Consider the following 54,679-nt stretch of genomic DNA (forward strand, 5'->3'; position numbering starts at 1 on the left):
AAGACCCATCCCCTCATGAACATTTTGATTGCCGCAGGCCTGAGAATTAAGATAAAGATTTGTAAATTTAACAATAAATGTGAGAGATAATTAGAGAATAATTATCTAAATAGTACACACAAATAAATAAAGTTTACAATCTAAAAACAAACACTTGACTGAAATGCACAACATATTTTGCAATATTTGTCAGTGAAAATGAAAATAAGCAAAATAAGGCTCCTTCGGGCATCCATTCAATCACTTAAATTAGGACTGTCAATTGATTTTTTTTTATATCTAATTAATTAAATACTCTGTGATTAATTAATCTGAATTAATCACATGCATATTTTTTGCTGTGAAAGTATTTGAATAGTATGTGAATATTTAAATTCAAATTATCAGCATTAGTGACATTAAAGTTTAAAAACTCTTTCATTATTATTTTCACTGTTCAAATATTGGCCATAACACTGTGTCCTAACTACACACGACTACGAGATGCAACAAATCAATCAAAAACCACAGCCAATCAGAACAGCGAGTGGGCGGGCTCTAGCGGCAAGTGCACTGCACTAGAGATTAATCTTGACAGCACTCGCAAGGAAATGAATAAATACACAACCAAATTCACAATTATTATACCATTTAAACTACTAACAATACCTACTGAGTTACTAAAACAATCGTCATAGAATATACTTGTTTGTTCACAGTTTGAACACTCTTATTTCAATGTGTTTAATTTCAAGACATGAGGTGTTTGCTTTGCTGCTTTCATTTTCATTTTCCTTGCCTTCATTTTACAGTTGAGTACAGCTCAGAGTCAACGTTCAATAGGGAATGGATTAATCTGCGTTATTTGTTTAAATGCGTTATTTTTTTTCTCAGATTAATTCATCAAAATGAACGTGTTAAATGTATTTTGACATCCCTAATTTAAATAAATATAATAATTTACACTTGTCATTATTGAATCCCGTTAATGTACAACAATATTCAGGTACAATTAGTATGTACATGTCAAAATAAATTATAAATTGCATGTTATTACTATTTAAACATATTGCAAAGAACTACTTTTATATGGTGCAAATAGAATCTATTTCAATTCTATTTCACTTTGTAAATAGTATCTACAGCTATTTGTACAGTGTAATTAGCAATTATTGCTAAGAAAATATGCTATTTTTATTTTATTTTGGGAACATGGGGCCTGATCAGGACTGCTAATGCATAGGGCCCGGGATCTTGTGCTATGCTCCAGGAATCTAGTGAACGTGTTGGGTGTCGCCAAGCCTGGAGCTCTACAGATTTCTGTCAGTGAGGCACCACATGCCAGCACCCAAAAGGATGCAACACTTCTAGTTATGTGTGCTCACAACCTGAGAGGACAGAAAACACCTTGTGCTTTTTAAGCCAAGATGATGGCATCCACTATCCAGTGGGCCATCCTCTGCTTGGAGACAAACTTTTCCTTCTGCTGGCCTCCGTAACCGACAAAGAGTTGCTCTGAGGTACTAAGCTTTGTGTTCTATCCACATACAGTCACAGCGTGTGGACAGGACAGAGCAAAGCCAGGGCTGGGTCTGCCTCCTCCGGGGGCAGCGCATGCAGGTTCATTACCTAGTCCTCCTAAAGGGATTTGTAGGAACCTATTGGTAGGACCAAACTCTAGGCATGATATGTCAATCGAAAATGCCTGCAGGTGCCCTACCCTCTTGATAGAAACCAGTGCAATGAGCAGGAAAGTCTTCATGGACATAATTTTTAGCTCTCCTGATAGCAAAGGCTCAAATGGGGCATTATGAAGTATTCGAAGCAGCAGATCGATATCCAAAGAGGGTATCTCACCTAAGGAACCTGACGACCAGGTCGTGCTTCCCAACCAACTTACCTCCAATGGAAGAAAAGCATGACAACGCTCGATCATCTTCAGGGGTCTTCTTGGTGAGAAGAACACCATTTGAAGAATAGGTTCCACTTAGAGGTATAAGCATGTCTTATAGACGGTGCTCGTGCCAAAGTGTTGGTGTTAAATAACTACCTCTTGGGGTAAGTAACATAGAACCTCTGCATCTCGTCCATGGTCCAGGCATGGAGTTTCCAGAGGTCTGGATGTGGGTGCCACAGGGTGCCCTGTCTCTGAGAAATAAGACCCTGCCTCAGATGAATCTTCCATCACAAAGAGCATTAGTTCTGGGTACCAGGTATGGTTGGGCCAATAAAGTGCAACAAGCAAGACTGGCTCCTTGTCTTCCCTGACTTTGCACAGGGTTTGTGCAAGTAGGCTCACTGGGGGAAATACATATTTGTGAAGGCCCCAGGAAAAACAATAAAACTCTGAACTATCTGAATATGTGTGTATGCCGGAATACACACACACACACACACACACAGACACACACACACACACACACACACACACACACACAATTTTGTAAATTGTCCACACAATTTACTGAAATGTTCTCTCAGTTTATAAAAGTCATGTGCGTAGCTCAGTAGGATCTCATAGTCCAACCAAACATACCCTGTCCACTCTCCACCATTTTTTTAATCACATCCCATCTGTTGAGGCAAAGTCACATTACTTTATTTTTGCACATTGAGATAATTATTTGGTAAATGTCTTTCCATCTTAGTTTATATGCATGGTTTTCTTTATCAAATAAAAAAGGTTCCACCTCATGCATATGTGCATTTTTATAATTTATTCCGCATCTTGGCATTTTTATGCAGTATACCAATATTTAAATAAAAAAGGGTGGACGGAAACACAGTTACTGAAAAGTCATGAGGTTTTTGTTGATCAAAATTGTCATGAAGGTAAGAGGATCACACAGCAGATGCGGAGAAATAATGCAAGCTTTTATTCACCACCGGTCTTGCCAGCGAGCTCAAGTCAATACAAATAATGGCAATAAAGCAACTCAGGGTAGTAGTCAGCACAGCCGCGGTCAGCCCGGTGGTAGCGAGGAAGGTGAGAGAAGACTCCGTGTGACGGGTAGTGAGAGCAGGCAGGCCTTTCCTAGGGAGAGGTAGTGGTGAGTGGCGCTTCACCGGTTCAGAGGAGTTCCCCTAATATAATTCAGCTTCCCACACGACAGGACTAGACAGAGACACAAGGTAAACGAAAATGCTTACATGTAGGGAAAATGTAATACTCAGGCAAAGATGGGCAGAAAGCGGGGGAAAGAAATAGAGATCCTAATGAGGGAAGAAAATGAATCAGATGAGAGAGAACAAGCGGTGGCTAAATGCCAAAGAGAAACAGCTGAGGGAGATAATGATCGGTTGAGGGGGTGTGAGCGTCAATGAGAAAAAGTGACAGTGCAGAGAGAGAGAGAGAGAGAGGGGGGGGGGGGAAGAACCGGATCATGACAAAAATTGGCATACAATAAAGATAACTCGGCCCCACTTTATATTAGGTGGCCTCAAGTACTATGTACTTACATCAAAAAATAAGTACAATGTACTTACTGTGTCCAAATTGTATTGCAAAACACCTTTGCTGATATTGAGGTGGGATACGGGTAGAGTTAGGGACAGGTGTGGTGGTGTGGGTCAGTTTAAGGGTAGAGTTAGGGACAGGTGTGGTGGTGTGGGTCCGTTTAAGGGTAGAGTTAGGGACATGTGTGGTGGTGTGGGTCAGTTTAAGGGTAGGGTTAGGTGTAAGGGAAGTACCAACTGTGTAATAACAAATGTAACTACAGAAATTAATTACAGACGTAATTACATGCAGGCATTTTTTAAAATGTTAGTACAATGTAAAAACATGTATGTACACAATAAGTGCATTGTATCAAATGATTAATTACAATGTTAGTGCATAGTAGTTAAGGCCACCTAAGATAAAGTGGGTCCGATAACTCTAGCTATATGACTCTAGTTTTATGACATTTTAAAATGAATTGTGATATTTTGCAACAATATCTTATGCCCCACTGTATGATGCAGTTTTCTCCTCTTCAGATTCAACAGAGGTTTCAGATGATGTGAGGATCTTCCTGCTGGGAAAAACTGGAGTTGGGAAGAGTGCAACAGGAAACACTATCTTAGGGAGAGATGCATTTAAAGCAGAGCAGTCTCACAATTCAGTTACTAGACAGTGCCAGAAAGAGACGGTTGAGATTGATGGCAGACAAATTACTGTAATAGACACTCCAGGACTTTTTAATACTAAACTTCAACATGAAGAAATCCAGAAAGAAATAACCGACTGCATCTCAATCATTCTGCCAGGACCACATGTGTTTCTGTTACTAGTACCAGTGGGACGTTTCACTCAGGAGGAGGAATATGCTGTCAAGAAAATTAACCAAATATTTGGTGAAAGCAACTTTATGTATACAATGGTGCTCTTCACCAGAGGAGATGATCTACAGAATAAAACAATTGAAGAGTACCTGATAAATCCTGGACCTGCTTTGAAGAATCTCATTGAACAGTGTGGTAACAGATACCATGTGTTCAATAATAATGAGACTGAAGACCGTGTGCAGGTGTCTACATTACTGCAGAAAATCAATGACATGCTGACAGCAAATGGAGGGAGAGACTATTCATGTAAGAAGTTCAGAAAGGTGGAGAGACCTCCAAAAGAAACACAAATGGAAATACTAACAAACAAATTACAGCAAATGAACAGAGATGTAAAAGAATGCCTGCCTAAGAAAGACACAGAGAAAATGAAGATGGCGATGGATAAAAAGAGACATGATTATTGGATAGAGAGAAGAAAAGAAGAGCAATACAATACAGAGCAAGATAACTGGGAGAAAAAGATACAAGAACAAATACTGAGAAGAGAAAAAGAACTTCAAGAGATTGAAGAAGTTGAAGAACAAAACAAAAGAGAGGAAGAGAACTGGGAGAGAAATCTACACCAGCAAAGACTGAAACAAGAAGAAGAACTGCGAGAGATTGTAGAACAAAACAAAACAGAAGAAGGGAACTGGAAGACAAAGATACACCAGCAAAGACTGAAAAGAAAAGAAGAACTACGAGAGATTGAAGAACACTACACCGCAGAACCAGAAAACTGGGAGACAAAAATACAAGAACACAGACCGAAAAGAGAACAAGAACTTCAAGAGATTGGAGAACAATACAAAACAGAACAAAAGAACTGGAAGACAAAGATACAAGAACAAAGACTGAGAAGAGAAGAAGAACTTCAATATATTGAAGAACAAAACAAAACAGAAGAAGAGAACGGGGAGACAAAGATACAAGAACAAAGACTGAGAAGAGAAGAAGAACTTCAAGAGATTGAAGAACAATACAAAACAGACGAAGATAACTGGGAGACAAAGATACAAGAACAAAGACTGAGAAGAGATAAAGAACTTCGAGAGATTGAAGAACAAAACAAAACAGAAGAAGAGAACTGGGAGAAAAAGTTACAAGAACAAAGACCGAAAAGAGAACAAGAACTTCAAGAGATTGGCGAACAATACAAAACAGAACAAAAGAACTGGAAGAAAAAGATACAAGAGCAAAGACTGAGAAGAGAAGAAAAACTTCAAGAGATAGAAGAACACAACAAAACAGAAGAATTGAACTGGGAGACAAAGATACAAGAACAAAGACCGAAAAGAGAACTAGAACTTCATGAGATTGGAGAACAATACAAAAAAGAACAAAAGAACTGGAAGACAAAGTTACAAGAACAAAGACTGAAAAGAGAAGAACAACTTCAAGAGATTGAGGAACAATACAAAACAGAACATTATAACTTGGAGACAAAGAAACAAAAACAAAGACTAAGAAGAGAAGAAGAACTTCGAGAGATTGAAGAAAAAAACAAAACAGAAGAAGAGAACTGGGAGAGAAATCTACACCAGCAAAGACTGAAACAATTAGAAGAACTGCGAGAGATTGTAGAACAAAACAAAACAGAAGAAGATAATTGGGAGACAAAGATACACCAGCAAAGACTGAAAAGAGAAGAAGAACTACGAGAGATTGAAGAACAATACAAAACAGAACCAGAAAACTGGGAGACAAAAATGCAAAAACAAAGACCGAAAAGAGAACAAGAACTTCAAGAGATTGGAGAACAATACAAAACAGAACAAAAGAACTGGAAGACAAAGATACAAGAACAAAGACTGAGGAGAGAAGAAGAACTTCGAGATATTGAAGAACAAAAAAAAACAGAAGAAGAGAACTTGGAGACAAAGATACACCAGCAACGACTGAAAAGAGAAGATGAACAACGAGAGATTAAAGAACAAAACAAAACGGAAGAAGAAAACAGGGAGACAAAGATACAAAAACAAAGACTGAGAAGAGAAGAACTTCTAGAGATTGAAGAACAACATAAAACAGAACATGATAACTCGGAGACAAAGAAACAAGGACTAAGACTGAAAAGAGAACGAGAACTTCTAGAGATTGAAGAACAATACAAAACAGAACAAGATAACTGGGAGATAAAGATACAAGAACTAAGACTGAAAAGACAAGAACAATACAAAACAGAACAAAATAATTGGGAGACAAAGATACAAGAGCAAAGACTGAGAATAAAACAAGAACTTCTAGAGATTGAGGAACAATACAAAACAGAACATGATAACTGGGAGACAAAGAAACAAGTACTAAGACTGAAAAGAGAACAAGAACTTCTAGAGATTGAAGAACAATACAAAACAGAACAAGATAACTGGGAGATAAAGATACAAGAACAAAGACTGAAAAGACAAGAACAATACAAAACAGAACAAAATAATTGGGAGACAAAGATACAAGAACAAAGACTGAAAAGACTACAAGAGTTTCGAAAGATTGAAGAACAATACAAAATAGAACAAGATAACTCAGAAAAAAAGATACAAGAACAGAGAGTGAGAAGAGAAGAAGAAATTCTAGAGATTGAAGAACAATACAAAACAGAACAAGATAACTCAGAAACAAAGATACAAGAGCAAAGACTGAAAAGAGAAGAAAAACTTCGAGAGATTGAAGAACAATATAAAACAGATGAAGATAACTGGGAGACAAGGATACAAGAACAAAGACTGAAAAGAGAACAAGAACTTCTAGAGATTGAAGAACAATACAAAACAGAACAAGATAACTGGGAGATAAAGATACAAGAACAAAGACTGAAAAGGGAAGAACAATACAAAACAGAACAAAATAATTGGGAGACAAAGATACAAGAACAAAGACTGAAAAGAGAACAAGATCTTCAAGACATTGAGAAACATTTCAAAACAGAACATGACAACTCGGAGACAAAGAAACAAGAACTAAGACTGAAAAGAGAACGAGAACTTCTAGAGATTGAAGAACAATATAAAACAGATGAAGTTAACTGGGAGACAAGGATACAAGAACAAAGACTGAAAAGACAACAAGAGTTTCGAGAGATTGAAGAACAATACAAAATAGAACAAAATAATTGGGAGACAAAGATAAAAGAACAAAGACTGAGAAGAGAAGAAGAACTTCTAGAGATTGAAGAACAATACAAAATAGAACAAAATAATTGGGAGACAAAGATAAAAGAACAAAGACTGAGAAGAGAAGAAGAACTTCTAGAGATTGAAGAACAATACAAAACAGAACAAAATAACTGTGAGACAAAGATACAAGAACACAGACTGAGAAGAGAACAAGAGTTTCGAGAGATTGAAGAACAACACAAAACAGAACATGATAACTCGGAAACAAAGAAACAAGGACTAAGACTGAAAAGAGAACAAGAACTTCTAGAGATTGAAGAACAATACAAAACAGAACAAAATAATTGGAAGACAAAGATACAAGAGCAAAGACTGAGAATAAAACAAGAACTTCTAGAGATTGAGGAACAATACAAAACAGAACATGATAACTGGGAGACAAAGAAACAAGAACTAAGACTGAAAAGAGAACAAGAACTTCTAGAGATTGAAGAACAATACAAAAGAGAACAAGATAACTGGGAGATAAATATACAAGAACAAAGACTGAAAAGAGAAGAACAATACAAAACAGAACAAAATAATTGGGAGACAAAGATACAAGAACAAAGACTGAAAAGACTACAAGAGTTTCGAGAGATTGAAGAACAATACAAAATAGAACAAGATAAATCAGAAACAAAGATACAAGAACAGAGAGTGAGAAGACAAGAAGAACTCGAAGAGATTGAAGAACAATATAAAACAGACGAAGATAACTGTGAGACAAGAATACAAGAACAAAGACTGAAAAGAGAACAAGAACTTCAAGAGATTGAGGAACAATACAAAACAGAACATGATAACTGGGAGACAAAGAAACAAAAACTAAGACTGAAAAGAGAACAAGAACTTCAAGAGATTGAAGAACAATACAAAAAAGAACAAGATAACTGGGAGATAAAGATACAAGAACAAAGACTGAAAAGAGAAGAACAATACAAAACAGAACAAAATAATTGGGAGACAAAGATACAAGAACAAAGACTGAGAAGAGAAGAAGAACTTCTAGAGATTGAAGAACAATACAAAACAGAACAAAATAACTGGGAGACAAAGATACAACAACAAAGACTGAAAAGAGAACAAGAACTTCAAGACATTGAGGAACATTTCAAAACAGAACATGATAACTGGGAGACAAAGAAACAAGAACTAAGACTGAAAAGAGAACAAGAACTTCTAGAGATTGAAGAACAATACAAAAGAGAACAAGATAACTGGGAGATAAATATACAAGAACAAAGACTGAAAAGAGAAGAACAATACAAAACAGAACAAAATAATTGGGAGACAAAGATACAAGAACAAAGACTGAAAAGACTACAAGAGTTTAGAGAGATTGAAGAACAATACAAAATAGAACAAGATAAATCAGAAACAAAGATACAAGAACAGAGAGTGAGAAGACAAGAAGAACTCGAAGAGATTGAAGAACAATATAAAACAGACGAAGATAACTGTGAGACAAGAATACAAGAACAAAGACTGAAAAGAGAACAAGAACTTCAAGAGATTGAGGAACAATACAAAACAGAACATGATAACTGGGAGACAAAGAAACAAAAACTAAGACTGAAAAGAAAACAAGAACTTCAAGAGATTGAAGAACAATACAAAAAAGAACAAGATAACTGGGAGATAAAGATACAAGAACAAAGACTGAAAAGAGAAGAACAATACAAAACAGAACAAAATAATTGGGAGACAAAGATACAAGAAAAAAGACTGAAAAGACAACAAGAGTTTCGAGAGATTGAAGAACAATACAAAATAGAACAAAATAATTGGGAGACAAAGATAAAAGAACAAAGACTGAGAAGAGAAGAAGAACTTCTAGAGATTGCAGAACAATACAAAACAGAACAAAATAACTGGGAGACAAAGATACAACAACAAAGACTGAAAAGAGAACAAGAACTTCAAGACATTGAGGAACATTTCAAAACAGAACATGACAACTCGGAGACAAAGAAACAAGAACTAAGACTGAAAAGAGAACAAGAACTTCTAGAGATCGAAGAACAATATAAAACAGATGAAGATAACTGGGAGACAAGGATACAAGAACAAAGACTGAGAAGAGAAGAAGAACTTCAAGAGATTGAGGAGCAATTCAAAACAGAACATGATAACTCAGAGACAAAGAAACAAAAACTAAGACTGAAAAGAGAAGAAGAACTTCTAGAGATTGAAGAACAATACAAAACAGAACAAAATAACTGGGAGACAAAGATACAAGAACACAGACTGAGAAAAGAACAAGAATTTCGAGAGATTGAAGAACAACACAAAACAGAACAAGATAACTCAGAAACAAAGATACAAGAGCAAAGACTGAAAAGAGAAAAAAAACTTCGAGAGATTGAAGAACAATACAAAACAGATGAAGATAACTGGGAGACAAGGATACAAGAACAAAGACTGAAAAGAGAACAAGAACTTCAAGAGATTGAGGAGCAATACAAAACAGAACATGATAACTCGGAGACAAAGAAACAAAAACTAAGACTGAAAAGAGAACAAGAACTTCTAGAGATTGAAGAACAATACAAAACAGAACAAGATAACTGGGAGATAAAGATACAAGAACAAAGACTGAAAAGAGAAGAACAATACAAAACAGAACAAAATAATTGGGAGACAAAGATACAAGAACAAAGACTGAAAAGACAACAAGAGTTTCGAGAGATTGAAGAACAATACAAAATAGAACAAAATAATTGGGAGACAAAGATAAAAGAACAAAGACTGAGAAGAGAAGAAGAACTTCTAGAGATTGAAGAACAATACAAAACAGAACAAAATAACTGTGAGACAAAGATACAAGAACACAGACTGAGAAGAGAACAAGAGTTTCGAGAGAGTGAAGAACAACACAAAACTGAACATGATAACTTGGAGACAAAGAAACAAGGACTAAGACTGAAAAGAGAACAAGAACTTCTAGAGATTGAAGAACAATACAAAACAGAACAAAATAATTGGAAGACAAAGATACAAGAGCAAAGACTGAGAATAAAACAAGAACTTCTAGAGATTGAGGAACAATACAAAACAGAACATGATAACTGGGAGACAAAGAAACAAGAACTAAGACTGAAAAGAGAACAAGAACTTCTAGAGATTGAAGAACAATACAAAAGAGAACAAGATAAGTGGGAGATAAAGATAAAAGAACAAAGACTGAAAAGAGAAGAACAATACAAAACAGAACAAAATAATTGGGAGACACAGATACAAGAACAAAGACTGAAAAGACTACAAGAGTTTCGAGAGATTGAAGAACAATACAAAATAGAACTAGATAAATCAGAAACAAAGATACAAGAACAGAGAGTGAGAAGAGAAGAACTCGTAGAGATTGAAGAACAATATAAAACAGACGAAGATAACTGTGAGACAAGGATACAAGAACAAAGACTGAAAAGACAACAAGAGTTTCGAGAGATTGAAGAACAATACAAAATAGAACAAAATAATTGGGAGACAAAGATAAAAGAACAAAGACTGAGAAGAGAAGAAGAACTTCTAGAGATTGAAGAACAATACAAAATAGAACAAAATAATTGGGAGACAAAGATAAAAGAACAAAGACTGAGAAGAGAAGAAGAACTTCTAGAGATTGAAGAACAATACAAAACAGAACAAAATAACTGTGAGACAAAGATACAAGAACACAGACTGAAAAGAGAACAAGAACTTCAAGAGATTGAGGAACAATACAAAACAGAATATGATAACTGGGAGACAAAGAAACAAAAACTAAGACTGAAAAGAGAACAAGAACTTCAAGAGATTGAAGAACAATACAAAACAGAACAAGATAACTGGGAGATAAAGATACAAGAACAAAGACTGAAAAGAGAAGAACAATACAAAACAGAACAAAATAACTGGGAGACAAAGAAAAAAGAACAAAGACTGAGAAGAGAACAAGAGTTTCGAGAGATTGAAGAACAACACAAAACAGAACATGATAACTTGGAGACAAAGAAACAAGGACTAAGACTGAAAAGAGAACAAGAACTTCTAGAGATTGAAGAACAATACAAAACAGAACAAAATAACTGGGAGACAAAGATACAAGAACAAAGACTGAGAAGAGAACAAGAGTTTCGAGAGATTGAAGAACAACACAAAACAGAACATGATAACTCGGAGACAAAGAAACAAGAACTAAGACTGAAAAGAGAACAAGAACTTCTAGAGATTGAAGAACAATACAAAACAGAACAAAATAATTGGAAGACAAAGATAGAAGAACAAGGACTGGAAATAGAACAAGAGTTTCGAGAGATTGAAGAACAATACAAAACAGAACAAGATAACTGGGAGATAAAGACACAAGAACAAAGACTGAAAAGAGAAGATCAACTTCTAGAGATCGAAGAACAATACAAAACAGAACAAAATAATTGGGAGACAAAGATAAAAGAACAAAGACTGAGAAGAGAAGAACAACTTCTAGAGATCGAAGAACAATACAAAACAGAACAGGATAACTCAGAAACAAAGATACAAGAACAGAGAGTGAGAAGAGAAGAAGAACTTCGAGAGATTCAAGAACAATACAAAACAGAACAAAAGAATTGGGAGACAAAGATACAAGAACAAAGACTGAGAAGAGAAAAAGAACTTCGAGAAATTGAAGAACAAAACAAAACAGGAAAAAATAACTGGGAGACAAAGATACAAGAGCAAAGACTGAGAAGAGAAGAAGAGTTTCAAGAGATTGAAGAACAAAATAAAACAGACGAAGATAACTGGGAGACAAAGATAAAAGAACAAAGACTGAGAAGAGAAGAAGAACTTCGAGAGATTGAAGAACAAAACAAAACAGAAGAAGAGAACTGGGAAACAAAGATACAAGTACAAAGACCGAGAAGAGAACAAGAACTTCAAGAGATTGGAGAACAATACAAAACAGAACAAAAGAACTGGAAGACAAATATAAAAGATCAAAGACTGAAAAGAGAAGAAGAACTTCGAGAGATTGAAGAACAAAGCAAAACAGAAGAAGAGAACTGGGAAACAAAGATACACCAGCAAAGACTGAAAAGAAAAGAAGAACTACGAGAGATTAAAGAACAATACAAAACAGAACAAGAGAACTGGGAGACAAAGATACAAGAACAAAGACTGAGAAGAGAACAAGAACTTCAAGAGATTGGAGAACAACACAAAACAGAAAAAGACAACTGGGAGACAAAGATACAAGAAAAAAGACCGAAAAGAGAAGAAGAACTTCTAGAGATTGGAGAACAATACAAAACAGAACATGATAACTGGGAGACAAAGATACAAGAACAAAGACTGAGAAGAGAAGAAGAACTTCGAGAGATTGAAGAACAATACAAATCTAAAATGAAAACAGAACAAGATAACTTGGAGAGAAAGTTACAAGAACAAATACTGAAAAGAGAACAAGAACTTCAAGAGATTGAAGAACAATACAAAACAGAACAAAATTGTTGGAAGATAAAGATACAAGAACAAGGACTGAAAATAGAACAAGAGTTTCGAGAGATTGAAGAACAATACAAAACAGAACAAGATAACTGGGAGAAAAAGATGCAAGAACAAAGACTGAAAAGAGAAGAACAATACAAAACAGAACAAAATAATTGGGAGACAAAGATACAAGAACAAAGACTGAAAAGAGAAGAAGAACTTCAAGAGATTGAAGAACAATACAAAACAGAACAAGATAACTCGGAAACAAAGATACAAGAACAAAGAGTGAGAAGAGAAGAAGAACCTCTAGAGGTTGAAGAACAACACAAAACAGAACAAAAGAATTGGGAAACAAAGAAACAAGAACAAAGACTGAGAAGAGAAGAACAATACAAAACAGAACAAAATAATTGGGAGACAAAGATACAAGAACAAAGACTGAGAAGAGAAGAAGAGCATCTAGAGATTGAAGAACAATGCAAAACAGAACAAAAAAACTGGGAGACAAAGAAACAAGAGCAAAGACTGAAAAGGGAAGACGAATTACGAGAGATTGAAGAACGATACAAAACAGAAAAAGATAACTGGGAGAGGAAGATACAAGAGCAAAGACTGAGAAGAGAAGAAAAACTTCGAGAGATTGAAGAACAATACAAAACAGAACAAAGGAACTGGGAGAGAAAGATACAAAAACAAAGACTGAAAAGAGAAGAAGAACTACGAGAAATTGAAGAACAATACAAATCTAAAATGAAAACAGAACAAGATAACTGGGAGAGAAAGATACGAGAACAAACACTGAAAGGAGAAGAAGAACTACGAGAGATTGAAGAACAATACAAATCTAAAATAAAAACAGAAAAAGATAACTGGGATATTAAGATACAAGAACTAAGACTGAAAAGAGAACAAGAACTTCTAGAGGATGAAGAACAATACAAAACAGAACAAAAGAACTGGGAGAGAAAGATACAAAAACAAAGACTGAAAAGAGAAGAAGAACTACGAGAAATTGAAGAACAATACAAAACCGAACAAAATAACTGGGAGACAAAGAAAGAAGAGCAAAGACTGAAAAGAGAAGAAGAACTTAAAGAGATTGAAGAACAATACAAAACAGAACAAAAGAACTGGAAGACAAAGATAAAAGAACAAAGACTGAAAAGAGAACAAGAACTTCTAGAGATTGAAGAACAATACAAATCTAAAATGAAAACAGAACAAGATAACTGGGAGAGAAAGATAAAAGAGCAAAGACTGAAAAGGGAACAAGAACTTCAAGAGATTGAAGAACAATACAAAACAGAACAAAAGAACTTTGAGAAAAAGATACAAGAACATAGATTGATTAGAGAAGAAGAACTTCGAGAGATAGAAGAACAATACAAAACTAAACTAAAAACAGAAGAGGAGAACTGGGAGAAACGGATAAAAAAACAAACACTGAAAAGAGAAGAAGAACTCAGAGAGATAGAAGAACAATACAAAACTAAACTAAAAACAGAAGAGGAGAACTGGGAGAAACGGATAAAAAAACAAACACTGAAAAGAGAAGAAGAACTCAGAGAGATAGAAGAACAATACAAAACTAAACTAAAAACAGAAGAGGAGAACTGGGAGAAACGGATAAAAAAACAAACACTGAAAAGAGAAGAAGAACTCAGAGAGATAGAAGAACAATACAAAACTAAACTAAAAACAGAAGAGGAGAACTGGGAGAAAAGGATAAAAAAACAAACACTGAGAAGAGAAGAAGAACTCAGAGAGATAGAAGAACAATACAAAACAAAACTTAAAACAGAACACGAGAACTGGGAGAAAAGAATAAAAGAGCAAAGACTGAGAAGAGAAGAAGAACTTCGAGAGATTGAAGAACAATACAAATCTAAAATGAAATTGGAACAAGAGACCTGGGAGACAAAGATAAAGGAACAAACACTGAGACAAGAACAAGAATTTAAGAAAATAAAGGAGAAAGAACACAAGTTTTTTGATGAATTATTTAAAAGACTTAAAGAAGAGAAAGATCGAGAGACAGATAGATTAGAAAGAGAGAAAGAATTTCTTCAGGCCAAGCATGAATCAGAAATAGAAGAGATGAAGATGATAATGGAGAAAGAAAGACAAAATCATGACACAAAAAGGAGAAGAAGAGAGGATGACTTTACTGAAAAAGAGGAGCAAATGCAGAAACGTCAGGAGGAAATGCTAAAACAGATGCATGATGAGAGAAGGAAGATGGAGGACGAAAAACAAGATTGGATCAAACAGCATGAGATACTGACAAAAGGAATCCAGAATGAGAAATCTCAGAAAGAACAACTATGTAACATCTATGAAGAGAAAATGAAGTTAATAGAACAACAAAAGCAAGATGAACTAATGAGACTAAAACCAGTGGACTATGAAGAAGACAGAAGAAAAGAAACAGAAAACATGAAAAGATACTGCACACAAAACACCTCTTCTCAAAAGGCAAGTAATCAATTAAAACATAAGTGTCAAGGTTATTGGGAGGCTTAAAGGAACTGTATGTAAGAAATGTATTTCAATTAATCATAAAATGGCCCTGATATGTCACTAGACATTAAGAAATCATGTTAATTTCAAATACTTATATCACTGACAACAGTAGTCCGGCAAGGATATTGTCATTTAAAAGTTGTTGTTGCAGCCCTCAACTGATGTTGTCATGTTGTGTTTTGGCCTGAAGCTCCGCCCTCCACCTATCGACCAATCACAAAGTCAGTTGTGTTTCGGCATCCTGGTTGCCAGTTCTGCTCTAGTTACCACAGTGCAGATCTACAAACGTTCCTGCAGTCTATTGGGCAACCTCGAGTTAGGGGGAGAGGGGATACATCTGCAGTACCAGTTTTAGACACAATCTTACATACACTTCCTTTAATATTTAAGGGTGTTTTCACACAAAGTTCATTTGAGCACTCATTTTCAGTATTGGGCTGATATACCATGCATATGTGAGCACATCAAATGCTAATTTGTAAAAGGTCCCACTAACACACAACATTTAGAAACACCACCTCATAGGTACTGTAAGTCCATACGACAAACAGTTGAGTCAATTGCTGATGTTTCCTTTTAGGTTAATTTAAACATACTTAGTTTAGTTCTTTTAAGTGTATATATTTGAAACCACCATTAAGAGCTGAGTTTTTACATCTTACTGTGTTCATGTATTTATTAACAGAGAGATGAAACTTGCCAAAATCCAAAACTTGGACAAAAAAACGACGAAAAGTTAATGAAACTCTACCATAGACTAGATCTGACACAAAGGTTTCAAGATGAAAAAATGAGAACAACAGATATTCTTGAAATCACCAAGTCTTCATTTCAGCCTCAGGAACCACAGGAAGAGAATGAACTGGTAAACTCATTCCTACAAAAGTTGATGAATATGGACTACAGAGCAAGAAAAACAGTCATAAAACATAGAAAAAAAGACCACCAAGAAACACCTACTAAAAAGAAAGAATGTGAGGAAGAGGGTGCAAAGTACAACCCTGAAGAAAATCACTATGATATTCACCCAATGGATGTTCAGATGGCCGTGTTTCATTGTGCTGATGGTTTCCTAAAACAGCTGATAGTGACTAAACTCTCACAGTGTCAGTATTCACTGCCTCTGCTTGTTCCTGATCCATTCACTCAAGAGATTGAGTTTCCTCTCTGGACATTTAGACAAATCAACAAGAGCTGGAAGAAGACAAATACAAACAATGAGATCATTAGTCAAACTCAACCAGTCTACAAGGCTGAGACTCCAATGGTGGCTTTCTTCAGGTTTGGCTCAGTGTCTTCATCCAAGTCTCAGCTGATGAACGGCCTCATCAATGAGAAACACAACACATTCTTCCACAGGAACTGCTCAGGAAGCAGCAAAACCAGAATCCTGATGGATGGAGTGGTGGAGATCGCCTGGTACTGCCCTTCTGGGAAAAAGACTGACGCGTTTAATGACTGTGTTGCTTTCTGTAATCTTCATGGTGATGCAGCTGCCAATGAGAAACAATATGAGTTTCTGACCAGTATGTCTTCTGTGAATGTCCTCTTCTTACCTGATTTTGGACAGAAGAACCACTACCAGGGTTTGGTGAGATCACTTTTCAAGTCTCCTCAACCTCTCATTTGTCTGCTCACTGACAATCACTGTGATGAAACTGAACTGGGGAATGGAAAATTCATATTCAGTCTTTTGGACAAAAACCAGTCGGATTTATCTGATCAGATAATGGAGACGATCAGAGTGAGTTTGAGCAAACAGAAATTGACCTTCAAACTTGAAGATGTGGCCAAACACACAGGAATCAGAGTAGATGAGGAGGATCCAGAATGCCGAAAAGGGAAAGAGGCAGCAGTTCAGATCATGGGATTACTGAGAGGAAAGGATCCAACAACAGCAAAGGAAGCAAACCTGCCCTGTCAGGGGAAACTGTGGCATGACTGGTGTAAAAAGAACAAAGACCTGCATCATCTAGAAGGAGAAAATCTAGAGCAAGATAAAAGTACCAAACTGAAGAACATGAGAGACATAAGAGTAAAGCAGGTGGAACAAGGATTAAAAGATTTTATGATGACATTTATTGAAACAATGAAATCACAGAGTGACAATGAAAAAAAATATTTTCTCAGATGGATGATGAACCTGCTAGATGAGTTCACTTCAGAGAAGCTCTGTGATCTTCATAAGGAATATGACAAGAAATGGCATGAAGTCTCAGCACTGAGAACAAATCCTAACAAACTAGATAAACTGCAGACTGAACAAACAAACCTGGAAAACATATCAGAGCAAATCAATAGGACAAGCTTTGGCTTAGAGCACATCCTGAGAGAGTTTGGTCAGATCTATGAATCGTGGTCATCTGTGACGAACAAGGAAGGCCTGCAGTTTGACTTCTGTTCTCTCTCAAGTCTTGCAGCAGAGATGATGATCTCTGGATTTCCAATGGAGCTGATGGATGGAGATGCTGCTCATGTTCCTCTCACCTGGGTCACTGCTGTTCTAGGTGAACTTGTTAAGAAACTGGGAGACCGGAAAGTCTTTGTGTTGTCAATTCTAGGCATTCAGAGCTCTGGGAAATCCACCATGTTGAATGCCATGTTTGGACTGCAGTTTGCCGTCAGTGCTGGCAGATGCACCAGAGGAGCTTTCATGCAGCTGGTCAAAGTGTCAGAGGAGATGAAAACAGAGCTGAAGTTCGACTATATTCTGGTTGTTGATACTGAAGGACTTCGTGCACCAGAACTGGCTGGAAGCTCAACAACACATCGTGACAATGAAATGGCCACATTTGTTGTTGGTCTTGGAAATATGACCCTAATCAACATCTTTGGAGAAAACCCATCTGAGATGCAGGACATTCTTCAGATTGTTGTTCAGGCCTTCATGAGGATGAAGAACATCAGATTGAGTCCCAGTTGTATGTTTGTGCATCAGAATGTCTCAGATATCACAGCTGGAGAGAAAAACATGGAGGGAAGGAGACGACTGCAGGAGAAACTGGATGAAATGACCAAAATCGCTGCTAAAGAGGAAGTCTGTGATGCAGAAAGATTCAGTGACGTGATTGCGTTTGATGTACAGAATGATGTGAAGTATTTTGCTCAGCTCTGGGAGGGCAGCCCACCCATGGCACCACCAAACCCAAACTACTGCGAGAACATTCAAGAACTGAAGCAAAGTATTCTAACACATGCTTCAAAATCAGATGGCATAATGCTGACACACCTAAGAGACCGCATTCAAGATCTCTGGGAGGCTTTGCTGAATGAACAATTTGTGTTCAGCTTCAAAAATTCCCTGGAAATTGCAACATACAAAAAACTAGAGACCGAATACAGCAAGTGGACCTGGAGCCTTCGCAATGCAATGCTGGAGATTGAAAACAGACTACACAATAAAATAGAAAATGAAGCAATTCATGACATTGAAGAATTTCATCTTGAAAGAGAACTGAATCCAAAAACTGAAGAAGTGAAAAAGACAATGTCTAATTTCTTTGAGAAAGACAGAGACGCATCTGTACTAAATCAGTGGAAAACTTCATTTGAGATAAAAATCAAACAGCTTCAAGAAAACATTGTGAGGGAAAGTAAGAGGAAACTAAATGGGGTTCTTCAGCGGCGTCACCTGAAGAAAAAGATGGATGCTCAGAGGACACATCATGAAAACACACTCTTTGAAAAGAGCAAAGAATTTGCCTTAAAATTTAAAGATCAAGCAAATGATGAAAATGTCATGAAAACACAGTTTGATTTATTTTGGAAACAACAGACAGCTGAGATCATCAAAGACTCTCCTTTAGTCAAAGATATTGACATATTAAGAGATGTAGAAATGCTCCTCAGTAAGAGCAATGGAAGAATTCCTTTATCCCGTGCACATAAAAGCAGTCAGCACAAAGATATGATCTCTTTGCCAAGCTATTCAGAATATGTACATTTGAAGAAATCTAAAGGATTTACTAATTATTTTCAAAATATGTACAAAGGAGCTAAAGAGAGGATTGGTCATGTTTTATCTGAGAAAGATGAAGTCCAAATAAGATCCTTAATCACAGACATCACTGAACACACAGAAGAACTGATTCAGTCATTTAACATTGCAAAGATGGGCTACAACTTCAGCTGCATTCAACAACTCCTAAATTACATAAGGACAAGATTAAATGAGCATCAGGAAGAACCAAAAGTGAAATACTTGTTCAAGGGTGAATTCTTCATAGGTTTGGTACTTTGCATATTTCACAGAACAAACAAAACATTCACTGATCAATACAACATGTTCAGGGAAGCCAATGATCCTGTTCTCTATTTTGAGAGGAAAAGTGAAGAGTACTACAGGATTTTCCGGAAATACTGTCAAGGAACAACATCAGCTGCTATTTTTGGTGAATTTATTTGTAATAAACTGAAAGAGCCCATTCAGCAGAATGTTTACAAAAAAACTGCCAGAGATTTAGCAGATGAAATGATGACAAACTGTGAATCATTAAATGGGAACCGATCAAACCTGGAGAAACACATTCTGAGGACAATGGCAGTAAAACAGGATTTCAAAGCATACATGACCTACATTAACAATCCCAAAGAACACTTCAAGAATTTCATCAGAGCAGAAGTCAATAAGTACATTACTGAAAGATTTGAAGACAGAGTTCGGCACAAGATGGAAAACAGCATTAAACTGCTGGAGCAGAAGATCACACACGCAGCACATGAATCCACAGAGCGTTTTAATACAGGTGCTGATTTATGGTTGTGTCATTTCACACAACAGCTCTCTGATGTGCTGGTATTCTCTCTGAATGACTTCACTGGAGTTAATCATGATGATGTTGAAGTCAGCTTCCTAGAAGATGTGATAATGAATGAACTTCCTTCTATAATGTCTGACATACTCAGTAAATTCAGCACAGAAACTTTTCCAGTGAAGCTGGAACACACAGACAGACCAGATGAGCTTCTGATCGATCACTTCTGTCAGTGCTGTTGGGTTCAGTGTCCTTTCTGTGCAGCCATCTGCACCAACACAATAGAAGACCATCATGGAGATCACAGTGTTCCTTTCCATCGTAATAATGGACTTAATGGGTGGTTTTACAGAGGAACAAATAACCTATCTATTAACATCTGCACATCAGCAGTAGCCAGTGATCGATCTTTCTATCCAAATAGCTCAGATGATACAGTCCTCTGGAAGGAATACAGAAAAGGAGGTCCCAAATATGATGCATGGAGTATCACCCCGGATCTCTCTGAGCTGCCATACTGGAAGTGGTTTGTGTGCAGATTCCAGAAAGATCTGGAAAAGCACTACGGAAAAACCTACCAGGGGCACGGCAAGATTCCAGATGAATGGAGAAAATACTCTCAAAAGGAAGCTATTGAGAGTCTGGATAAATACATATAATGAAACAATTAACAAGGACTCTGATACACAATACACAGCTGAAATGAGATTATGTCTATACTTCAGAGAATGTGGCATATACTGAACTAAATATAGCATAACGAAACTGCTCAAAGAAGCTCAAAGAATATTCAAAATTTAAAAGAACGATATTCAAAGCTTTCTGTTCAACACCGCAGTAACTGATCTATACTTAAAGACAGTAGACGTTTAACGAATATAAAACATTTCAATTTTTAATTAATTTACTTTCACACAAGTTTGTCTCCTGTAGTTGTATACAGTCCCTGACAAAAGTCTTGTCGCTTGTGTACAAATTGACCAAAAGTGCCGCTGAAATATATTTCTAATCAAGATTTTTTTTAAAGAAATGGCTCATTTTAATTCCTCCAGCTTTTGTGATAATGTTTCAGTGAAAAACTAAACTACAAAAAGTATTCTAATATTCACAGCTTGGTAAAGCCCAGTAAGTCAATTTTTGCAAAGACATAAGTGTTGTCACCTTGTCATATGAGCTTCACCTGTGACTAATAATGGATCAATTAGGTCTCAAGTGTGTATAAAAAGAACCCCAGTATTCTAGACCTTCACATCAACTGCAACTAGACCTCTGCAAACATGCCTAAGATTCACCCTGAGACTAAAGTTTTGATTATCAAGAGGCTGAAGACCAGATCCACTGCTGATGTGGCAGACACCTTCAATGTGTCTCAGCGTCAAGTACAGGGGATAAAAAAAGATTTGAAGAGACTGGAGATGTTTTTGACATGCCCAGGTCAGGCAGACCCCGCAAGACAACTGCTCGAGAGGACCGTTTGTTGGCTCGAAAATTCAAGGCCAGCCCATTTTCCACTGCAGCAGAGCTCCACGAGACCTGGTCACCTGAAGTCCCTGTGTCAACCAGAACAGTTTGTTGGATTCTGTCTCGAAATGGCCTCCATGGTCGAATCAGTGCCCAGAAGCCAGCACTAAACAAAAGACAATTGAAAAACCGTGTGGCATTTGCCAAGGCCCACAGCCTGCTAAAAGGATGGACGCAGGAAAAGTGGCAGAAGGTGGATTTTTCAGATGATTCTTCTGTTGAATTACACCACAGACGCCACAAATATTGCAGGAGACCTACTGGTGCCCGAATGGATCCGAGATTCACCCAGAAAACAGTGAAGTTTGGTGGCGGAAAAATCATGGTCTGGGGTTACATCCAGTATGGGGGTTTGCGAGAGATCTGCAGGGTGGAAGGCAACATCAATAGTCTAAAATACCAAGAAATCTTAGCTACCTCTTATATTCCCAACCATAAAAGAGGCCAAATTCTGCAGCAGGACGGTGCTCCATTGCATACTTCCATCTCCACATCAAAGTTCCTCAAGGCGAAGAAGATCAAGATGCTCCAGGATAGGCCAGCCCAGTCACCAGACATGAACATCATTGAGCATATGTGGGGTAGGATGAAAGAGGACGCATGGAAGATGAAACCAAAGAATATTGATGAACTCTGGGAGGCATGCAAGACTGCTTTCTTAGCTATTCCTGATGACTTCATCAATAAATTGTATGAATCCTTGCCAAACCGCATGGATACAGTCCTTCAAGCTCATGGAAGTCATACAAGATATTACATTTGGATCTCACAGCACCACAACTTAATTTGCTGACATATTTTTGTATTTGCAGTAAATTTGTTCAATTTCTGTATAGGCGACAAAACTTTTGTCTTGCCAAAATTTGACCTTTCTGTCTTGATTAAATGATAAATATTTTTTTCTATGAAAATTATTTATTTCAGTGCATTAAACATCATTTGGGAGGGTTTTAGCTTTTCATATGAGCTATTTCTAACACCAATTAATTAAATATAGCTGCAAGCAGCCATTATCGGGGCCAAGCGCAAGAAAAGCAAACAAGGAAGCCAGCAGCAGACCAACTGCAAAAATAATAAAGACATTTGTAGACAATTTTTAAGCAAAAAAAGAGACAACAAGACATGCCAGCATGGCTGGAAGTGTCAAACCAACTGCAACAATGAGCCATTAAAGACTTATTAACTTGATTTTAGGCAAAATAGCAGTACAATTTGAAATAGTCATCAAGCGCAAAGAAGACAAGACATGCCAGCATGGCTGGAAGTCTCAAATCAACTGCAACAATGAGCTTTTAAAGACTTCTTAAGTTGATTTTAGGCAAAATAGCTGTACAATTTTAAATACAGTCAATAATAATGATTTAATGGTTTATCACTTTCGACCAATAGGTGTTACGACCACTGTTGCGAAACTAATGTGGCGTAGTTAGACTGAGATGTCAATGACACATGCAAAGTTTGGTGTCAACATGTCAAAGCATTGCAGAGATACAGCCTCAAGAGTCATTTTTGCATCATAGCTCAACTCTGTTGCAGTGGTATATGACAACTGTTTTGTCTATCAACATCCATAACTATTTGTCGGCATGGTCTGAAGACGATACGGTTCAATTTTGGGTGAAAATCGGAAAAACGGTCTAGGATGAGTTTGAAAAAGTAGGTTTTTAACAAATAACAAGACGGATGACAGATAGGTTTGCAAAATATGGCAAAATTGGTATCCATGTTCTCAGCATGAGCCATTGAATGTATTATGACCAGTTTCATTACAATGGGTTAATTTAATCAAAAGTTATTTGCAGTTCTGTACATTTACTTACAACTTTTGACCACAAGGTGGCACTGCCCCAAAACTTTTTGAGTACCTTCAGGACATAGAGCGGAAGACACATACCGAGTTTTGTGATGATACGCTAATGCATTCGTAAATTATAGCATTAGCATTTTAAACCATAATACTGCATTGAAGTCAATGGGAATTTCATGTTTTGTTTTATTAAACCGCCACCAAGAGGCACAATCCCACCAATTTTTTTATGTGTCCTCATAGTGAGCCCATGCATATGTGTGTCGAGTTTGGTGAAAATATCTCATTTTGTTTTGGAGTTATAGACATTTATATGAAAAAACACGTAAAAAATGACTGACACCTGACTTTGATTGGATTTTACTACCCCTTACTATCAATATTTTGCCATTTGGGCATTAGCGTATAGCTATCGACCTATGTTTCCGAACTTCTGACGCTGGTTTCGTCTTGATCGGACTAGTGGTTTCCAAGATATCAGCAAATGTTTTTTAAGCGCTAAATTACAACGCTGCGCAAACCATATGCGGAAACCTGGCAAGTCTGGTATCGTTGGACTCGGCAAGGATTCAGGAGACCAAAAAACATACTCTCATCAAAATATGTCAACCACACTTAAAGTTATAAGCGTTTGGGAAAAAAATTCTCCACTAGGTGGCGCTATTTCGAAACTTCTCAGGCTACTTCAGGGCATTGTGGTGATGACCCATACCAAGTTTCATAACAATCCGTTCATGCGTTCATAAAATACAGCATTTTAGCACATAATTCAAAATGGTGACATCCAAAATGGCCGACATGGTAAAATCGAATATCACTCGACTCGGCATGACGCCCTGAATCTAATGAGACCAATTTATTGATTTTTGGATAAACGGTTCAGAAGTTATAATCAAAAATAGGCATTTTTCGTATCTCCAGACCAGTAGGTGGCGCTGCGCCGAAACACTGCATGCTGCCTCAGGTCATGCTTGTGATGACATGTACCAAGTTTGGTTTGAATACGATAAAGCGTTGCGGAGATATTGCCTTAAGTGTGTTTTCGCAAACGTTACGTAAAATATTTTTGCGCGTCTATCGAAAACGATTTGGCGAATCAACACGATTTGCAAGATTTTTTGTCGGCATGGTCGGAAGATGATCTGTTTCAATTTTGGTGAAAATCGGAGCAACGGCTTAGGAGGAGTTCGAAAAAGTAGGTTTTTCAGAAAATTCAAAATGGCGGGAAAATTTGCATACCGGAAAATGACATCATAGGGTGCAATCGAATCGGCCTGAGCCAAGGAATCAGAGGGAAAAAGAATTTTGTTTCTAGCCCTTAGAGGTCAAAAGTTATAACCATAAACATGAGTGAAACTTTGGACAGGTGGTGGCGCTAGAGGGATTGAGTTAGAGGCACCAAATTTGCTATAATGACAGCTCATACTGGCCTCTATGAGTGTGCCAAATTTCACAACTTTTTACCAAACGGTTCTATGGGCTGCCATAGACTTCCAGAGCGGAAAAAGAAGAAGAAGAAGAAGAAGAATAATAAGAACACTAACGATTTCAATAGGTGCCTCCGCACCTTCGGTGCTTGGCCCCTAATTAAAAGTCAGGTTAATATCAGGTATTTCTAGAAAATAGATAAGCGACAAGACTTTTGTCAGGGACTGTATAGCTGATTTATCTCATAAGGATGCATTTGGTTAATAATTAACGTTAGAGGCGAGCGGTAGTAAAAGCCTGGCGGTGATCAGCTTCAGCTCCAACAGCAATGCACAGAACTGTTACACAACATTAATGAGAACACTATTGTAATAAAACATTGTGATTGTTAAGTATTTGGGTTTATTTGCCGTGTTTTTCATTGCGTTGATCCAGGAAGAGCGCATGCACAACACGAGTCACGCATTCTGACTCGCGCATGTAACTAGTTCAAGTTCACTTCTGCATTCGCATCAGATTGTGCTGAAGTAATTTGTAATATTGCATTTATTTTGTAACGTTATGTATGTGATCAATCATAAAGGATGCATTTCTTTTAGTGAAATAAAACGCACTAACAAATGGCTTCAGTCAGTGATGGCTACTGGTTTTCATTCAGTGCTTCGGCTTTAGCGCATACAGAGCAATGAATAATAACGATGATTGGGACGATCATATTATATAACAGAAATGAGAACACTATTTTAATAAATGTTTGTAAATTAATTGGGTTTAGGTGCCGTGTTCAGAGCGTTGTTCCAGGAAGAATACCACGCATCTCCCATTCTGAATTTGAATATCAGACACTCAATTCAAGTTCACTTGTGCATTCGCATCATTTTGTGAAGATATATAATTTGTAATATTTTGTTAACTTTATATAAATCTGATTAATCTCATATAGGAAGCTTTTTGTTGAGTTAAATAATGCGCTAACAAAGAGCTTCAGTGTAACTTACCGGTGTTGATTCAGCGCATCCGCTTCAGCTCACACAGTTCAAACAACGCACGACTAATAATAACTATGATTGGGACTGTCACATTACATAACATTAATGAAAACAATATTTTAATAAATCGTTTTGAATTAATTGGGTTTAGGTGACGTTTCAGCACGTTGCTCTTGGAGGTGCGTCCACACATTCTGAATAACAGATCTGAGGCGGCGTTCGTGTTGTATTACATGTTATATTTGGTTATTAAATAAGTCATTTAATTAAATTTTAAATAACATCGACTAATTTTACAATCCCATAGCCCTTTGTTTAGATTAAAAAATCCTTCTCATTCATTTGGTGAAGAACATGGCGTTTTGAGCAGCATTGCACATAGGCCTACTGTCATGCTGTCGGCTATAAGCCACTGCTAGACGCATATTTCAGTATTATTTATGGTTAACCATTAATCGATTAATTGATCGTTAATTTAAACGACGATCGATCATGGGAATTTGTGAAAATTGACATCCCTACTTCTAACAGCAGCTGCAGTGATGCGATGACTTTACTAATTAATGATTGGCTCTTTCGTTTAGAAGGCGAGGCTTATTCACCATATTGGGCAGAAGTAATCAGAGTGCACCGTCTTCCTATATAGCCTATAAAGCCTTTGCAATGATCCACTCTGCATAAAGGTCCTGTACTATAAAACAAATTGTATAAAAAACAGCAACTCTCAACTAGCATAAACCAGGTACAGTTGGTACAGGGGTATTGAAACACCTTAAATAACTTGTGTGCGCATCAAGTCTGATCTGTGATATTTGCTTTGCATGTATATCAGTGGCCTCTTCAATCGTGGGAAATTTGAGGCTACATTTCTCCAGTTGTAAGATATTGGCAAAACCTTTTTTTCTAAGGTAAGTTTTTCCCTTCACCAATATCAAGCATCAGAGACCAACCAACCCATCGAATGTCAAACCGAACAGCTTGTGCTTTGATCATCTTACTAAGCGGGTGACCCACGTGATGACCTGACATGACGTCAGCATCTTGAAATTAGCTGTTGTTGTTTTTTTACCATGTAAGTATCCAAGCTGATGTGTAAATACTCTAAATTGACATTGCAGAGATATACCTAAAATACTACTTTTAACCCTTAAAAGCATACCCCGTCTTTTTGCAAATTGCATATGTAAATATGAATATATTAAAATGACAAGTTCTAACAGAAAAAAATCTACAGAAAATAACTAAAACATTAAAATATTACAAATAAATGTTTCTTTAGCTATAACCTAGAAACATGTAAGTAAATGTCAGGTAACAGACTGCACGTCCCATTTGTTAACAAGGATTTATTAGCTTATTTAGCTAGCTTACATGAATGATATGCAATATACATTTTACACCGTGTAATAATAGTTGATCAATACGGTTGTATCTTAATCATTCATGTTAGTTCATAGTGCATAAAAAAGGTTAACAAATAAAACTAACAATGAATAATACTTCTACAGCATTTATTAACCTTACTTAATGTTACAAATGGAATATTGGATATAATGGATTAGAATGGATTACTGTATTATATTAAAGAGCATATTGCAGGTAAAAAATTTTTTTAGATAAACATATAACCTTGTATGAAAATGCCATATGAAAAGGTAATGCAGGATTTAAAATGTTTTTAAAAGACATAAGAGCACAAATTTAGCAGATAAAGTGGCCGTTTCGTTGGCTGTTTGTAAAACCGCAGTTTTTTTCAACATCGCGTCATATTACGTCACGAGAGGGAGTCGTCTGCCAAGCTCTGCATTGGCTCAGTGCAGAATAGGTTGGTATTCTGTAGTAATCAGTGTATTTTCGGTAGTTTTTCTATTTAAATTTATCATTGTAATGGAAAATGATAGTGTCCAGCCTGTCAGGACATTGAGTCCACAGGTTTCCTAAAAAAAAAAATTAGAAAAGCTGCATTGTGGCGTTTTGTGCAGGTGAAGAGACGGTACTTCACTTCTGCATCTGCTTTGACACACGCGGTGGTGTGTGTGTGTGTGTGTGTTCACTTTACACCGCGGATTATCAGCGATATGATGAAGTTTAACATTGCAATACTCATGTAGTTAAAGGATAATATTAAATGATTAAATACTCACACGCAATGCTTCTTGGCTATTGTTTTTACATTAATCAATTTCAACATTGATTAATACAAAGTATGTAGGCTACATAAACACACATGCATAGTCTCACACTTTTAAAAAAAAGTCAGGAATTATGTGCTGATAATATTTTATTCAAGCGTATATACATCGTTCACTCAAATACATACTCAAAATGTCATACATCCCCACACTATCGACAGTGAATCGGCACAAAATAAACCCATAACACAGAATGAGTGAATAAAGGATCACAATAACACGTTATACTGTCTGTGGCTCAGCCGCGGCGGGTGGTGTGACGGTCGGTCACGGATCTGTCATACGATCAGCTCGGAGAAACCGCGTGAACTGAGCACCGTAACTGAGGCGATCCGGGCGAACACACACACATACACACACACACATACACGAGCATTCGCGTTAAACAGAGACTGAAGACTCAAACCAGAGACTCAATGTTGCTGCTAGCTTTAGATAGAAAACATTACTTGTGTGCAAATGTGCGTATGTATGTGTGTGTGTGTGTCATGGTGTGTGTGTGTGTGTGTAAAAAGGCACTGTAATGGTTGCAGCAACTGAGCTATAGCATAATAATACTCATACATCTAGCCTGTGACATTGTTGTGCATGATTTGGCAATAGGTGAGAGCCATGCTGAAAATCAAGCCGACTCCCGATTTTTTTTGATTTTGTATGTTTAAAAAATATCGTGAGAGAGGGAGGTGCGAGAAACGCTCGGCTCGTCGTGTTTTTCCTCACATGCTGCGAGCCACAACCATACGAGCATCCACAATGTCCACGCGAGGGAAAAACATCGTCTGCGAGCTCATATGTCAGCAAAAACAGCACCGGGTAACGTTACGCCCCGCGCCCGGCTTTAACGTCTAATGTGGACGGCGAGTGTGACTTAACCAGATGGTCTGAACTTATTATTAGTTTCTGTTATTGGTATCAATACTCCTAGATGACCAATAGCAGCTTTGCGATTGCCTGATACATAATTATCTGTAAGTATTGTAATCTGAGCACAGTGTTAGCGTATAATGTTATGAGCCGACTCTCTCACCTGCTCTGTTTTCCACTGTTTCTCCTCACACAACAACTCAAATCCTCTCTTCTGATCGTTGTTCTGTCTAATCCTGGCCTGTCCCTTATTGTGTGTCATAATTGCATGGCTGTGGTCTGCCATATGAGTTTTAATAAACATTTATAATTTCCTCAGCGTACGAACTGCCATTGCGATTCATTGTTTTCCTATGGTTGAAAGTCACGGCACTCCCTCTCGTTATGTCACTTCCGGTTTGCGCATTTTTAGATGCGGAAGTAAAATTTTCTCACAAAAACGACTCAAAAAGCCTTATTAGCGTATTTACAAGTATATTTTAAAGAAATTCTAGGTCCTACATTATTTTTCTATACACTGACTCACTGGAGTCTCTAACCTGCAATATGCTCTTTAAGTGTTATTTCATATAAATCCAAACTGTTTGCTTTTTTAGAACACTTGACAGTTTTCTTATCAAAATAACAAAATATGTATTGAAATCGAATGCGTTTCTGATGTGTTTATATTTCTGTCGGATGCATGGCCATACAGTCTGGTTTCTTACATCACTTGTTACATCGCTTTAACTGCTTGAGGTAAATGTTGCTGCTAATGTTAGCATCCTCTCAGCCTCGAAGACAAAGTAAAGTACATACATACTGCTGTTATTTCGCTGCTAAAGTTTCTAGTCACAAAAAAAAAACGTTATAATGATTTGGCATCATGTACTGAAGTGTTCTGTATTCATACCGTTTCTCTGTTGGTGTTTTAAACGCGTGTCAGATGTGTCAGCGCGCTCTGTGCAGCTCAGTGAAGCGCGCAGCCTCACGTGTTAATGTAAACCAAGCCTGCAGGCTCCCTCTCATTTACTGAAGCTTTCGCGCCTCGATCGCCCCCCGGTGACCGGTCCCAGTATAGGTCCCATTAGAAAACCCTCTGTGTTTTCTAATGGACGCGAGGCAAACTAAATAATAAAATTACACTTCAAAAATGTTTCCCCAAAGTTAGTTTATGTCACTGAAGGCAGTTATCATCACGATGATTTCATTTCAGGTGTTCGTTTTAAAAATAAGTTTACTTTGAGTTAGTTATTTGATGCTATAAAAACGGGGGGTGTGACGTCATAATTGACAGCTGAGACTGACGGCTTCTCTGAGTGAAGTTGTCACTGAGGCACTAACGGACTTTTTTCAAAAATTTTGGGAGCAGATTAGAGCTTTAGCTTTAATTTCTACATTTCCATAACTATTTATTTCACACCAACATTATTAATTGTTCTGCATCTGCGAGAGTGTGGGCGGGCTTTTGATATCGCGACTGTACTTCCTGCTCTACTTCCTGAGCTCTACTGCGCAACTCCAGTCCCGAAATCGCTACTGCGCAGACTCGGTCCCAAGATGTCCGCGCCGTGCAAGGGCGCCTGAAAGCTTCAAATCTGCCAAGCGGAAACGGATGATGTCGAGTCGTCCATATTTTTTTACGGTCTATGATGTAAACAGTGATAGTTTTTTATTTGGCCTCTAGAGGCCGCTCTCGCTCTATATAATGCCAGCAGACCCTTCTCAGAGCTCTCGTAGGCTACTGTGTAATGACAGCACCCTTCAGCTGCTACCACAATGGACGCAAAAAGGAAAAACTATCGGTATTGATTTTTCACGATAACCGAATGTTCCACCAATCAGCTATCAGTGCCGATTGCCGATGAATCGGTCGACCTCTACTTCCCATAAAAAATTTTTTTGTTGTTGTAAAAAATTGTATAGGGTCAGTAACAAGCCGAGGTGCGTCACTTGAAGCTGTCGGCAATCAAAATATTGATTATGAATATGAAGATGTTGAAAATTATAGTTTTGATATTTTTGAGATTGTGAACGTACTCATCATTAGCTCTGATTAGGACAGTGATGATGGGATAAAACATCTGCTCAAACTGAACCCTTCCAAGCTCCAAAATATTACAAAATATGCTTCATTTCATTCTTTTGTAATTGTAACTATAATATCAGGAGATTTTATATTATTGCAACAGGTAGAGAGATCCATCCGTGTTAGATATACAGTAGATCCAGGTCACTAAACACCCCAATATATAATAATGATTGTCGAAAGATTCATGCATTTAATGGGTTAACTGTACATATAAGACTACTGTTAATTAATGTCTTTGTATTTTTCCATATTTTATTTATATTTAGGCTTTATCATTTATATGTAATCGTTTTCTTTTTTTGTTGTTATTAGTCAAATAGATGAACTATATATTGTCTGCTATACTGTTTTACAAGTTAGAGTTAACATTTTTGAAGATAGAGAGTATAATTTCAAAGTATTCAGTGTCATGGGACCATGTTGCCATTCATTTTCCACTGACCTTTCGCTGTATAGGTACTGAGAAAAATGCAGTTAAGATTATTCAATAAGCACATATATTTTTATTGAACATACAGTTTATGTTCTTCATGATTTTGTCTCCTTCCTTCTGATGTTCCCTCTGCTGACTCTAGGGCTGAGGACATCAGAATGAACTCTGATATGAATATCTTCTGCAGAGAGAGAGAGGTCATGTCAACTCAACACTGGATCTAACATGCATTTTTACTCTCTCTCTCATCTTGTAATCATTATCATTGAATACTGTGCTAGAGGGGCATAACGTGTTTTGCATCATATGGTTAGAATTCATTATAATCTTCCCAAATCCTTGTTAATGTACATTAAGACTTCATCCCAGTCTGTAAGATTGCATATTTTAATATTAGAAACCATATATATATATATATATATATATATATATATATATATATATATATATATATATATATATATATATATATATATATATATATATATATATATATATGAATATGAATTTGTTTCTGGATAATATGGATTTTGTTTTCACAGTTCTCCCATGACTCTGAAAATAAACAATAGACAACTAAACAAAATAACATGTAATTTACTTGAGGTTTTACTATAAATCTGTCTATTAAAATATGTACTAATTTAAATTAACAAATCATTATTATTTTTACATATATTAATGAACAAAGACTAGTTTCATCCTGAGTTTTTGAACAGATCTCTTGACTGAATTACATAATGAGACCTAATAATTTAGACTTGTCACAGACTCTAAGTCCCTTATGCTCACCAAAGCAGCATTTATTTGCTTAAAAACACAGTAAAACATTCAAATTGTTTAAAACAGTTTTAAATGTTAATACATTTTAAAATGTAACGTATGCTGATTTGCTGAAGTGCTGCTTAAGATTTTTCTGGATTTAGTATTGTATTGTTTTTTTCAGTATTCTTTGATGAGTGTGTTTACAACATTAATTTGAAACTCTTTTGTAAGATTATAAATGTCTTTACTGTCATGTTTGATCAATTTAATGCATCCTTGCTGAATAAAAAGGACGAACTCATAGGTAATTATGCTTGTAAGTGTTTGGAGACATTCACAGAGACGGTGCTGAGAGTGACACACCTGCAGAGAGATCTTATCTGACAGGATTTCAAACCTCGCCCTCTGGTGTAGAGTTCCTGTGTAGATAACCAGCAGCCATATCACCCTGTAGCTCAAGACTGGTTTCCCACTGAAGCTAAGCAGGGCTGAGCCTGGTCAGTACCTGGATGGGAGACCAACTGGGAAAACCAGGTAGCTGCTGGTAGAGGTGTTAGTGAGGCCAGCAGGGGGTGCTCACCCTGTGGTCTGTGTGGGTCCTAACACCCCAGTATAGTGATGGGGACACTATACTGTCAAAAGAGCACCGTCTTTCGGATGAGACGTTAAACCGAGGTCCTGACTCTCTGTGGTCATTAAAAATCCCAGGATGTCTTTCGGAAAAAAGAGTAGGGGTGTAACCCCGGCATCCTGGCCAAATTTGCCCATTGGCCCCTGTCCATCATGGCCTCCTAATAATCCCCATATCCTGATTGGCTTCATCACTCAGTCTCCTCTCCACCAATCAGCTGGTGTGTGGTGGGCGTTCTGGCGCAATATGGCTGCCGTCGCATCATCCAGGTGGATGCTGCACATTGGTGGTGGTTGAGGAGATTCCCCCCTTCTATGTAAAGCGCTTTGAGTGCCTTGAAAAGCGCTATATAAATTGAACGCATTATTATTATTTATTATTATTCCTGGAGTTGAGAAGACACTAAAAAAGAAAGAATGGGTGGTCACAACATGCACAGACAGCTCTGCAGACTCCTTGCACAGATACATAATGTACAAAAATTGCCTCAGAACATCTAAGTGAAATACGTCCAATAACTTTTATTTGCTTTCTAGAAGTGGGAATCAAATACATTCAAATACATCATATACATTTTATCAGTCATTGGTCGACACCTAGTGGAATAACATTGAATCTTCATTTAAAGCAAAGGTCATTTACTATTTTAATCAGCATAAACTTTTATTCCGATACTTTCATTTTTATGTTATGTTTACAATACAGAAATAGCCAGCTTTTAATGAATAATAGTTCAAACAAGCCTAAAAATGTTTACTTCTAAGTCTCCAGTGCAGCTCGCCCACCGAAAAATAGCCTATTACTTATTAGTTCTGATGTTTTTGAATGTAAAAAAAATGCGAATGTCATAAGTTGACCTCAGACAACAGTATACAATTTTTTTAAAAGCCAGTTCATGACACCTTTCTTGAGTCTTCTAGTTGTTCATTTAGGCATAATGTCTTTTAAACTGGCTATACTTTGTTATGAGGTTTGTTGATTTTCATGTCTTTCACATATAAACATATAAAGTGATTTGTTTCATAAAATCATATGTACGTTTCTACATGTGCTTACGTGTTGTTGGCACATAGCTACCTTTGGCAAAAATGTCATTACACAGTCCTTATAAGAAAGAGCTTCCCCCACTCTATATTGTAGACAGGTGATTATTCTTAATAAACATGCGGAAAACAATAAAACATTTAAAATTAAGATAATATTGCACAATTAAAATGAAAAGATGATAACGTAGTTGAGCAGTGCTTAACTTAGTGTGCATGCAAAGTAACGCATTCATTTAAACTACAAGTCAATGACTTTTACTCTATGGAAAGCCTAAAGGGACGATTTTTTTAATAGCCTAGATCTCCACTAACATTCATTTTACAGAGTATATTTTTTCAATTAAAAAAAAACTAATGATTGCTCAATTTGCTTACAGAGTGAACTACTTAGTTTTGATAACTAAATTCATTGCAAGAAATAAAAACTCTGTAATTCAGGGGGAAAAAACACAAATGACAAGAAAAGCAGATCTATCTTCTTTTTCATTGTTTCCCCCTCTGCACTCCAGCTGTGCATGACGTTTGTCAAGCTATTGCAAAAAGACAATAATAGCTAAGAAGAAACCTCTTCAGAGTGATGCTCCGCTTCGCGTCGGGGTCCTGATCACTCTGTCGGGGTTTATTCTGCGATAACAACCGGCTGGGTGTACATTATCCCGCTTATTACACGGCTACTAGTCTCAAATAAATTAGACACAAAATATTGTCTTGAGATTAAATATTTTATTAGCTCTTCCGCAAAGCTTCCGCAAAGAAAAACAGTTCCAAACTGCTTTAAGCCTTTATCTAATGCTGAAGATTTGCCAAATGCTAAATGTTGAAAATGAATGCTGAAAGGGTTAGTTCACCCACAAATGAAACAAAGCCTATTATTTACTCACCCTCAAGTAGTGATGGGGAGTCGACTCCAAAAGAGTCGATTCCTCGACTCTGAATAGCCCCAGAGTCAGGGTTGACTCCAGTAAAGGAATCGACTCTCGGTGTCGACTCTGTTGCTGTGTCCGAAATCGCTCGTTTACTGATTTCATCTAAAGTAGGCTACATGGCAGTTGTGTCCACTAGAAGCAAGGAGTGAATGAAATGAATTAATAATAAAGTAATACACTGACGTAATACACCGCGTCAGAGAGCTGCTCATTTATTTGAGTGCTTACTTTAGAAATAGAAAACAATCACAGCGACTTTAGTTTGTAATTATAGGCTTCCTCCATGCTAGCTTTAGTTTAATTGATTGCATATATTATTGCAATAAATATAGATTTGGTTTCCCATGGTTAACGTCAATAAACGGTTAGTTTATTGACGTTAACCATGGGAAACCAAATAAATAAATCATAAAAATAAATCATAAAAATTCTGACATCAAGAAGAAACACATTATAGTGTGCATTTTTTTATGTATAGGCTAGCATCTTTAACTCACCTTTTAAGACAATGATCATGTGCGTTTAGCGCCATCACTCGACAATCACATCTTTTTTCGTGACTTTTCCTATTGGCAATAGATAATACATGACAGCCACTAAGTCATCGCTAAATTGGACTAATTTGGACGGCCACGCTAAAAGTGTGTGGTTTTAATAAGAGGATTTTAGGACCTTGTGTCAGGGGGAAATAATTTAAATATGTAACAACAGTTATTTTTTTCTGATTTCTTACCCTGTTTTGATGTGAAGTAAATGGAGTCGAGGAGTCGATTCCATAGACTCAGATAGTGGGAGTCGGGAATCGGAGTCGACTCCAAAAAAAACCTGGAATCGAACACCCCTACCCTCAAGTTATCATAGGTGTATATGACATTCTTCTTTCAGACAAATACAATCAGAGTTATATTTTAAAAAAGTCCAGGCTAACCTTAATCCCAGCAGTAGTTGTAGTTGTGTTTGAAGTCCATAAAAATGCAGCTGTCTGTCAAATAACGTGCTCCACACGACTCCGATGGGTTAATAGAGCCTTCTGATTCGAATCGATGCGTTTGTGTAAGAAAAATATCTATATTTAAAACTTTATAAAGAAAACCCTCCTTGAAGTCTTCCATTGTAACCCACGGCTGTTTAAGCCACAAGATGGCGCCAGCGTTAAGCACAGAAGTAGTACCGGTCAAGATAACTCGAAGTACCCGTATGAGCGGGTGTTATCTGGAAATAACATACCGTTGGATTGCTCGATTGACCAATCAGAATCAAGTACTTCACAGAGCCGTGTAATAAGATGCCATAACATTTGAATTCAATGATTTTAAATGCATTGGTTCTTGTGTGGCTTGTAATTAATGACAATATGGCAGGTTTGAATATGTCCAAAGGCGAGTGAGATCTGAGATCTATAGCAGACAGCAGGGCTGCTTGACTGCACTCATCATGTGATTCTTAAATGCCGTTTCAATGCAGATTGCGTTTCATAAGTTAATGGGAAATGTTTAAATGTGAGGGGCTTACAGGTGGTGATGTTCAGACTTAATGACTGGAAACTATGCAAACTGAGCAGAAACCTGAACTGTCATCTTCATTTGGTTTGGTTGATGATTTGCTGTCGAGTATATCCTAATGTCATGTCAATCAATGTCAGAACCAAAATGCAGCATGTTTTTATTTGGCATTTGGGTGCTGCATAAGCAAACTAAATTATTTGCTTATACATTTCTTATATAGTCTACTTTAGTACTTTTCTTATTATTATCTGAAACTGAGAAAGAAACAACTTTTAAAACAGCTAAGAATATAGTGATCAAACTACATTATAAGTCACCTGTCAAGTTATAATAAAAATGCTGTCAAGTGAGGGAGAAAAATCTCTCCGGTTTCATCAAAAAGATCTAAATTTGAGTTCTGAAGATGAACTAAAGTCTTCCGGGTTTTGAACGATATGAGTAATTATTGACAGAATTTTTGGGGTGAACTATCCCTTTAATAGAAGCTGAAACAACATAATTTGAGGCATAACATTGATTGTAGAGTTTTACTTTAATTGTTTTTTAATCGTTACAGTGAGAATCATTTCTGAGATTTTGTGATACTATTTAATTTTTAAAAGACTGAATTTTAAAAAAAGACTTTTTTATACCAATAAAAGCCTTGCTGCAAATAAAGTCAAGTTATGTTTACCAAAGGCTTTATTTTACACATAAATCAAAAACCCCGAAAGAAAATCTCGAGGAAACCAGTGGTGCACTTGGCTGGGAAACGGGAATAGCCTATTTCGTTTTTTTACAATCAATACATGCTCTTAATTTGAGTTGTTGTCATAAAATGACTGGTTTCTTGACATGTCGTAAATGTAAATTCTTTAAAAAAAAAAATGAATTAGTCATTATTATCATTGTGTAATGTAGAAGAACGCAAATCTGCAAGAAAGTTCTCTTCTGTTTTATTATATACAACATGAAAATGTTCATGTAAAGTATGTAGAAGATACTTAGATAAATCTTTTCATAAATATGCCTAGTATTTCTGCACGTTTACCTTTCCCAGTACGTTACTTGTTGCAGTGTAGTAGGAATAGAGGGTTAAATCTGCAATATAAAACATTTTCAGTAAAATATCCCAAAACCAGGCCAGTGTTATAGATTTTGTTCAGTTGAGTAATGTTAGTTACAATATCCCAAATGTTTTCAACTAGTTGTAAATCATGAGAAATAACTTTTTAAACTAAGTAACTGAGACATGTGAGGGAGTCGCATGTCAGTTGTCATATCTGCTTTACTCTCGGTTTCCCAGTTTATTTTGCACTTTAGAAGAAATGGTTACTCTCACTACAGTGTGTAACGTCATAGCAGCCGCAAACGCACAGAGTAACGTAATAACATCATTTTTAACACACTTAAATGTATCTAATATGATAAACAAAGCTGTGTTACCTCATACTCATGACCGGAAAAGCAGAAATTGCGCCGGCGACTGTGTCCCGTGATCCGTCATATTAAAAGTCCCGCTGCTTACGAGGCGCTCCTGCGGCCTTCCTCAGCTCCCACAACACTCGGTCCTGCTCTATTGCATACTACAGTAACGTTAATATTTGTATCCATGAACATGATTACTGCCCAAGTCCTATCCTTATTATTTTCCACTGGCTGTGAGGTAAAAACAAGCCTGTAGCACGGTCAGAAACTGAAGCCTCCGCGCCTCGATCGCCCCCAGGTGGCCGATCCCAGTATAGGTCATAACCCCTGCCCCTCCGTGAGACAAAACTTAACAATCAAATTACACTTCAAATTATTTTCCCCAAAGTTGGTTTCGGTGATTGTAGGCAGTTTTCATCACACTGATTTCATTTCAAGTGATTGTTTTTTTTTTTTTGTTTATTATTATTATTTATTTGTATTCAATGCCATGAGAACAAAAGGTATTACATACTCACAACCTCGCATTAACACTAGTGGCCAGGAAATTAAATACAAAAAATACAAAAAAAAAATTAAAATTACATAAAGTGCAGTGCTTTAAGGCATTACATCTTTTTATCGCTTTTTTTTTTTTTCAAGAGGTTTACATATAATTTAAAGTCATTTACAAAATGTGAAAAGCTTGGTTTACATTGAGCCCACTTCTTTTTATGTATATGATATTTTCCTAATAAAATCAATAATTGTATAATATGTTGTTCTTTGCATTCTAAGTTATCCTTCTGAGTATAAAAGAGGACATCATCAAATAAGTTTATTATTAGATGCTAGGATTGACAGCTGGGATTGACGGCTTCTCTGAGTGAAGTTGTCACTGAGGCACTAACAGACTTTTTTAGGGAGGAGACTGAAGCTTTAGCTTTAATTTAAATTGGTTTTTCTTTTTCTTTTTTATGGTCTATGGGTGAAGACCATATTTTATTGAAGTTTACTGCAGTCAGCCATATCCAGATCAGATGACCAACACATCCCTGAAAAATCTGCAGTGCGTGTCAATTAAACTCCCCCTGTAATTGCCGGCACAACATCCTCATTTAACCCGTCTCCAGCGTGACAACTCCAATCTTTTGAATAATCTTACGGATATCTATTTATCTAATGTGACTTCTGACATGTAATGTTGCCAGATTTATAATCATACACTATTTGTTCGTCGACCAGAGGAGAACTAGCTCCCCGACTGAGCCTGGTTTCTCCCATGGTTTTTTTCTTCATTCTGGCCCTAAAGGAGTTTTGGTTTCTTGCCACCGTCACCTTGCTCAGTTGAGGAGACTTATATTTAAACTATATTACTGATCTGCCCGCATTGACACTATATGATAATTAAAAATAGCTGAACAACATCACCGTTTTCTGCGAAGGGGCTGTACAGCCAAATAAAATTATGTTGCATTATCTTCCTGCCTATCTTCAAACAATTGTCATTGTAAAAGTGCTATTTCAATTTAAAGGTGACTGACTGACCATATTTCCCAAGATTCTGCGCTCAAACTTGGCATCATCAAGCTACGCCTTTATTTTGAACAGGTGACCTCTAGCGGACGGAAAAGTTACACATGCAGTGCACCTTTAAGCAAAAGAAACTTTGTATCCATTGTGTGGCACACACAAAATTCATGAGCGGTCTGAGCCCCAGTAGAGCTTTATGTCTAGGGATACCTCTGATCCAGAAAAATCTGGATAATCCTGGTGGATTTCAGGAACAAAAATGTAACAACTTTAATACAACAGCATGTAATAAACACACATTTATATTTATATTTTGCTCTTGATATTAGACTGTTAAGCCTTTCAGTAAATTGAAAAAAAAAAGATTTTAGTGCAATAAAACAATCCCCATAACAGATTTAATATTAAACAAAAATAATATATTTTTAAGTGCTGTGACATTTGATCAAGTGAATATTTGCATACATTGCTGACTAACAAATAGGACATGTGCACCTGTATATATTTACCGAGTCTGCCTTACGACCGTATTCGCTGACTGGCTTTCCTCAGAAGAGATGAAGATTGTCTGGGTTACTCTTTTCCTCTCAGCTCATTGTGAGCTGACTTTAACTTTGATCAGGAAACACTTTTTTATTAGTAACCCTGTGTCCTGGAGCGATGCTCAAAGGTTTTGCAGAGAGAATTATGTGGACCTGTCCACCATAGACAGCCCAGAGGAACTTCTCAGGTTCAATAGAGATACAGCTGCTCAGAATAACACAGAGGGCTGGGTTGGTCTGAGCAAGCCCTCTGCGAACGGCAGCTGGGTGTGGAGTGATGGAAGTGAAAACTTTTTTATGATTTGGAAACCTGGTCAACCAAATAACCCAAACAATGACTTTTGTGGCATTAGTTTAGCTGGTGATTTGATGGACAGAAGATGTTCTCTCAAATATAATTTTTTCTGTTACAAGTGGGTGCCTGAGCTGATTCTGGTACCGGAGAAAAAGAGCTGGGAGGAAGCGTTAGAACACTGCAGGACTAAACACTCGGACTTGGCCAGTCTGCCAACCAGTTTACATCTTGTTCAAGCCCAAAGCAAGGCTGCGGTCACTCAAACCCACAGTGTGTGGACAGGTCTGCGCTTCCTGTCAGGCTCCTGGTTCTGGGTGAGCAGGGAATCTCTGGGACATTTGGTCCAGCTGCCAGCATGCCCTGCCAACGGCCATTACTGTGGATCTCGAAACCTGGAAACTAAACGCTGGGAGAACCGAGACTGTGAAGAGAAACTTAACTTTGTCTGTTATCCAAGAGATGGGTAAGAACCACAGCATATATTTGTGTTTCAGTCAATACATTGCTCATATTCACAACGGAAAAATTGTCATTGTCTGAGTTTAATCTAAAACTATTGTAAAAATATTGTAAATAAAATTGAAATGTATATTTAAAGACACATTTATGCATTTGGCAGACTTATTACATTTATGCTGCTTTATTCACATAATTAAGTTGAATATATTAAAATAATGTAGCATTTTCTTTTTTCTTTTTCAGAGAGAATATGAGAAGAGCTGAAGAAATTATAATATAATGTAGTCCTTTATTTGACTTAAAAACAGTGAATTAGTGTATAATTTATGTAGAAGTAATTCTGATTTGCATAATGTATGTCTTATATATGCTTATACCTTGTTTAAATTGAAAAACATCTGATGATACATCACTTTGAAACTTTTCAAACTATACATTTAGTGAGTTTGCATGTCATAGATTTGATGTATTTTTAGAAACTATATGCTTTCAGTCTGTGAGTTTTGCAAATAACATTATACTCAGTGTCTTAAACACAGGTCATTTGAAGATCATTACATTGATTGTTTTAAAAAAAAGCTCAATAAATAGAAGCAGTGAAAAAATAAACATCTTGTTTACATCTTATGCATTAAAATCAATGTTAACTGTATTATTCCCATACGCTGTGACATTTTGATCATGCTATAGTCCTCCTGCAGAATTTACATAAATACACTAATCATTTTGATGAATTGTTAAAAAACTATATGCAAGTGTTTGAAGACAGCCTGAGCTTGTTTTGTCAATTTTTTTTTTTTAAAGAACTGATTGCAATAGATAAATATCCCAAGTTAAGTTGAAAATGGACACACCCAGTGATTGGGTTGTTTTAACCCGATGGTTGGGTTAAATGTTTGCCAACGTGCTAGACAGTTTTATTTAACCCAACTATTGTTTAAAAATACTATATGGCTAGCTTAAAATGAAATGCAAAATAGTAGTACATAATAACTAGAGGCAACATGAACAATTATTAATAAGCAATTTGATAAATGTTTATTGTTTGATTATTATTAATTAAACGTATTAAGTGTGTTAATTTATTAAACATATTAAAAAATGTTAATTTCCAACATACTTTGGGTTAATTTTAAGCAAGGAATAGAGTCATAAACAAGAGTTTAGTTGAATAAAACAACCCAGCACATTGGGCAAACATTTAACCAAACATCTGGGTTAAAACAACCCATTCATTGGGTTAAAACTGTAGCGGCCCCTTGGATTTATTGATCAAGACGCAGAGAACACTGTGAAGACTAAGAGAAGAAAACAGAAGAAATACAAAATGCTTCTTTGTAGCTTCACAAATAATTTGCATATAAATGAAGTTCACATATTAATCATGCTTACACCCAATACAAATAATTTTAACTAATAATAACCAATATGAAATTATGTGTTGTTAAGCCTTTATGATAAATAAAATAGCACATGCTTTTTAAAAAAAATTTAAATTCAATGCATTATAATTGTTCACAGAAAGAATATATTGTTTTTATATTGATGACGTGCAGTTAACCCATAAACAAATGAAGTAATGGCATTCTCTTTCATTAAACAAAATCCCCTGATAATAATACACACTCCGCACATTTTTTCGTCATATCTCATTCCTCTCTTCAAGGGCGCTAAGCAAAGTGTTTGCCATCATCGAGCATGCTCTCTAGCTCGACACACTCTCACAGTTCCGAACTCTTAGAAATACATGCACGAACAATACAAAATTAAAAATAGTAAAGTAAATCACAATGCCTTCCAAGATTCAAAATCGATGAAAATGATAAATAACTAATGTGTTTACAAGTTTTACCAATCTTCCAACGATGCGCGAGCACCACATTGTGTAGCGCGAGTAGCAGGAAGTTTAGCGTCACAAAAAACATCAGAAGTTTTTCCAAAATAAAAGCAGAACTGCCAAAGAGACACAATAGATATACAATGTCTTATATTAACATATAAAATAAATATAATACAGTGTAGGAGAATATTAATGGAATTTATCAAAAACAACCCATTCAAAACAACTCATTCATTGGGTTAAAACAACTAATTCAAAACAACTCATTCATTGAGTTTACATTTACATTTAATCATTTAGCAGACGCTTTTATCCAAAGCGACTTACAAATGAGGAGAGCAATAGGAGCAACTAAACAAACAAGGGCAACAGCATGCAAGAGCTGGAACAAGTCTCAGTTAACCGAGCGCAGTGCACATAGTACAGACACAGAAAAATAGGGTGTCAAAATTGTACCTTTAGGGATATAACAGCTTGTCGCTGGGGCAGTACTTTGTACCATACTTTGTACCATTTTTACTACAAAAAGGTTCATAGTAGTACCTTAAGGTAAGCATTTGTACTCAAAGGTACTAATATGCAACTTTTAGGAGTAAAAAAGGTACAAAGATGTCCTTTTAAGGGTACTCCCCCAGCGACAAGCTGTTGTACCCCTAAAGGTACAATTTTGACACCCTATTTTTCTGTGTAGGCTACACTTTTTTTCTTATTTTTTATAAACAAACAAACAGAAAATGTACTTGGATATTTAAGTGCTATTCTTTATTGGTGATGTGCAGCTGAGCTGGAAAAGATGTGTCGTAAGATGTTTTTTGAAAATGGCTACAGATTCAGCTGCTAGAATTAAGATCGGTTGTTCCACCAGGTGGGAACGGTCCAGGAAAAGGTTTGTGAGAGAGATTTCATGCCTCTTTGGGATGGAACCACGAAAAACAATGTTCACTTGCAGAACGCAAGCTTCTGGAGGGTGTGTAAGTCTGAACAAGCGAGTTTAGGTATAAGGGGGAAGAGCCGGTGGTTGTTTTGTAGGCGAGAACTAGTGCCTTGAATTTGATACAAGCAGCCATTGGCAGCCAGTGCAGTCTGATGAAGAGAGGCGTAACATGTGCTCTCTGGAGAGAACAAGAGCTTGGACCAGGAGTTGTGCAGCCTGTTCTGATAGGAAGGGTCTAATCTTTCTAATGTTGTATAAAGCAAATCTGCAGGACCGGGCTGTTGCAGTAATGTGGTCAGTGAAGTTTAACTGGTCATCAATCACAACTCCAAGGTTCCTGGCTGTCCTTGATGGAGTTATGGTCGATGAACCAAGCTGAATGGAGAAATTTTGATGAAGTGCTGGGTTGGTTGAGAAAACAAGTAATTCTGTCTTTGCAAGATTGAGTTTAAGATGATGCTCCTTCATCCAGTCAGAAAAGTCTGTCAGACAGGCAGCGATACGAACACTGACTGTAGGATCATCTGGTTGAAATGAGAAGTAGAGTTGAGTGTCATCAGCATAGCAGTGATAGGAGAAGCCGTGTTTCTGAATGACAGAACCTAATGATGACATGTAGATGGAGAAGAGAAGTGGTCCACGCACTGAGCCCTGGGGAACCCCAGTAGCTAGATGATGTGACTTAGACACTACACCTCTCCATGACACCCTGTAGGACCTCCCAGAGAGGTAAGACCTGAACCACTGGAGAGCAGTTCCTGAGATCCCCGTCTTCTTAAGTGTTGACAGGAGGATCTGGTGGTTAACTGTGTCAAAAGCAGCAGACAGATCCAGCAGAATGAGCACTGAGGATTTGGAAGCTGCTTTTGCCAGTCTCAGTGCCTCAGTTACCGAGAGCAAGGCAGTCTCAGTCGAATGGTCGCTTTTGAAGCCGGATTGGTTGTTGTCCAGGAGGTTGCACTGTTCAAGAAACATTGAGAGTTGATTGAACGCAACTCGCTCAAGGGTCTTTGCAATGAAAGGCAGAAGGGATACTGGTTGGTAGTTTTCTAAAAGTGCTGGATTCAGAGAGGGTTTCTTAAGCAGTGGGGTTACCCGAGCCTGCTTAAATGCTGTGGGAAAGGTGCCCGTGTGAAGAGAAGTGTTGACAATGTGAGTGAGTGCAGGAGTGATTGAAGAAGAAATAGCCTGAAGGAGGTGAGTGGGTATAGGATCAAGTGGACAGGTAGTAGGGTGATTGGAAAGAATGAGTTTAGAGATTTCTGCCTCGACGAGCAAAGAGAAGGATGGGAGCATGTGTGTGTTAGTTGTTGAGATGTGCGTGTCAGTTTGTGATGAGGAGAACTGGCTGCTGATGAAGGAGGGAGAGGTCAAAGAAGAGAGGAGAGGTTTTGGTTAAAACAACCCATTCAAAAACAACCCATTCATTGGCAGTCACTGAATTTGTCAATTTTTCAACCCAACTAGGGTTGTTTTTGACCCAGCATTTTTTAGAGTGCATGTTTTTCCTTCACATTTTCTGAAATGTATATAATTTTAATAAAAAATGTAATGTTTTAAAAAGCTCACTTAATTGGTGCACGTATTTGTCACATAGGCTATGTCATGTGCTGATGTCCCATCTTCATACTATTGTGATCATCGAATGAGCATTAATCCATTTATCCATCTATGACCATAACTCATATCGGTGAGCTTTTGATCCTTGTCACTCTTACAAAGGACAATGTTCCCTAAAATATTCATTTGAACAGGTTTCTTCACAGTTTTTGTGTAGATAATAATTTTTCATCAGTTTTCCCCATTTTTAAGAGATAAGTGGCACCATTGTTCACTATTTAGTGATGCAAATGCAGGTTTAGCCAAGCAAATCATTGTTTTCTGGAATGCAAACTCTGAATGAGAGGAAAGGAAAGTTGCCTGAAAATAATTCAAATGAACAGCTTTCTAACCATCATTCATCTTCATTAACTACAAGGAATTATTTCTACAACACATTACTGAATAATATCACTGCGCCACTGCACGCATGGCCTGGCAGCAAAGCTCCTTGAATATTATGCAGGAATGAGAGTATAGTCCCAGCCATATCAGTCTAGACTTGAGCGTAATCACAACTTTTCATTTTCCGTTGGTCTTAGTACACGATGTAACTAAAGAGTCTTGGGTCATTTAGTAGCGAGATGCTAACGGTCTAATCTGATTCCATGATTTAAGCTAAGCTAGGCTAAAAGTGCTACTGCCAGACCCGGAGATTGGGAAAACAAATTTTAAAAAAAGAAGAAAAGCGGAGTGTTCCTTTCAGACCTGATACCATTACGTTTGTAAACTGGTAAATCAATCAATATTTTCCCCTATAAAGAACTCATTTAATCTGCTAACTTATAAACTAAGTTAAAAACAGTCTAGGAGGCAATTACTTTTATTCTACGGAAAGGGGCGTGAATTTGTTTGATTTTAAATAGCATGTTTTGAAATAAATATTTTGGATGAGGCTGAGAACGTCAGCTTTGAATTTTGATTTGTTATCTCCAGTAACATTTATGGTTCTGTATGTTTTGTAATATGTTTGCATATGTCCAAAGGCGAGTGAGATCTGAGATCTATAGCAGACAGCAGGGCTGCTTGACTGCACTCATGTGATTCTTAAATGCAGATTGTGTTTCATAAATTAAATGGTAAATGTTCAAAATTGAGAGGATACAGGTGGTGATGTTCAAATATTAAAGCATGATGGTTTTCTAGGATAAACAGCTTAAGGAAGACCATGATTGATAAAACGTACAGGTGCATCAGACTAAATGACTGGAAACTATGCAAATTTTCTTCATTTGGTTTGGTTTGGTTGATGACTTCCTGTGGTGCATATCCTAATGTCATGTCAATGTCTAATATCAATCATGTCAGAACCAAAAATGTACCCTGTTTATATATATACGATTCCTCTTCTTGGACAAAACCTCTTCAGCTTTGGAAAAGGTAAGTTTGTTAAGGTTGGTGTTGGCTTTAACCTCTTAATGGAAATAACATCACATCATTTATTTCAATCAAGAGGTGCAATTCTTACTCAAGATCTTGTATAGCCAATGCAAAGGTCTAGGACTCTGTAAAGTCTCCTCCAGCACATCCCAAAGACTTTCAATGAATTTAATGCCTGGACTCATGTGTGATACTTCATGCTCCCTCCAAACAATTCTTTCACAATTTGAGCCTGACATTGTGATCCTGAATATGGCCATGATCCCGATTACTGCCGAGTCATCTCTCACTTTGGATGAACAGGGATTGGAAAGCCCTAAGGAGGAACCCCCTTCACCCCATACTCCCACAGTATATCTCCTGGGGGACCTGATCATACAAAGCTCATGTAGAACAGATGAGCATACTCCCAGGATCCTTGTGAGAGTAAAGAGCTGGTCCATTGATCCACAACCAGAAATATTTAAATGGAAGCAAACCATTACCATAGTAAATAGTGTAAATACATCCACTTGACAAATCATTTGGCTATCAAAATTTGTCAGTATGAATGATATCCAGATTTAGCTCTGCATATGTCATAAAATAAAGAAACTCTTTCTCGAGAGCTTCCTTTGTTTCTCTAACTGAAAATAAAGCCTAACTGTAATTGGACTATCACTGGAGAGAGTGCTAAAGTTCCTGGGGTTGTATTTTGGCTGGAAAAGTTGTACAAATGATTGGGATGTAATCATACTATCCTGCAACTGTGACAAATAAACAGAAACAGACCTAACTGAATAAAAGTAATTTTTTTCTTAAATCACGGTTATTGTGAATAATTTGCAATCTTAATTTTTTAAAACTGGCAAACTGTCGATGCTTGGGTTTTAAATTCTTTGAGTTCTTGAGTTATTTGAGTTTACAACAGAAATGCCAACAAACAGCCGCTTTAATCATATTCGTCTTACGTTCTCGCTAGATACGAGTGATTTCTTTTGGAGTAGTTTTCTGATAAAACTTCCACTTGTTGATGAAATGATGGGGCTAGTTTAACGTTGTTACAGACGGGCTTTAGTGAAGCGATGTGGAGCTTCTGGTGGAAATGCAGCATGATTTTGGGCTCTGTGCTAGGCCTGAGGCCTATTTTTAAATTTACTTTTTTGGGCCGGACAGTGGTACAGAAATTATACATTTTTAAACAACTTTTTTTTTTTTTTTTTTTACTAGAGAAATAGTGCATTAACACAATTTAATTTCAACATCTTTATTTTCCATTTAACTATTTGTACTTTTAGCAGTGTTACAGAAAATAATCAAGCAAAGCAATTCATTTTTGCCACACTTTTGACTGTAATCTAAGGACTGTAGTCATCACAATCCAACATCAGTGATCATATGAATGTTGTCAATTGCATGGGCATGAGTCGGCTTGCATCACGGCCCTTCCAGATCCGGTTTGATGACTGGAAAGTGCCCAGTCATCTTGTTTTCAAAGGGCTGCACGCCTTTGCAGTCACAGCTGACATTCTTGACGTCTTGATCATGGCATGACATCAGTGCTGCGCTCACAAACCGGCTTGCAGAAAGCCTCTTTTAAATCTCCTGAATCAATAATTTGAAAACGCCCGATCACCTTGTTTCCGCATGGTGGCACCCCATTGCAGTGTTTAATATCCTTGCAGGCAACTGGATTACAATCATAAACACAGCATGGTGGGACACAGTTGCAGGATTTAGAGCGAGGGTTTAACACAGCATGCCACTTTCTTGCTCCTGCTCTTACAACAGCATGATGGGACATGGTTGCAAGGACAACTGCAATGATTGTTGCAAACTGGCACGCAGCATGGCACTTTGTTGTAATCATCCAGTGTAGTGACTGCAAAACGACCGAGCAACACTTGATGATTGACTGTTCACAAGACATAGTGTGAGCTGCAACAGAAAAAAAGTGAGAGAGATTGGGAGAGAATAAATGGCAAGACAAAACTGTCTTTAAATAGCCATTCAAAAACAGGTAGTGCTTGCCATTGGATAAAGCCATGTTTTGGTAGTTTTGGTGATGCAAATCATGAATTGCAATGCTTTAGTGTTTGCCTCATTAAATATTCACTGACTTTAATTTTCAAGAACATTCAGTTGCCTCCCACATACAGTTAAAAGTGTTTAATAGTGACAACAAATGTTTTTTGTAGTGTTTTAAAAATTCAAATAAATGAATGTGAAATGCACCTTCGCAAAATCTACAAGGTAAAATGTTTTGTAGTTCCCTTTTCCAAATTAATACCAGAATTTGAGTTAAAAACTTAGAGCCCATGAAAGGCTCTTCTCTCAACTCTTCCCTCGCTCTGGTGTTTTTCTCCTCTGTGGTCCGGTATATATAATAATAATAATAATAATAATAATAATAATGTGTTCGATTTATATAGCGCTTTTCAAGGTACTCAAAGCGCTTTACATTGAAGGGGGGAATCTCCTCAACCACCTCCAATGTGCAGCACCACCTGGATGATGCGACGGCAGCCATATTGCGCCAGAACGCTCACCACACACCAGCTGATTGGTGGAGAGGAGACAGAGTGATGAAGCCAATCAGGATATGGGGAAGATTAGGAGGCCATGATGGACAGGGGCCAATGGGCAAATTTGGCCAGGATGCCGCGGTTACACCCCTACTCTTTATCGAAGGACATCCTGGGATTTTTAACGACCACAGAGAGTCGGGACCTCGGTTTGACATCTCATCTGAAAGACGGTGCTCTTTGTCAGTATAGTGTCCCCATCACTATACTGGGGCGTTAGGACCCATACAGACCACAGGGTGATCGCCCCCTGCTGGCCTCACTAACACCTCTACCAGCAGCTCCTGGTTTTCCCAGTTGGTCTCCCATCCAGGTACTGACCAGGCTCATCCCTGCTTAGCTTCAGTGGGAAACCAGTCTTGGGCTACAGGGTGATATGGTGATATCCACATCTTTATCTCCACCCCATCCACAGCTCAGAGCTGAAGAGTGTGAAGAATTTCCCGTTTCATGTCAGGGACAGTTAAGTGTTTAGGGTGAGTCTCACACATTCAACCTAAACACAGCATCAGTGCAATCTTCTCATTGTTACATAAGCAAATTGTGTCAATTAAGAAATGATGGGGAGGGAGGTTTAATGAGAAAGTAATGAGAGTATAACACAATGCCACTCGTCATCATCTAGACTAAAATGCTCATTTATAATGAAATTTCATTTGTAATTGCACATGCTTACCATACCATAGTCTTTTGTTGTTTTATATAAACATAAATTAGAAATATAACTAAACCAAACCAATACCTCTAATTCTAATAAACCTTTTACATAATTGTATTATATGTAGCCTCATCTCACAGTGCAGAACAAAATAATATTAATATTATGCAGCTGTATATGAATAAGTCTTAATGAACTAGTCATGCTTAATGTCAAGAAAGCTTGTTAAGTCAAAATGCTTCATTCTGCCTTCTAGTCAGTCACAGTTCATCCTCAATGAGAATGGCATGTGAAGTAAACTGCTCCAGGGAATGAATCCTCACACAAATAATATGCATCTCACTTAAATAGTTTAATGCAACTAAAGGCGCACCCGAGTTTTGCCACTGCTTAAATGCAAAAAGTTTAAATTTTTGTCATTTTCTTTTTTTCACTACATACTTCCATAAATCAATTTGTGGGATTTTACCATTTTAAATGTACTATTAGTCTAGAATGTGTGTTCAAACATTTAGTAAAATTAAAGGCCTAACATTAAAGCATTTCTAATGTTTTAATTATCAAGGAAAAATCCTATTTTAAGCAGATGACCTCCCACATTGGTGGGAGGGCCCACCAATAATAACACTGACTATCTCTTCATCACGGCACCTGTTAGTGGGTGGGATATATTAGGCAGCAAGTGACATTTTGTCCTCAAAGTTGTGGCCAAGGCTCACTGATGCACGTGAGAAGCGAAGGCTGGCCCGTGTGGTCCGATCAAACAGACGAGCTACTGGAGCTCGAATTATTAGAATACACAGTGCATTGCAGTTTGGCAGGTCCCCATGCCAAAAGTGCCAACAGTGGCACGTGAGCATCAGAACTGGACCATCGAGCAATGGAAGAAGGAGGCCTGGTCTGATGAATCATGTCTTTTTTTTGACATGTTTCAAAAAAACACATGGCACCAGGATGCACTATTGGAAGAAGGCAAGCTGGCGGCGGCAGTGTGATGCTTTGGGCAATGTTCTGCTGGAAAACCTTGGGTCCTCCATCCATGTGGATGTTACTTTGACACGTACCACCTACCTAAGCATTGTTGCAGACCATGTTCAGCCTTTCATGGAAACGGTATTCTGGTGGCTGTGGCTCTTTCAGCAGGATAATGCTCCTGACCCAAAGCACAAATGGTTCAGGAATGGTTTGAGGAGCACAACTATGAGTTTGAGGCGTTGACTTGGCCTCTAAATTCCCCAGATCTCAGTCTAACCGAGCATCTGTGAGATGTGCTGAACAAACAAGTCTGATCCATGGAGGCCCCACCTCACAATTTACAGGACTTAAAAGATATGCTGCTAACATCTTGGTGCCAGATACCACAGCACACCTCCAGCGGTCTGGTGGAGTCCATGCATCGATGGCAGCAAAAGGCGGACCAACACAATATTAAGAAGATTGCAATGCAGATTACAATGTTATGCCTGATCAAAAACTAGGATCCTATAGAAATGCAGTCTTCAGTATTGCAGAAATATAATATTTACCAGGCCACATGTCAATGTCCATGGAGCTCTGGTTCTACGGTAAGGTGTAAGGAACACTGTCGAGTAGTAAGAAGATAGTTGTTTTTTGTTTTAGCAGTGTCTCCTATGATATTCTAGCCTGACAAGCCAGACCCACATCAAGATGTTTGGTCTGGAAACTCACCATAGACAGCTCAATCTGAGGGGCGGGATAAACGGTTGTCTTTCAAACTCCCTCTGCATGTGATAGCGCTATCTGTCATTGACAGATTAAACTTTCGCGGTATCCGGTCGGTAAAACTCATTGCCCAAAAACTCAGCTGTTCTCTGTTCTTTTCTCAGAGAAAAGCTTAACTCCAAGTCTTCCAGAGTCGCGGTCAAAGCTGATTCAAAAGACCGCCGTTCGCCAGTTTCTGTGTTTACTAGAAGCACGCAAACGCAACTCTGCCATCATGTTAAGCCCCGCCCACCGACTCTATACACGATGTGATTGGCCCGACCAGAGTTTGGCATTTACAGCTCAGAAGTGTATTGAGAGTTGCTACACGACACTCGCGGCAGATTAGATTTGCTGCCGTTAGGGTGCGTCTAGATTTCTAGACTAATAATATTCAGTTATGTTGCAAGATGTTTTGCCACTCAGTCCAGCTCAGTTTTCCGGCAGGAAAGTGACATTAATCTATACACTCAAAAAAATGACTTGTTGAATTTACTTTAAAAATATGTGGTAAGTGGTTGCACACAACTATATTGAGCAATTTTTACAAATAACAATTTAGTTATATGAAAAAAAAATTCAAGTAAAACTGGCACAATTTATTTGAGTAAATACAAACCATTTGAATTTGTCACGGTTACCTAATATTTATATGTGCCGTTTTCTTAATTGTTGTTACATTTATAAAAGTTTATTATGTGAAGTAAACACTGTTATCAATTTCATTTGCCTTAAAAAAAAATTATAACAACAAGCATATTCAAAAATAAAATAAAATGCTAAATTAACTAATTTGACTAAAAACAACTCAACAACTCAACTGACTAAAAAACTAAAAATATTGAATTGAGAGCAGGAATTCCATCCAATGAATTTGTATAGAAGTGTCCTAAACACACACACACACTTGTTCTTTGAGTGTACCCTCTATTTTTGACTGGTCATTCGGCTAGTTTTGCTGCACAGACCTGGCAACCCTGACCACACAATCTCACAAACTGCTACCTGCTGAGCAGATGACAGTAATACCAGGCAAATTAATAAATACAATAAAATTGGTAAAATGATAACCTAAAAATACACAGATAATTTTCAAATTAATTATGATAAAAAGATAATATAGTTATATAACGTTATATTTGATGCTCTGCCCTTGTTTTTAGGTTGACTTTTTAGCATTTCTTTCAAGAGTCTGCAGAGGAAAAGTAGCCTTTTGGGCTAATTCTGGCACATTTACATTTCATGTTTATTAATGTGCACAGCCTCAAACAAATAAACTATAAACTCTTTAATAGTGAATCTCCTGTTGATTTTCACCTGATATCTGACACGCCCCTCTTTAAACAGGAATCTGGACAGTTCAGTGTCGAATAATGAGTTATCCTCTGTGGAGAACGATGTTGTGTGTAATGTTTGATACTTTCATGAACACTATTAATTCAATATTTTGTTGTCTGTTTACATTGTATGCAGGATAGTAGGCCTATCGATGTTCATTGTGGTTGTTAAGGGGGTGTTATACATATTAAACTAACACAATTAGGATCAAATAGCCTACATACAGATTCACAATTTTTTTTGTATATCGTTTTAGATGGTGTGCTTTTAGTTGGATACTAAAACGTGAAAATCTGTACCAGAACCACCTTCTGTGCTGATCTCTGTTTGATTTCAGTAACGCAAGTGCATGTTTACTACAGAAACAATCCATCCACATGTGCACAGTCTTTTTATTTGTCATTTGTTATTTCTTTGTAATTACAGCCTGATTTTTCCAGGTTCATTAACTGTTCAAATTCAACATTAACTTTCCCTTAATTCATCTAAACAGAGGAACCCGAGGACTGAAAGATCACAGTCCATCCTCATCACAGCTTTCTGTCAGTTAGTGGCGAGAGCTGTTGATCAAAAACACAGTCATTATTCAAATACAATCAGGAGAAAGGACTGAAAACATGTTAGTATTCAACTAAGATAACCATTCCCTTCAGAAAGCTGACTGTGTGTTTCTTGCTATCCATCGATCTCTTCTTTCAATGTTTCAGCTCACACTATGTCTTGTGATCAGTCACCCATGAACAACTGTCGCCAAGTGTGCCGTTTCCCACCGGCTGATCTCCAGTCAGACTGCAGTAAAGTGAAGTGCAGCGCTGCGGTCCGCAGGAACTCTTGCAGCTGTGAGAACTGCTGCGGCCGTAAGGCTGTGGTCGTCTAGGATGACTGTAAGAGCAGCGGAGCGCGTGGACAGCAGGTGTGCGGATGCTTCAAGACAGTTTGTCAGCTCAACCCTGGCTATGATCATGCACTCTAAAAAATGCTGGGTTAAAAACAACCCAAGTTGGGTTGAAAATGCACCGACCCAACAATTGAGTTGTTTTAACCCAATGGTTGAGTTGTTTTAACCCAGTGGTTGAGTTGTTTTAACCCAGTGGTTGGGTTAAATGTTGCTTAAGACAACCCAATTGCTGGGTAAGAACAACTCAACCATTGGGTTAAAACAACCCAATTGTTGGGTCGGTGCATTTTCAACCCAACTTGGGTTGTTTTTAACCCAGCATTTTTTAGAGTGTGGGCTCAAGACGGTAATCCAGGATGACCGTGTAACCCCTTATGTTCGGACCGGGACTCGAACCCGGGGCCGTCGGCATGAGAGTCGGACGCTCTAACAAGGAGGCTAAAGGCTGCAACCTCTAGCGTCGGTCGTAGAGCATCTCTTGAGGTCAGAGGAGTGAGGTTTACTCGCATAGCAACTACTACTAGCTGGCCTCTGTTACAAACGCAGGAGACCGTGTGGAAATGAAGTGTCAGTCTCAGTCAGTGAGCTGAAGGGTGTGTGCTGCACGTCAGTTTGTGATCAACATCTCTAGCCACTAACTGACAGAAAGCTGTGATGATGCTGGACTGTGAGGTTTCAGTCCTCAGGTTCTTTAGTCAAGAATAATGAAGCAAAAAAGTTATGCAAAAGTTTAGAATTAGAGAGAAATATCAAGTGGGAAATAAATATATTACAAAGAAAACATGAGTGTATGGTTTATTTCTGCAGTACCAAACAAGCTGGGAGGGAGGATTTTTCAGCAGAGGCTTTTTACTGCGCCGAGCCGAAGTACTCTCAGAAGTGCTATTCCGCCATACATTATAGTTCTCCTTTTTAATCCGCTTAGAAAAGCGCCACATTTTATTTTGTGTCATCATACTTGATCGTTCAACTACTCGTGTAACTGTATTTAAATTGGGAAAAAGTGGAGGTGTTTGGTACTAACTTGATCTCTGTTTGGTACCATAGTGAATGAACTGGGCTTAGTGGGCTAAGCTAAATGCTATCAGATCGTCACCGCACGTCAGAGAGATTAAGAGCACACACTGAGACGAGAGAGGGATGTGTCAACTCGTCTTAGTTAAGGGAATAACAGTTTAAT

At 37.4% G+C, this 54,679-nt stretch overlaps 2 protein-coding genes and 1 pseudogene across 2 annotated transcripts; all 3 read left to right on the plus strand.

Moving 5' to 3' along the window:
* Positions 1 to 5,126: 5,126 nt before the first annotated feature.
* Positions 5,127 to 13,666, plus strand: LOC137079112 (trichohyalin-like; the record flags this gene model as incomplete). Its single annotated transcript, XM_067447075.1, has 2 exons — positions 5,127 to 13,501; positions 13,657 to 13,666. Coding segments are annotated over 2 exons (8,385 nt in total), but the record flags the coding sequence as incomplete, so codon positions are not given.
* A 2,492-nt stretch (positions 13,667 to 16,158) lies between these two features.
* Positions 16,159 to 20,832, plus strand: LOC137079144 (interferon-induced very large GTPase 1-like). Its single transcript, XM_067447109.1, has one exon. The coding sequence runs from the start codon at positions 16,159 to 16,161 to the stop codon at positions 20,830 to 20,832; it is 4,674 nt and encodes a 1,557-aa protein (XP_067303210.1).
* An 11,841-nt stretch (positions 20,833 to 32,673) lies between these two features.
* On the plus strand, positions 32,674 to 32,790 carry LOC137080289 (5S ribosomal RNA; annotated as a pseudogene).
* The last annotated feature ends 21,889 nt before the right edge of the window (positions 32,791 to 54,679 follow it).

Source organism: Pseudorasbora parva, chromosome 6 (genome assembly GCF_024679245.1).
Source record: "Pseudorasbora parva isolate DD20220531a chromosome 6, ASM2467924v1, whole genome shotgun sequence".
Classification (NCBI taxonomy): domain Eukaryota; kingdom Metazoa; phylum Chordata; class Actinopteri; order Cypriniformes; family Gobionidae; genus Pseudorasbora; species Pseudorasbora parva.

Coding starts and splice junctions, on each gene's coding strand:
- LOC137079144 (XM_067447109.1), top strand. CDS start 16,159: ATGAAACTCTACCATAGACTAGATCTGACACAAAGGTTTCAAGATGAA.